The 72,089-nt window shown below is 44.8% G+C and overlaps 1 protein-coding gene across 1 annotated transcript; it reads right to left on the bottom strand.

The window, feature by feature from the left end:
• Positions 1–2,678: 2,678 nt before the first annotated feature.
• Positions 2,679–29,854, bottom strand: LOC147662669 (pepsin A-like). Its single transcript, XM_086950989.1, has 9 exons — positions 29,716–29,854; positions 22,097–22,250; positions 20,917–21,034; positions 17,108–17,226; positions 16,804–17,000; positions 15,662–15,778; positions 11,083–11,227; positions 6,995–7,093; positions 2,679–2,928 (listed from the first exon to the last, which is right to left on the bottom strand). The coding sequence occupies exons 1-9, from the start codon at positions 29,766–29,768 to the stop codon at positions 2,800–2,802; spliced, it is 1,131 nt and encodes a 376-aa protein (XP_086807115.1). The 5' UTR covers positions 29,769–29,854; the 3' UTR covers positions 2,679–2,799.
• Between the last annotated feature and the right edge of the window lie 42,235 nt (positions 29,855–72,089).

Raw genomic sequence — 72,089 nt, forward strand, 5'->3', positions numbered from 1 at the left:
GCCGCAAGGTGTTACTAGATGCAGATTCCAAGTTAGATGCATTTCTGCAAGTGTTCTTCTCAAGGCGGATGCAGCGTCGCTTCAGCATATACATCTGGGTGTATAGTTGTGCTACTCTACGGATCTGTGCTTTTATTGATATAAGCAAATATGTTAAAGCTGGTTCATGATGGGTCAGTATTCAGTAAGTGTCTTCTTTACTTTGCAGGATTGAGGGGGTGGGGGCACCCAGCTTTATGGAGACATTAGTAGTCACAGGTAAATTCAAGTATCTTCAAACCTTTTCTTAGAAAAATACTTCTCATTGCTAGTGGTACATGTGTGTGACTGTACATTTTACTTCCTAATAGTGAGGACAGTCTAGCAGAACTGAGCTGATCCTCTGCCCTAGGATATGTTCTGTAGTAAGAGGGAAGAACATGATAGGGCCAACTGAAAATAATAAACCTTCAATTGAAGACACAAATGACTGAAGTAATGTTACTAAGCATCCTACATAGTAAAACACATGTGTGTGCGTGCACACACAGACACACACTTCCAATCACCATAGTGAAAAAAACAAATATAATTATGTATAGATTTGTTTTCACAGTTTTTTCTTTGAAAAAGACTTGAGGCTGGCAAGGCATTCATGAACCTTCACACAAGTCGGATGCAGAAGCATGGAAAGTCTTTCACAAAGCTGCAGCACTGCAAGGGTCACGAAGAGTCCCCTTAAGTCCCATCCAACTGCCTAAAGTCTTCATAACCCTGCAGTACCTGCTCATCGTCTTTAATAAACGCCCCCCTGAGTCACCTGTGCAAGCCTGAAAGCCCTTCCACAAAGCTGCAGCACTTCCAGTGCTCACCAGGTGTCGCTCTCGAGTCGAACCCAGAAGCATCCCTCCCTGCAGTCATTGCTCGTGGTCCCTGTCCGTCAGATGCAGCATCTCTACACTGAGGAGGTGTGGAATCCATCCTGGAGACGCACGCATACCTTTCAGTACTCTAATGATTTGTATCTGTTTCCTCTAGGAAAAAGATATATGCCAATGTTTATGTATTTACTATAATAATATTACTAATGGGGTTTGTAAAGTGCATAGCCAATTCAAAATGAGGTGCCCCAGCGCAGAAGTTCCAAACCCCACAGGACGCACACGCGTGGGTTTCTGGGTTTCTGAGGAGTTAGGTCAAGTCAAGGGTGATGGGGGCTCAGATCAGGGCTGATCACTGCTGCAAGACTCGTCCTCAGCCTGCCAAGACACTGTCACATCTCCCAGCACCTGCGCACACTCCACTGGCTCACCATCGAAGCTAGAGTCACCTTCAAGATGCTAACCCACGCTCACAAGGCAGCCACGACACCGGACCAGCATACCTGAACAGTCAACTCAAATTCCACGCAGCCCAATGGACCCTACGATCAGCCCAGCTCTCCTAGGCTGTAGTTTCACGCACCAGAAAGACCAGATCAGGAGGCTGCTTCTTCTCCTTCCTCGTGACCAGTGCCTGGAATGCCCTCCCTCTCCACCTCAGACAGACAACATCGCTCCCCATCTTCGCAAGAAACCTCAAAACCTGGCTCTTCGACCGACCCCCTCCTTGATGGACTGGAACCTGCAAAACCCCCCTCCCCCAGTGTCTTGAGACCCTCACGGGTGAGTAGTAGCTCTTAACAAACACATGATTGATTGATGGTTTCACTTGGGGTTGAGGCCTAGGGTGATGGGGGTTCAGATCAGGTATTTATCTTGTCGTTAAGGCTTGGTTCGGGGGCGCAGTGGTGTCCCGGACTAGGTGTCTCGTCATACAAGGACCTCCGGATGAGCCAGAGAGTAGCAGAGATTGAGACAGGGTTATACATGGTTAGGGATGAAAGAAGAAAGCAAAGGGAAATGGAGGGAGGGAGAAAAATGAGAGAGAAATATAAAGGAATGAGGAAAAGGAACTGGATGAAGGGACAATTATGTGGTGAAAAGGCTTTTTAAACTGCACCATGCTTTTATACAATTTCTTGTGGGGGAAGGAGCTACCAATTCCTCCTTGCAGTGATGGTGGTTGCTTGCTCCTCCTGTGCTTCATTTGGGTGGTGCAGTGCTTAATTTGAACTGGTGGTTGCAAGCGAACTCCACCGGCACGCATTTTGGGGACCAGCATTTTTTTTTCTCTTCAGACTTTGATCCAGAGCAGGAGAGAGAAAAACACAATAGAGGAAAGGAGGAACAGAAAGGTGGGATTCAGGCAGAACACCAGGATGAAAACAAACCTGCAAGAGTGAGGTAAAGAGGCAGGGAGTGTCTGATGGTGAATTAAAAAGGAGTGAGCTAGAATCAAAACTATGGCTCCTTTGTATTCGGCAGCCGACCTTTGTGCAAACTGTAAGCCCCAGTGCCTACCCTTTCACAAGCTAAGCACTAGGCGGGTGTGGCAACCTCTGCCAGGGCTGCTTGTTGTTCTCTAGCTGGTCCTAAAGACAGCCCTCTTCAGGGTGTGCAATCTGAGAAACGTTTGTAGTGCTGGTCTTGCTTTCACATAATTACATGAAATTGAATAATTACCGCTCCCCTCACTGAATAATAATTCCATTCATTCTGATAATTAATTACTGCTCCAACTCCCTGCTTTTTTTACCCACTATACAAAATGGGATCCGCTTTGTGCTGTTTAACAACAGAAGAAATGTGTTTGTGTGCTTCATTGTGCAGTTTTATTGGTATCCGTTAATGTATGTAAACACTAATAGAACTGTAACAGTCGCGAGAATCATGGTCGACACGTGGCGATCTTTTTCTGAAGGCATCAAACGCTCCTTCTTCAGGCGACGCTGGCGAGGCCAACCTGGTTTCCGGATCTGTCAAAGACGACATAGTATTCCCTGATGAAGACGTCACCCAGGATCCAGAGATCAACAGGGGTTTGCTGGAGGTTGATGTTACAGTAGTTCTAAAAGAAGACAGGAAGAGGACATTAGGCCAATTCTTGTGGATTAACCTTGGACACACAATCTATTTGATGATGTACCACAGTGCTGATGTCTCCTAGCGCTCACTGAAAGTTCACTTAGTTCTTCCTGGCTCTCTGTCTGGGTGGCTGACCTAATCAAAGTCATTTCTAGGGGCAAATCACAGCTATGCTATTATTTTACTTCATAAAATATTGTGAGTTTCTCCCCTCCCTGGCATTGTGACCAGAGTGTGCTGTCCTTGGTTGTGCTCACTTTGCTTCTACAGAGGACCTCATGCTCAGCCGCCTCTTAGCATCTTCACACCTAGATAACTACAGTGTCTGTTGGCTTTACAATTCATGCAACATTTAAACTGCATAGCTAGGATCCCCCGGGCCTTAGTGTGAGCGAGGAAAATGGTCTCGTTGACTGCCGTTGAGGTAGCAAAACACCCCAATTCTCCGGGTTCAATGGGCCTCTCCATCTCTTTGCCACTGCACTTGCTGCACCAATGATAGCTATACCCCTGACTTCATACTTAGCATGCAGTTCAGACTCTGTGTGGGACGCAGGCACACATCATCATAATCATCATTCTGTACACGTGGTAACACAGAGAGGCGGAAGGCAACCACAAACTATCAATCAGGCGTTGCCCCTCAGTTCCCCCCTGGTGACGCGGCAACACGTTGTACACGTTTAATGCAGAGGGAATGTGGGTCCCGCGCCATCTCTGATGATAAACTTTGGGTGAGCTTTCTGAATGTGTTCTTGGGCTCACAGGGGCCATATCTATGGCCAAGGTTTGCAGTGCTGTGCAGCAAGTGACCTTCTGTGCTGTTGGACAAGGTTAAGGGCAGGAATGCATAATATTTAATTCAATATGGCACATTCCTGCCTTTTCCCATGAGCAGACACCCTTTTGGCTACCTCGGACAATGCAGGCACTCTTACACCATGGTGCACGGATACCTGCATCGTAAGGACTGTTTCTGTGCAGCAAATAGCATCCTCTTGCACACAACAATCCCCAGAGGCTTTTCCCTCGTTATGCAGACTACAGAATGAGGAAGAAATGAGGTCAAATAAAGATAGTTCTCCTCTTTACGCCTCACCTGGGGAGGCGTAGGTTTTTGGCGCATTTCCAGGTCAACCATTTCTGTTAAATGTGGGAATGCATCAAAACACCCATGGAAACGCCTCCCCTGGAGCAGGGATTTGCGAGTTGCAATACTCTAGATTTAACCATTCAGTAACCAATTACCAATTGCGTGGCTTCTTAAATCCCATTTTAAGTTGTACACGTTTTTGGTGGAAGAGCGACGCAATGGGGCCTATAAATAGCTCTTTCTGCCTGGCCTCAGATGTTTCCTACTCCTGGAACAGTATTGCAGTGCACAGTGTCTCGCCTTACACCACTTGCAACTTTCCAAAGGCCTACCTATACTCCATGGGTCCAGCTGGAACAGACAGGTTCGATGTCCTCTACTGGTCTACCTTGACCCACTCTCTCTCTCTCCACTGACGTTCATATTACCATTTAGGTGCACCGCCTTTGGACTTTGTACCCTGGATGTATGTAAATGACCAATCAATCTCCCGCAGGGGTGCTGCTATCATGATTGACTATATATAGGGGTCATCAGTACTCTGTAATTCTAATTGTGTAAGTGACCACAACCGTTAGCAGTAGAATTAAAGATAGGCGCCAACTTAGCCGATGAGGCAACCCAAAATAGGAACGTGGCAGCCGTTAGAGATATACAGGGTGAAATTAAATGGTCAGGAGTAGATCCCACTGAGTTTTTTACTGCACTAATCAGACAGGCTTTTAACTGACTTTCTGATATGCTTAGATGATGTATCTAGTACCCCAAATATCTGTTCGTCTTTTGATACGACTGGTGTCGCAACAAAAAATTAGTTGACCATAACAAAAAGGAGCAGTAAAAATATAGGATTGTGGGGGTGCCACCAATCATCTAAGCAAGCACATAATAAGTTAAAAGAAGGCCGTTATTTAGATGTGTGAGAGAGAAGCAATACAATATTGTAGATTGAGATATAAACAGCATCTAAAAGCAAGAAAACTTGAAGTTAAGAACAACACTTGAGAGAATTTAGTAAGAGCTAGTGAGGCCAATGAAAACATTCTTTGAAAAAAAATCATCAATTCTCCATTCTTTGGGGCAACTGCAGCACCTTATATTGCCTCTCTAGGGTGAAACATTATAACTCCATGTTGTGCCCACTCAAGGATAGAAGTGAGAGTTTAGTGAACCCTAATATAGACACAATAATGTGCACTGACCCAGATCCTCTTGAATTTGCACACATTGTTTTTGCCCTAAATAGTCGCTATTTGGTGAAGGTACCGGGCCCAGACGATGCACCAATGGATATGTAAAAGAACGACATTGAGTGCCAGTTTTAACCAATGATCGCAATTAGTAATTGTGATGGCTTTTAAAAAAGGTAGCAAAGCAGACCCAAGATGCTACAGACCAATGCCCCTGTTGGATTCCTCTGTGAAAATACTGGGGAGGATATTAAATGAGAAAATAGAGTTGTGGGCAGGATAAATTCTGATCCTTTGCCATACACAATTTAGATTTACAAAATGGCTGGGCACGGTGGAGCAGTGCCACAACCTAAATTTACGGATTGCCAAATATACTAGGGCTATGAAAGGTTGAATCGACCCGAGCAGTGCATTTGACTGTGTAAATTGCACAAAATTGTGGCAAATGATGACATCACTAGAAACCTCAGAATCAACTGCAATTCTCCTAAGTCAAATATATCATGAGTCAAGTGCTGTGGGGCTGATGGAGAGTACTGCTCTTTTCAGGGTCAGGAGAGGTGTTTTAAGGTCCAGGTCTTTTAAGGTCCAGCATTCAAGACCTCTTGTATATACTTTAGTATATACTTATTATATACTTATAGGTGTATGTACTTTGTGGTCTCTGAAGATCAGCCCTAGGACTTGTCTGCTTCCGCTTAGGGACTTTTTTTCTGTTCAACTGGTTCTATTTAACTGTCTTGATAGAAAACGGCCAGCAGATGTCAGTAAAATACCAGAATTGCTTTCTGCTCAGAGACTTTCTTTTTTTTCTTTTTCTGGCAACTGCCTCTATTTAACTTTCTTGATAGAAAACGACCAGCAGAGGTCAGTAAAATACCAGAATCACTTTAGCATTCTCTAGATTCCATTCCATAGAAATTGTCTCCCACGAGCACCAGTGGACAATATTTATTTCAAATCTTGTATTTTCAGTGATATGACCACCGAAGGCCCTGATTTTATATTAAAAACACAGCTTTACTCTTACCATTTCCCACAGAAAGGCAATATTCCTCTCCATGTGTTCCCATACCTGGCGTGTAACGCAGTTTGGTGCTCACTTTCTCTCTATGTTAAAGAACAGTAGATGTTTCGGCACCCAGGCTAATGTGCTGCATAGCTAAATAAATATAAGGTCCCAAAGGCGAGATCGATTGCATTGCAAATGCTTGTTTATTCATGGTATATATCAATGGACTTGAAACATTCTCAGTGGCTGCTTGCTTTGATACATCATGGATAGCTGTACGCTTCATTCCTGTCCTACTGTATACAGACGATGCAGTGCTAATGGCCAGAATGGCTAATGGCCGACAGGACTTGTTAGATTGATATATTCTTTTTATAGGTCACTAGATATGTAGGCTAATTTAAGTAAGTCTTATATAACAAGGAGAGATAACTTTATTTCTCCTTGTTTTTCCCTCTTTCCATGTGTCCTGCACATTCTGCAGCACACATCGAAAGAGGGAAAAGACTTTCAGGACTATTTTTCTGCAGGAAGGTGCCCCTTCATGAGCATAAACAACCCTGCATGCAACCCAGGCAGCCTTGCAGCATGGTGCAGGGTGACAGGCACAATCGCTTGAGGAACAGCAAGGTGACAGTCACTCTTGTTTCAGGAATAACAAAGTGGCAGCCACTCATTTTCGAGGACTAACAAGGTGACAGTCATTCAGGTCTGAGTATAGCAAGCTGTCATGCCTAGATACTTCTCTCACCTGGTTGATGTAGGCGCTGGCTGGCACTGGGTAACCAACCCCGTTGATATTGAAGACGATATCAGGCAGGGAGCTGATGGAGTTGCAGTTTACCACATACTAAGAAACAAAAGAAATGAGAAAGAAAGAGTTAGGATCATGAGGCAGGAAGGGGGGGCACTCCACAGTCACCCCAGGTGAAGAATAGGACTGGTGTACTGAAAACAGAAGGGAATGTAAGTATAGGTGAAAAAAGCTGTCTCCATCAGGATAGTCAATGATCCCTGGGACAGGGCAGGTGGATGTTCATCACTTCATACATTCAAAGGTAGACTTAGCATTGCTAAATTCAAATAGTAGTAGTAGAGTGTCACAGCAGGATCAAGGCAGGAGGAGAGGTGGACAATAAAAAATGTGAAATAACTGTAATCAGAGTGTGTTTTCAATTTGCTTCTGCAGAGAAACACTTTTTGCAGGTAACCCAGAGCACAGGTGGACGTCAAGCAGCTCTTTGGATCAGTGCTATGTGTGGTTCTCCTACATCAGCAGAAGTTGGACCAATGAGAACCACAAGACTAACAGGTGCACAGTAAAGAACATAAAATGCCCACAAACCTTGAAGTGATGGGCTGGGTTGTCCATTCACCTTCTTCCCCCCCTCGTTTTCTATCCATAGTAGGTGGAAGCAAATTAGCATACTTTTGCATATTTGTGCCACAATCTGCTTCCGCAAATCAAGTTGTAAAAGCAAATGAACAAATGTACTCAGCCCTAGTCATGACAATCCATATTCTCTTACTAAAGAACATTTTGCAAGTTTTGAAATGCTAGAACTCCGTAAGACTGTTGAGTGCCATACAATATCAGAACCCAAGAAAAATATTCATGCAACAAAATCAACACCACGCACCACTAGTGAGCTTACCATCACAGAACCAGAAAACATTGGGACATACATCCCACAGAAACCAAAAATCTACACACAATTGAACTCAGCGCTCTACTCAAGAAACCCACAGCGGACCCCACCGAACTCAAGAATTACCGCCCCATCTCGCTCCTCCTGTTTCTAGCCAAAGTCATTGAGAAGACCGTCAACAAGCAGATGGCCGCCTTCCTCGAGACGAATGGATCCCTCGACCCCTCACAGTCCGGCTTCCGAGCCAATCACAGCACCGAGACCGCCCTCATCGCCGCCACCGATGACATTCGAGCCCTGATGGACAACGGAGAAACAGCGGCCCTCATCCTCCTAGACCTCTCCGCGGCATTCAACACTGTCTGCCACCGCACCCTATAACAGCGCCTCAGCAACGTCGGAATCCAGGACAAGGCGCTGGAATGGATCATCTCCTTCCTCAACGGAAGAACACAGAGAGTCCGTCTACCACCGTACAAGTCAGAGGCCACCGAAGTCACTTGCGGCGTCCCTCAAGGATCCTCACTGAGCCCCACCCTCTTCAACATCTACATGAGCCCCCTCGCGGCCATCGCACGCCAACACAACCTCAACATAATCTCCTACGCCGACGACACCCAGCTGATCCTCTCCCTGACCAACGACCCCGCCGCCGCCAGAGCCAACCTGCACGAAGGGATGAAAGAGGTAGCCGAGTGGATGACGACCAGCCGCCTGAAACTGAACTCGGACAAGACGGAGGTCCTCATCCTGGGCTCCTCACCCTCCGCCTGGGACGACTCCTGGTGGCCTCCCGCCCTGGGCACCGCACCCAAACCGACAGACCATGCACGCAACCTGGGCTTCATCCTAGACTCCTCCCTCTCCATGACCAGGCAAGTCAACAACGTCTCCTCGGCGTGCTTCAACATCCTACGCATGCTACGGAAGATCTTCTGGTGGATCCCCACCGAGACCAGGAAGACCGTCACCCAGGCCCTCGTCACCAGCAGACTGGACTACGGCAACCCCCTCTACGCCGGTACCACCGCCAAGCTCCAGAAGAGACTCCAGCGGATCCAGAACGCCTCAGCCAGACCCATCCTCGACATCCCACGAACCAGCCACATCTCCGGACATCTGAGAGACCTGCACTGGCTCCCCGTCAACAAAAGAATCACCTTCCGCCTCCTCACCCACGCACACAAAGCCCTACACGACCAAGGCCCGAGCTACCTCAACAGCCGAATCAACTTCTACGCTCCCAAACGGCACCTCCGATCAGCCAACCACGCCCTCGCCGCCGTCCCCCGCATCCGAAGAGCGACTACAGGAGGAAGGTCCTTCTCCTACCTGGCCGCCAAGACCTGGAACTCCCTCCCGACCGACCTGCGCCTGACCCAAGACCACCTCTCCTTCAGGAAGAAGCTGAAGACCTGGCTGTTCGAGCAGTAGCGGCACCCCCCCACCCCCAGCGCCTTGAGACCCTACGGGTATGTAGTGCGCTCTATAAATGTCATTGATTGATTGATTGAATTGTGAAGGTTGGTGGTAGATCACTGGTTCATTCCACTCACTGGAATCTCTTGGATGAAATCCTATAAGTAGTATTGTGCTTTTATCTAGGAACCAGAATCAATATTACCATTTTATGCCCTTGTACGGCTATAATCAATAATATCCATATAATGGCATAAGAATCAGATCCATATTTCAGTAATTCGCCCTTGCAGTCCAAGGCAAGGCAAAAGCTACTTCCTTAGATTCCTAGAAAGCACAACGAGTTCTTTCAACACACCAAGCCTCCAGCAACCTGGGAAATCCCCATGTGCTTTGTTTTGATTTGTAATAGAACTCCTGCGAGCACTGTAAGAACGGCCAGTTCTTAGTGACATCTTTATTGACGTCTTATGTCCAAACCTTACGTCAAACTCTGCACCTTTCAGGTATAAATATACCAACGTTGCCTTAAGCAAACACACAGTGGTGGTTTTGGAGCAGAGCAGCTATCGACTTGCCGAGAGCCCAGCAGACGCGAAAAGCCCACGGACGCTGCCCCTGCTCTTTGATGCGCTGAGAAAATCCAGCTCCGGTGTTTCCAGCCTACCCTTGCGGGTGACTGGGATATCGAGTCCTGAGAGAGAGATACCAGACCTCCTACATTCTATTCCCAAGGTACGGTGCTGACTAAACCCTTAGAGAGAATTCTTGAGTCAGATTCTTGGCAAAACCAACTTAACTTTAACTGCTACTTACTTACTCCTTCCCACGTATTAGGCTTAGGTCAGGTACACCGGGGTAGGCGTATTTTAGAAGCACCAGATGAGCACGTTAGCCAATGTATAAATGTATGTATATATTTTATCCATTTTAAAGTGTCTTATGGCTAAGAAACCATATCAATGCTTTTACAGTATTATTTCATAATACTCCTTTTACTGTAGGTACTTTACTTTATATTAAGTATTGCAATTGTGGCAATTCATTTCTCTTGCATGAGAAAGAATACTGCTCAATAAATAATATCTTTTATTGAAAACGCCCGTCTCTCCATTCACTGCACTCTGGTGAAACTAAGAATGCACATCTGACTGAGTGAAATAGCTGTCTATTGTTTCACACGACTCTAGAGATTTACTCTTATTCTGAGGAAGCAAAGTTGTCATGTTATATGGTCGTCGAAACTGAATCCCTTCTTGTCTGAGCTAGGGAAGCTGATCACTTCCTATTCAGTCAAGAAAGTTTCCAGTGAGCTCTGAGCTAGCTGGCGCAAAGCTAAATAAAGTCCAACATAGTCAGTAGAGACCTAGATGACCTCAGTCCTACGTCTACACTGCTGTTTATGTTATTCCAATGCGCAGAGCCTATAGGGAAAATAGGAACTACACTACAGTAGAAGTAAGGCATCCAAGGAAAGAAGAGTGCTTGGAAGTCAAGAATTCTGGAGCACCTATAAAAACCTCGACAAGCGGTCAATCAATCCACAAAAAACTGTAGAGACATTACATGTTGAAGACAAGACTTCACAGTATAACTAGGGGTATAGACGGAGAGTCTTGTGATAAGGGCTGGCAGCCAAACAAACTAACCCCCATGGAGGCCCCATTTTCTTGGGCATCTCATAGGTAGGTTATCAACAGCAGCACAACAACAAGTTGCTATTGGAATCGGTGGATGTTGAGTCATATAATAACCTTTTAACAACACTTACCTCTCCATTAGAATCCTGGTAAGCTCCAATAGCGCCCTGGATGTTGGCAATACCAGTCGACGATCCAGCAATCAAAGACGTTCCAGTGTCGACGATGGCTTGGCAGCCTCCACTGCAGGCAATAACATTTCCATTGATGGTGACGCTGAAAGAGGAGGCAAAAGAGAAAATGTTAGCCCATACACATCATATCAGGTTATAACACAAATGTAAATGTGGTGGGTTCACTATTAATTTCCGAGTATCATCATGTGAGTTATATATGTGATTCTTGATGTTATTGGAAAGAGTTACCACTCGAAGGTACAGGTCCTTGGTCAATCATGAGATTAGGACGCCCCAGTCTTTGTCTAATGACAGTGGTGAGCGAACCGCCCGAACTACTTGGCGAGACTGAATTGTTACACTTCGCTGCAGTCCTCTCCCCCCATTTCACCCTGGGAGGTACTCTGCTTTACCGCCCCCCTAGCTATGCGGGTTGTTTTGCTGGTAATATTGAGGAGGTCATCGTCCCCCGCGCCCTTAAATTCTCTCGATATCTTCTTCTGGGGGACTTTAATATTCATATGGACGCGGTGGATTTACCGGAAACGATCGGCTTGGCAGAAGTCTTTTCGGTGGCGCATCTTACACAATGGGTGAACTTCCCCACCCATGCGGCTGGCCATTGGTTAGACCTGGTCTGTTCTAACTTTGAGATCACTATGTTACCCCCTAGGCGGGTTATTTGGTCGGACCATGCCTTAATTCTGTTCACCTGGCCCATAAATTCAAAAGGGCCGAAGGAATTTTCTGCCTCTCAAGCTCATGCCCAGCGAATACATTTGTCTACCTTTTCGGACTCTCTTATGTCTAATCGGCCGACCCTGCCATTAAATCTTGATTCTGCGGTGGAATCATTCAACACCTGGGTTGAACAAAGTGCCGTTCTACATACTAATAAGAGTGGTAGCAGGCGGACGAGGTCGTCTCCCTCCAAACCCTGGTTCACCCATGCTCTTAGAGAACTTAAATTAGGGTGCAAAAAAACTAGAGCGAGTCTGGCGCCTTGAGTTCTGCCCTGAACTTAAGAGCAAGCTGCGGAGGGCGCAGAAGGCATATTATGCTGAAATCAAGGCTGCTAAAAGTAGCTACTTTTCAGGAAGGATTGAGAAGGCAGATAACAATGGCAGAGAAGTCTTTGCCATTGTTCAGAGCTTCCTCTCTCCATGTGCTGCCTCCCCAGCTCTCCCGGCTTCCGACCTGTGGTGTGAGGAACTGTCATGTTTCTTTGATAATAAGATCAAAAAAATTCAAGAGGAGCTCTTAAACTCCGGTGGCCCCCTTCTGCTTTCACCACCTATCATTGATATGGATGTGAAGCAACATGTTAGCCAATTTTCCACCTTTGAACCAGCTCAGCAAGCTGATGTGCTGGCCATTTTGGAGTCGCTTAAATCTGGTTCACCCTCTGACCCGTGCCCTGCTAGGGTTTTGGGGGGAGCGGCTAGCGTGGTGTATCAGGAGGTTACCCAGGTTGTTAACATGTCTCTGGCTTCTGCCTCAGTTCCTCTCTGTTGGAAACAGGCGAAGCTTCTTCCTCTGTTGAAGAAGCCCGGCCTGGACCCCCTGGCTACCTCCAGCTATCGTCCGATATCATTGCTCCTGGCACTAGCGAAAGTGACTGAAAAAGTCGTTTTTAGGCAACTGAATAGTTTCATTGAGTCTTCTCAGGCCCTGCACCCGGCTCAATCGGGGTTCAGGGCTGCTTTTAGCATTGAAACGGCTCTGGTGGAAGTTTCAGAGGCCATTAGGGAGTGTCTCGACGGAGGCGGCAGAGCGGTCCTGGTTTTGCTGGACTTATCTGCCGCCTTCGACACGGTACCCCATGCCCAGTTGCTGACTAGGCTGGCGGAGGTGGGGTTGTCGGGTGCGGTTCTGGCCTGGCTGTCTTCGTTTCTGTCTGAGCGGTCGCAGCAAGTTTGGATGCCCCCATTTGCCTCATCACCCAAGAAGCTCACCACCGGGGTACCACAGGGCTCGACGCTAAGCCCACTGCTGTTCAACGTTTATATGACCCCGTTGATCTATCTGGCTGAGCAGTGGGGAGCCAAAATAATGTCATACGCTGATGACACACAGCTGTTGTTCACCTGGCCTAAGGACTGCTTAGACGCTCAGGCTGTCTGTTCTTGTTTGACCCATGTCTTTCGATGGCTTGTCTCAGCCCAGCTCAAATGCAACGAGGACAAGTCAGAGCTACTATTTTATGGCAATTTTCCGGCCAATTTTAGGGAGCTTATTTGGCCGACTGATTTTGCATGTCCTAGCTATCACGGAGGCCCGGCCAAAAACCTGGGGGTCTGGTTTGGACAGGATCTTAAGTTTGAAGCTCATCTAAAAAAACTTACTGCGACCTGTTTTGCGACCCTCAAGTCACTCAAGAGATTTCTTCCACTTCTTCACAGGGAGGCGAAGGAGACTGCTTTGCGTGCTTTGATCCTGTCAAGGCTCGATTATGCCAATGCTCTCTACAGTGGTCTCCCTAAATACCTCATTAAGCGATTGCAGATCATTCAGAACGCGGCCGTGCGACTTCTGTTCCTTCTTCCACGAAGAACTAGTGCACGTGCCCATCTTCGAGAGCCCCACTGGCTCCCAGTGGCACACCGCATTATGTTCAAATCACTGGTTCTGGCCTTTCGGGCCGTGCATCAGCAAGGCCCACAATACTTGCACAAAAGGTTTACCTTGTACACTCCTCATCGTGCTCTTCGATCGGCCAATCTCCGTCTGATGTCTATGCCTAAAGTCAGATATGCGAGATTGGGTGGTCAGTCAATTTCTGTCCAAACAGCACGGGCCTGGAATGCCTTGCCGCTTTTTTTGAGATCATCAACTACATTAGCAGGATTTAAGAAAGGGCTAAAAACCCATCTTTTTAACCTCAGTATTTAGTTTTTCTGTTTCTTTCTGTCTTTAGGATTGGGTCAGCTTAGTGCTTACATATCGCGCCAGGATACTTTGTAGTAGCAGAGCGCGTAATAAAATGTTTTATAACATAACATAACATAACATAATGCATTTTGTAGAACCTTCACCAGAGTCTAGATATTGGCAGCTGGAAGAACCAAAGTTTGTATCTTTAAAAATGTGTTCCTTGCTGAAGTCCTCATGCTGTTCAGTTTGCCACGGCAGCCTCACGTCATTGAAGCTACAGTTGCAGCCTCAGATGTCTAAACCCGCTCAGGTATTACACTTCTTACAAGTCTGAAGAGGCAGCCTCAGGTGTCGGCATCCACTGGTGTCTTCCTCTCCTCTTCAGCCTCCACTGGTAGCCTCATATCTCTGCTAGCCTCAGTTTCTTTATTTTATTTCTATGTCCTTCCTTTCACTCTTTTTTCCAGCCCTCCTTCTCTCTCTCTCTCTTTAATCATCATTTCTCCAACTGGACCGCCTTTACTATTGGTCGCTTCACACCCGTGACCTCTGTCATGGTTTTGTCTCACTCTCTTTTTTAGGACCCTTTGTCTGCAGAGCTGCAGACTGAACAGGATTATACATATTTACAAATGCCAAAACCACCCCTGCTTCAGCTGTGGCAGTGGGGGTTCACCATGCCTCATTGTGTTTTAAAAGCATCTTGTAGCAGAGCTGACTGGTCAGGAAAGATGAGCGTCTTCTAATGACCTGGTGAACAGATGTTTGATGTATGTTACTTTCTGAGACAGTGAATTGACCTGAAAAGATTTTTTGTAATGTTTGAATAACTTGATAGGTAAAAGGACAGAAATCAAATGCTGAATCAAATCTACACTGGAACCTACCCTGCAGACAGTTTTCTAAGTTAAAATATCCCCTCATTGGGGTACTTTTCAGAGGGTGGATTCACATATCAGAGGTGGAATCACACATCAAAGAATGGAATATCAGACATCAGAGGGTAGAAACACACATCACAGACTGGGGGGTGACATCACACATCAGAGAGTGGTGGATTCACACATCAGAGGGTAGATTCACACATCAGAGGGTGGTGAATTCACACATCAGAGAACATCAGATAAACACATAAAAGAATGGAATATCACACATCAGAGGTGGAATCACACATCAGAGGCTGAGAGTGGCATCACAAATCAGAGGGTGGTGGATTCACACATCAGAGGCTGGGGGTGACATCACACATCAGAGGGTGGTGGATTCACACATCAGAGGGTAGATTCACACATCAGAGGGTGGTGGATTCAAACATCAGAGGGAGGTGGATTCACACATCAGAGGGTGGAATCACACATAAAAGAATGGAATATCACACATCAGAGGTGGAATCACACATCAGAGGCTGAGAGTGACATCACAAATCAGAGGATGGTGGATTCACACAGCAGAGGGTGGTGGATTCACAAATCAGAGGGTGGTGGATTCACACATCAGAGGGTAGATTCACACATCAGAGTTTGGCATCACACATCAGTGCATCACTAGGAATATTGCAATTTGAGCATTGATAAAGTCACTGCATCTAGCAGTACAAGGGTCACACCTTTGCTGCTCTGACACATCTCTCTGTGAGTGACAGGTTCACAGTAACCTTTACCTGTCCACGGTGATCTGCCAGTATCCTTCAGAAGAAAGCGGGATCCAGTTCATGGCTCCAGAGTAGTACTGAGTCTCATATCCACCAAAAATCACCACACTCCCGCTGGCTCCGTTCCTGTGGAGACGAAAACAAAAGGGATCTCAGCCATTGGCTGCGGAGGGCGCTGATGAAAATGGCTGCTGTGGGACGGCGACTCAACCATGGAACCTTCCTAAGATATACAGGGCCACGTTTGTACAAATGTACTAAACACCTCTTTGTTTTATTTATTGGTTACTGAATCGCTAAATCGGTTTGGAATAGCACTACAAATTGCAATTTGAAAGGGGCATGTTTAGGGCGTCCCTTCTAAATTCAGATCCGCAGTGCTATGTATCAATAGTTTGTGACTGCGATTTCACTCACAAACAATTGCTAGGCTATCAACTCCTCGAAGGAGGTGGTAACCCATTTGCAAAGAGGAAGGGCAGATCCCTTCCCTTTTGTGAATGACAAAAAAAGTTTGTTCATGACTGGGCAATAGCCCAGACGACTACTTCCATCTCAAAAATAAACTTTTCAAAAAATTACTTTTTTCTAAATAAATACCCTCTGTCTTTAACGAAAATGAGCTGCATTAAAAAAGTACTTTAAATGCGATCACAGATATGATGGTTTGATGAACCCAGCAGGCCACCATCTAAGTAATGCGTTTATCCAATCAGACTGATTTGCAATGTGTGAGCTACCTCATGAATATTAATGAAACAGATAGATTTGCGACCTACTCTGAAGGGTTATTTTGCAAATCTATGTATTACAATATGGTGTTTTGATAAATCTGAGTTCATTCGCTAAAGTTCGTTGCGCAATTTGCGATTGCTTTTTTGCCAATTAAATACTAGTACATCTGGCTCATCATCTGTTAAGTATTTCTTTATTTTTTAACTTATTTGCTGATTCGAACATTCTGTGCCAGTGCAGAATGTTCTGATAAGCGGGCGGGGCCGCGTCGGCTGACGGTCGACCAAATCTCTACCGGGGTAGTGCTCGCGACGGCCGTTGGCCGACATCCGCAGCGAACGGGTTAATTAAGACTAGTTGATAGGTAATTCTATCTGACTTACTCCCCTAATCAGGCGCCATGATCTGTGACTTACGCGCTAAGGTAGACGGAAAAGAGGTCCTGTGCCAGCAGACCCTGGCTCCACATGTTGTCAAAGACGGGGGTGGCGGAATCAGATGCAATGCTTGGGTAGGCCACTCCCAGGATCCCATCGAACGGCATTGAGGAGAAGAAGTCGGCTTCAGTGTAGGCCAAACCAAAGACCTGGTTAGTGACCGTGAGGCCTCCAACCTAGGGGTACACAGAGGTCGGCATTTAGCACCGCTGATCAACAATACATGTGTGTTACATCAGAAGATGGCACCAGAAAGGACTCGTGGGACCTCAGATTCTCCTACCTGAACAGTGTCGTATCCAAGGACTCCCGTCATGCTTCCGGTGCCATATCCGATGGACAGGCTCGTGCTGGTAGACTGAAAGGTGGAGGAGCTGGAGGGGTTAAACTCGTTGTGATTGGCTGTGGACATAAAATATTACCATAAAATCCTCTGTAAGGTCAGGACTTTCTGGCTTCCTTGCTGTTTTAGTGCCAGCTCTGAGCCATGTAATGTCAGGAGATTCTGTTGTTCGGGAATTTTGTATGGTATCAACTTACACCATAGTATGTACAATGTGGAACAGGCTTTCAGTTTAGTGCTCAGTTGTGGCTTTTCAAGGAATCATTTGGCTGACTTTACTATATAATTCTGAAAGGGTCTTTATTTCTCCTCCAATCAAAACATTCCTTAAATGGAAGGGCTTAAACTGATGTCATGTTGATAGCAAGGCCGATCAATAGATGTCCATAATATAATATCACAATATTTACCCTGATGTTTACTTTAAAGTACACAATTAAAGCTGTCATCTAATAATCAGAGCCTTGAAGCAAAGGGAGGTCACAGCAATGAAAGAGCTACTGCTGATAGCTTCTGGTGAAAGATCAGATGCAGGAGAAGGCTGCCTTCTTATACATGGCGCAAGGATCGAGGAGAAAAGAAACGTCAACCTTGTCACCCAACCAGAGATGGCTCAACACACACACAGACCTAAGAACCAGGAAGGGGAAAAGCCCCAGCCTCCAAGAGGACCAATTCCAATTGTCATATTGTGATAATTCACATTTGCTTAATATTCAGCTATTTATGGTTTAATTTTGCCATATTGAAAAGACATGGTCTAGGGTAATGGACACTATTAGTAATTGTCTATAAATACCACAAAATACACATGTCTATTAGATGTACATGTGAGTGGCTGTAGGGTTGGTGCCAGGAATACCCATAAAGAAGTAGAAAGCTGTGATTCACGTGTGCTTCGCAAGAAAACACATTACAAGCCGCTGACGAGAGGTGGCCAACTTCTCTACACAACACATCTAGCTTGATTATGGTGGACCAGCACCAGGGTGGACCTAGGAGACACATCTAAGAGAAAGGCAAAGTATTGGTGAGGAAGGATGAAAGGCAGAAGCTTAAAACGGAGTCATCACAACTTTCAGCACTCGCAAAATGCTTCACAGAAAGGCCAACCACAACAAATAGTACTCAGGCATTTACCAAAGACTTTTCACTTCTTAGTCTCTTAAAGCACGAGTCTTGCAATACTTTGAGCAAACTTTTGTGACAATGGCATACATTTAAACTAAATTACACTCATTGAGACAATGTTCTCTCCAGGTGTCTCCCTCAATTAAAAATGATGCAAAGTTGTGTAGTGTTATATTTCAAGAATTGTTTGAAATTTGCGTTAATTGAAATTGACGAATTTTGCAAATTTGGCGTACATAATTAACATTTTACTCAGGTCACACTTTAGACTAGAAACTTCAATACATTTTTCCAACAATTTAAATATATATATATATGTAGAATTAAAAAAAACTAAAAAATAGCACTATTACATGTATCTAATGAAATAACATCTTACAAAGACAATACACAAAGAAAACACACGTCCTTGCTCCCCTGACTAAGAGCTTTCTTTCACAACCCACTAAGAAACTGCAGGATGAGAGAGGTCTGGAATATTATACAGAGGTCCCAAATAGTTATTATAATACATGATTTAACAACAATGCAATAATATCCCAATCTCAAATATACATTGTCAGGATGAGGAACTAGAGGAGCAGGAAATCCATTAGACTCCTCAACATCTGAAACAAGTTGCAGTTGCTGTGACTGTTATTAAATCAAGTTGTTCATATCAAACTGTTAATCTGCATACTTTGCTTCTAAGCCTCTCAAAGGTGTCAGTACTTTTGTTACAAGCTGTGCATGATTCACTTCACATTCTGCCATAAGAAACTGACCTCAGCAGGGTAGATTTATTTTAGTTTCTCATTTAGGTGTTGTACCGGAGATAAGACATTTAGGGCCTTTCATTTGATTTTTTCCCGATTATAATTACAACCGAGTTTCAATTTGGCACCTCGGTACATTTACTACTGTAAAATATTGTGTTTTCTTATGCAGTCAGTAGTGAATTTTCTCAATGAGGAAAAGTGTGGAAAATCTACACTTTGCAAATTCCGCAATACTTATGTGTGATTGACATGTCATGAATGAAAACAAGATAGTTGCTGGATGCAGAAATTATAAATTGTCTCTACATTTTTGATGATGCTATGAGCAGTAAATATGTAGTGAACAAGCTGCATCTCTGACATGACAGGTGATGGACATAATTTTCAGCAAGATTTCCCTTGAACAAATACTTTATGTAATAGTAGCTGTGGGTGGACCAGTGTGGGGCAATATTGTGCTTGAATGAGGGCAAAGCTTTACTGAGGCACCCTTATTCTTGGGCTTTTGGTGATGAGATTATGGGACGAATTTACAAATATTTGTCGCGGCTCTGTGTTACACCAAATTTGGCAATGCCGCGCCCTGACATTTTTACAACCCAGTGATGCGCTGTATTCACAAGAATACGATGCACCTCTGTGTTGCTTAAAAAGCTGCCCAGCGCCTGCGCACGCATCCTGCCGCCATGTTGCAAGTGTGCCTGTGCTGCAGGGGCGATTGTTATTGTGCAGGAAGGGACACCTTCCTGCACATAAACAATCAATAATTTCAATTTGCTCTTTCTATGCAGCATGCAACTCACAAAGAAAGAGTAGAAAATGAGGAGAAATTAATAATTTCTCCATGTATCAACATTCTAAGACCAGGTATTCCCCGGTATTAGTTTGTGGCCCTGCCTTGGCATTTTAAATCTGGGGCAACATCAAAAAGCAATGGGTGCTGAGGTGGAATGCCCACTGAAAAACCCAGTGCACGCCCCTTTGCCGCAGAGGACTGCGGCGGAAAGGGGCATTTTCACAAGGTGACGTTAAGCCATGCTACGTGGCTTAGCGCAACCTTGTAAACGTGGGGAATGCTGCGATGCCACCGGAGCATCATAAAAAGTGGCACTCTGGTGGCATTAAGGGCATGTAAATAATGCTCTATGTGTGGAAGAATGTAAACTGATAACTGTATTCAGTGGCACGGTCAAGACTGTCTATAGGTGGACACAGTTGAAGGGCAGATTGAAAACTCGACTGAGAAGGCAGATCTAAATACGACGGCAGATTGGTGATCTGGGGGTAGAATGCATTGGGCTTTCTTGAACCGAACTGTATTAGAACGGAGTGGATAACCCTGGAATGGATTGTGTATGTTCAGCATAGACTAGCATGTGAGCAATTGGAATAGATTGGATTGAATTGATCTGATTTGGACTGGTTTGAACTGGATTGGACCGGACTGCACTAGAGGGGATCGGATTGGATTGAATTGGAGTGGATTGGATTGGATTGGATTGGAGTGGTTTGGATATGATCAGATTGGTTTGGTTCAGTTTGGATTGGATTGGATAAGATTGGACTGAATTGGATAAGAATGCTTGGATTGGATCCGATTGGTTTGGACCAGAAGGATCAGATTGGACTCAATTTGGATACAGCGTTTTAACCCATTTAAGAATCCATTGAATCCAGAGGTAAATACCTGCTTAATGATGATGTATATTCTGAGGGTTATACAAACACTAATGGAGAGCATGAAAATATGAACAATGGTGAAGAGCTAAAAAAAGAGTGTTAGAGATCTTTGCATGATCTGCATGTCCTGGGTATCCATTCAGGTTTCTCCATATGTCTTATCCATTCACAGATACTTACAGCAGGCGGAGCTGGTGCAGGACGTAGACGGGACCCAGAGATTGGATGAACCACTGTCAAAGATCACGTTGAAGCTCTGAGGAGGCGTCCCAATGGAGATGGTTCCGTAATAGGTTGTCTGCCAGAAAACACAAAACACTTTTGAAATCCAGTTTCCAAGGATGTTAATTTAAACTATTCTGGGTAATCTTGTGATGTGTCTACAGGTCAACATTTCAATTACAGATAATTAACTCTGCAATATTTTAGTTGATAACTATTCCTGAAATTATATATATTAAATGTCTGCATACAAAGCACCAGCTGCTGCATGATGAGAATGCATGGAATGTAAACGTAAATTGAGATCTGTGATGGGGAAGTATGTGGGATAAAGATTGCACCAAAGCCGTGAGAGGTCTGAACACAGCGTTATTAGAGCCCAGGATGGTTCACGGTGCAGTGATGAAGCCACAGCAAGCGGAGAGAAGGCAGCATCTCCTTTGAGGTACAGGGTGTGCTTTGTGAACGAGGTGATGGAAACTAATTAGATGGGGCGGGTTTAGTAGAATCTGGGGCTCAGAGAGGGAACATAAGCAGAACTCAGAGCCTGCCAATGTTCATCGACAGAAGGTTACTGATGGGTCTGAGATCTAGAAGGAACTATGCGGTATAGGGAGATCTTCTTCAATATGCAGGAACCTTCAGCACAAAATGAGGACCAACAGAAAAAACCATGAGTGTCAAACTATGTCAATTTCAGCATGGAAGATCATTGCCGGCTCCCAGAATAGCCTGTGAATGCACGCCCCTCATTTTAAATGTTCTAAAAGCTACATGGTCAATGTATTCAATAGTTGGTCAAAAACTGAAAACAGAATTTAGAGTAGTTTCAGAATATATCTTTTTGTGGATACAAGCTAATCCTAAAATAGAGTTAACTGGTGGTATTTATTCACCATGCAGTAAGATGGCAGAGACAATATAACCACTGAATTCTCCTCTGGATCAGCATATCTTTTAGAAATTGAATGGTGTTCCTCTACCACCAAACTCTAATTGAGACCCTGAGTTTCCCTGAGAGAGGCTAAAGTTTACATACCACTGGCTTTAATCAATACCTGAGTTACCTACAGTTTCCTGCAACAACAGATTCTCTCAGCTGTGAGTGTGGTCCGCGTGTGCGACTATAGACACTTACGTCCATGTAGTTGGTCATTGGTTCTGTTGCAACTTCAGCAAAGATTGGCGCATACTTGCTGGCCAGGTTCAGCTTGTGAGTCTTCAGGAAGTCCTTGAGCCGGCCCTGCTCTCTCAGGTGATCCCTGAGGGTCTTCCCTTTCCACAGAGGTACCCTAGAGAGGAGGGGACAAGAGGAAGCGTGATGCACAGAGCAGCTCATTCTCTTGTATCGCAAGCAATGGTCATTATTGCTCTAAATGAAAGCACTCCAGGCAGATCACTCGCATCCAGTCCCTTCCTGCTAGTATTGCTCACGCGGATCACACCATCTAGAAGGTAGTGTTCGAGTTAGCCGTCTATGGCAAAAATAATAATAATAATTATTATTATTATAATAATCATAAGTATGATCACTATAATAATAATACAAATAATATTTATAATAATAATAATAATAATAATTATTATTATTATAATAATCATAAGAATTATCACTATAATAATAATACACCTCATAATAATAATATTTATGATAATAATATTAATACAACAATAATAATAGCAACAACAATGATAATAATAATAATATTAGTAATAATGATGTTAATAATAATGATGATAATAGTAATGATAATAATAATAATATAGCAAAGGCCTTATCTGCTCCCCCAGCGGATGCCCCGACCCAAGCAGAGCAAAAAGAATACCTACTAGGGTGACCAACTGTCATGGGTGCAAATTCAGGACAGTGAGTGTAAAAATTCAGGACAAAGGGTCAAAATTCAGGACAAAAATTCAGGACAGGGGGTTAAAATTGAGGACAAAAATTCAGGACAAAAGGTAGGTTTTACAGACACATCAAAGGAGGTCGCACATAGTATATAAGTAATCCCATTTATATCCTAACATATTCATACATTTGCAAACCTATCCATTGTGTATCCTTCCAGCCATCATTTCACTCATCCATCCCTCCATCCACACTTTCACTCATCCATTCACCCACCTTTTCACCCTATCCATCCGTACACTAATCCGTCCACTCTTCCATCCAGCCATTTATCCTTTCACCCATCCAGCTATCCTTTCATTTACTCACCCAGTCACTCATCCTTCCACCAATTCACCTTTTCAGCCATCCACCCATCCTCCCTTTCTCTCTCCATTGACCCTTTCACTTAGCCATCCTTCCTTCCATTCATCCACCCATCCTTCTACTCATCCACTCATGAATCCATCCATTGACCCTATCACTCATCCATCCTTTCACTCATCCATCCACCCATTCACTCACCGATCATCCACCCTTTCACTCATCTATCCATCCTTTCGCTAATTATCCATCGATTGACCATTTCAATCATCCATTCAGCAATCCATCCAGCCATCCTTTCACTTACTCACTCGCCCACGTGTTCATATTAATTATGAGCTGAGCCTTTGTCTGCAGAGTTCCAGACAGAAGAGGCCCATCAAGAATGTCACCCTCCCTGTAGTTCCAAAAGCAAGGGGTGGGGTGGGGAAGTGTTCACTATGCCCCTGCACATAGGCAATCTGAAAAAGTGAAAGTCATGAGTCATGCATGATGCACAGTGCCATGCATGCCATGAGGTGACTGTGACATGGTGTTGTTTCTAGGGCTTTAAGTGGTATGAAAAAAGGGAGAGGGTCGCTCAAAAGGGGGTGTTCGATGTAATTAAGAGCTTGGCTTAAAAAACCTAAGCTAAAAATCTGTGTTTAGCGTAGTGTGCCGCCAGACTGGTATTTTGCCTCTTCTGTCATTGTATCCAGATAAATAACAAGTATTGTTACACCTACAACAAGCCAGAACTATTGGCTTTGTCAATGGCTGTTAGATGCATAAAATAAAAATGCTGCTTTGTTAAAAATAATATTTAAACTGGACTTTTGTAAAATGATGAGACTGAAAGAAATCTAGCACGGGCCCCTTCTTTTCAACGTGTTTCACAGCTTCTTTGAATGAACTGGATTCTGGAGCTGCCTGTGCATGTTTGCAAATTCCTATCATCTAACAAAATGCGCTGCCCTGAACCGAGGCAGGAGGAGGCCCACCATGCAGTACACCTCAGACGGCCCATTGTCATTCTGTATGTGGCCATCATCAGCCCATACAGAATGACAATGGGGGGGGCCGCTCTTGTGCTCCGAGGTGGAGTGCAAGGCGCCCCATCAGGAGCTGAGGCCTCTCAAAGGGAATAGCTCTGTTCCCTGCAAGGCCAAAATTACGGACAAAAGGCGTCCGTAAAAAGGATCCTCAAGGACAACGGACGTGAGGTCCAATTTACGGACGGTCCGTGAAAATTACGGACGGTTGGTCACCCTAATACCTACCCTCCTATTCGCAGACGACACGCTTCTCGTCTCAAAGACCCCAAAGGGCTTGCAGAACCTATTAGGCCACTTCAAGCTCTTCTTTGATGGGTGGGGCTTGAAATGAATACAGCAAAAGCCAAGCTCATGCTCCTAAATCCTCCTAAATCTTTTAAGGGTGATCTGTTTCTAAATGACGTCCCACTGGAGAGAGCCAGCTCCTTCGGCTACCTGGGAGTAAAACTTTCTGAGGATATCTCCTGGAACCACAAATGTTCCCAGGTAACCGGGGTCCTGCGTAAAGAACGCCGCCTCTCCCACACTAAGTCGGTTGCTCCGGCATTAAAATTGTATAGTTGAAAGGCCGTGAGCAGTGCCTTTATGGTGCTGAGCTTTGGGGGATGGTAAAAGCCAACAATATGGTTTCCCTGGAGAATAGGGGGCATATCATCAAGGGGGTTTATCTCCGCTTTTTTGGCTTTAAAAGCCAAGAAAGCGGAGATAAAATGATCTCCCTATTACCAAGCTGTCGCTAACACCAGTTAGCGACAGCTAATAGGAGATAGCGACCATCTTGGGCCCCGCTTTGCATGTCAGTGATATTTATCACTAATGACATGCAAAGTGGGCGTGCCAAGATGTTAGCGACTGGAAACAGTCCCTAACATCGCTATCTCCTATTACCAACTTTTGGAGATATTCGCGCTAAGCGCGAATATCTCCAAAAGCTAACACCTGCCCTGAGCAGTTCTTTGCCATGTTATCCAATGGGAGGTGGATAACATGGCTAAGAGCATTAGCTCGGTAATGCATGAATATCGCTGACTTTTCAGCGATATTCATGCATTGCGGCCGTTTTTTATCGCATTTGCGATAAACCTTGCTAATAGCAAGGTTTATCTGCGATAAAAATCGCCGATGTGCGGCGATAATTTTTGTCTCTAAACAAGTTAGAGACAAAAATTATCGCTAGTTGTTGGTAATATGCCCCGAGGTTTCTCTCCCACAGAGCACTCCCACTCGCCCATTGTTTCTAGATGTGACCCAGTGAAGCTCCGCCCCTATTGTTCTGGTATCGGCTGGTATCCACCCCGGAACTATCTGTGTACGCTGCCGCTTTCCAAGAGATTTGTGCCCTGGATTCCATGCATAAAAGTGGTTGGACAAAACACGTCGAAAGCCTCCTGTCACACATAGGTCTAGTGGGACATGATATCGGTTCTCCACCACCCCTCACTAAAAGTCAGATTAAAATCCTCTATTGGGAAGGGGTTGAGCACTCTTCCGTATTAGCCGGCAATCGAGGGAGACTGACTGAGGAATTTAACTATATTAAGTGCAACTGCACCCTTGAAAGTTACCTCGATATTATTAAAGTGCCGGCGGATAGAAAATTATATATTCAGTTCAGATTTGGCAGCCTGCCTATTAATTCATTTACAAATTCATGGTTGTCTAACAAAGCATTACCAAAGGGCTGTCCCTGCTGTCCCTCTCCACAAGAATCTATTGCTCACTTCCTTTTTGCATGCGAAGCATACACTAAACCCAGGAGTAGATATCTCTCTCCTGTTTGTAGAGATCTGGGCACTCAAGAGCACAGAGGGGCTCTGCGTATACTAAAATATGACGCAAGAGCTCAATTTATGTGTGCTCTTGCAAAATACCTGGGAATTGCATGGGCAATCAGACGAAGGGCATTGAATCCATCCCGGCCTAACCCTATGATCAGCATTCGTGTTTAAATCCTTATTGAAGTATTGCTGCCATATTTGACAGTAAATCTGGAAGAGCAAGCAATATAATTGAGCATTCTTTCAAGTTTTTTTTGTAAAATTATTTTTACAATATTTTTTATGTTTTATTGTATAGACAAATGACTGATCCATCTCCTTGATATATCCATCATTGCCATGAATCCATGTTGGAAATGCTGACTTATTATAACAACTAATGTAACATAGAGCACTTAAAACATCTCCACCAGAACTTGGCTCATGTAGGAACTGTATCTGCCAGTTTGTCTATATTGTAGCATCGGGATGGTTTGTACCTATGAGGATAATGAGATCTATATCCCTCCCGTAGTTTAATTTCATCTCTATTTTTATCCTTGCAAGTTTTTACATTTAATGCCACTGTTTAAAATTGTACCACTTTTATTATTGAAGTGCATCTTTTGATGCATATTGACATATACGTAATTCATCCACTGAATCTGTGTCTTTTATGGTAATCTTTACCGAAATAAAGATTTTGATGATAATAATAATGATGATAATAATAATAATACTACTACTAATAGTAGAAGTAAAAATGATAATTAAGAACATGTTAGTAATAATAATATTAATAATGACAGCAACAATAATAACAATAATAATAATAAATATTATTATTATATTGATCATAGTAATAATATTAATACTAATAATACTGTTGATAATAATAATAATAATAATAATAATAATAATAATAATAATAATAATAATATAAATAATAATACTGATGATTGTAATAATTCTAATATTATTATTATTACTTATAATAATAATAATAATAATAATAATAATAAGACTGGTGATGATAATTATTCAGATTTCAATATTAATAATCCTGATGATGATAATAATTATAGTTATAATAATGGCGGTAAGGTGTCCCCGACATACATTTCTAGGACGTTGCAACCCACAAAGGAGTTCCCTCACCAGAGAGAGGAACAAGGCGTGAGGCCGGGTTCCATTAGAGGGTCATGGCGCTCTGAGGCGACTGCAGTATCCTCTTAACATACATGAGAGGGTGTGTCATACATGGACATGCATCCCCCTCCCACAGACGCCTTACGACCTTTTGATACACTCTTTCACATGAAAGATATTGTGGGCCTCATTTATGAGCCCTTGCGTCACTTTTACGCTGCCGGTGCGTCACTTTTTGTGACGCGCCAGTGGCCTAAAAAATGCTCCTTGTTGCGTCATATTTACAAAGTGACGCATCTCCCTCACAGCAGGCGTAAGACTGACACAGGCCCTTTCGCATGGGGCTTGCCTCATGTGGAAGGACGCATTGCTGGAGTTGCGTCACTTTTGTGACACACTCCAGCAATGCGTCACTTTTGCGTTTACAGATACGTCAGAAATACTGACGTATCTGTAACTCCTTGCGACATGATGCGCCATACATTAAATATGACGCATCAGGAATGTCGCAAGGAGTGCGCACTGAGAAGTGACGCATCGCTGCTTTCACGCAGCGATGCGTCACTTCTCATAAAGGAGGCCCTGCATGCTTCTGCACATGAAACAAAAAAGCAGAATCTATCTGGCAACAATAAACACACCAAAATGCAATGACTAGTTTGTTGAAAAAAATATTAGAATCAGCTGAATGTGAGTCAGATTAAAAGATGTTGTTTCTCAGAATGACTGGGAACATGTACAGAGAGTTTGGCTATTAATATATCGATTACTGTTCAGTCATGGACGTCATTTAAAGGTCATAGCTGAGACCCCTGGTTGGCCAATTAAATCCTCACACAGCCTATCCAGCCCGGGCTTTGGGAGGACACAAGCAGAGCCTGGTGCCCCAGTGAGCACTGGTAACGCCTGTGAGCTTCCCTTGGGATGTCCCACTTTCAACAGTGCACCACTCTGTAAAATGCACCCCAGAATGAAAGACAGGAAAAAATACACCTTTTTTAAACCTTTCTGCCTAGCGTCACTATTGTGAAGGAAAAACAAGCATTATTAACACCTTAAGTGCTGCGCCCGTCCAGTGGCCGACGGCACCACTACCTCGGGAGTGCTGCAGTCGGCCATTGGACGTTCCAACTGCACCTGCGCAATGGAACGTTCAGCGCTGGAGCTGGACGTTCCATAGCTGTTAAGGTGTTAAAGACAATAGGTCTGCACTTGGCAAGCAATATTACATTATAAAAACAAACCCATTGCTCCTTTCTAGTAAGCAAGTGCACTTAGAACTGGTATAGAACACTTGTTTTGTTTTTTTATACAAATCAAAGGAAAATATGGTTCCTTTTGGAACCAGGAAAGGGTACTACTGGCTCAGATTAATGGTAACCTCAAGCTATTGGGCCATATTAATCAACACTTTGCACCAGAGCAAAGTCACCCCAAGTAACACAAACCGTCACAAAGTGTCTATATGGGCTTTACTTGCCAGAAAGATGCCTAAAAGTATACACAATAGCACTTTGCACTTGGTATTACTTTGCGTCAAGGTGGCTCCCACCCATGGTTTTTCTCGCAAAGCCCTTTCTACTGCGATTTGCACCAAAAGCCTCCCCCCTGCAGAGTACATAGAGGGGCGCCCCACGCTCTGGACCCAGTCAGGAGCGCTCAGCTGTCGCCGTGTGCAACGCAGGAGGAGGCCCCCTGGACCTCCATGCCCACTGCCCTGAGGAGCTGCGGGGACTATTGTTAAACCACTGAAGAGGATGTTGTAATGTAGATCATCCAAGATGGAGGACAGATCCATCGGCATCTCCTATGGTGGCCACTCACATCCTGGTAGCGCTGTTTGCATTATTGCCACTTCTCAGCAGGGCATCTACACGGTTCATGGAGCCGTGTCCACACATTATAGCAGGACTTTTATATGTTTACTGAGACCATGTAAGCCATGGGTACTCACAAACATTTTCACAGGGGACAAAATGTTTGGTCTGTGATGTGACTGAGGGTCGTACTGGTGGGTGTAGGAGAAGCAAAGCATATACAGCCAGGGGCATCACCTCTTGGAGCACCAGTCTCATAAAGTGCAACCAGGGTCTGCACCTCTTGATGTACCTGCTGCACCTCTTGATGCACCAGTCTCATAAAGTGCAACAAGGGACTGCATCTCTTGATGCACCAGTCTCATAAAGTGCAGTGCGGGTCTGCATCTCTTGATGAACCAGTCTCATAAAGTGCAGCGTGGGTCTACACCTCTTGATGTACCAGCTGCACCTCTTGATGCACCAGTCTCATAAAGTGCAGTGCGGGTCTGCATCTCTTGATGAACCAGTCTCATAAAGTGCAGCGTGGGTCTACACCTCTTGATGTACCAGCTGCACCTCTTGATGCATCAGTCTCATAAAGTGCAACAAGGGTCTGCATCTCTTGATGCACCAGTCTCATAAAGTGCAGACCGGGTCCACATCTCTTGATGCACTAGTCTCATAAAGTGCAGCTAGGGTCTACATCTCTTGATGCACTAGTCTCATAAAGTGCAGCTAGGGTCTACATCTCTTGATGCACCAGGCTCATAAGAGCAGATACTGTAAGGGTTGTAATCTAGACTTACTTGACCAGGCACTCAGAGAGCACCACCAGACCCAGGAGCAGCAGCCACCTCATGGTTCTCGCTTCTGTCCAAAGTAGCAGGAATAATCTAAGACTGTGGACTCTTGCTCTGAAGAACCATTTCCACAGGGCCACTTATATACTGCACCGAGTGCCCCTCAGACAACCTTCGAGGTGTGCGTGTGAGCTTTCTCCTAATCACAGCACTTTCCACAACACATAATTTTGTAGGTTATCCAAGGTGAGCGCCAAAGATAAGATATAAATAATAAACAATATATGTTTCCAATCATGGCCACTTTTATCTTTCTCTGCATTCATTTAAATATCTACAGAATGATAGTGAGACAAATGATGGTTTGTGAATGGAAATACATTGTGTGCCAGTACAAAGACGCACACAGAGAGTCACCCTGTGCAAAGACTCTGATACACACAAACACTGGGCTTTCCAATCTCTCTCCTTTAATTAGGAACACATTGGGAGACTAGAAGAGCTGTGCTCAGGTAGATGTATTCAAAGTCCTCTCACAAATATCATTCTTAAGTCAAGGTTGGGGAATGTCTGCTCAGTAGATCTGGTGTGGTTGGTTTAGATGGTCCAAGTAAACATATCAGTTCTGCTATGAAGTGCGAAGACTGATACATTAAGTGCATAGAAGTTCTGTTGAGAAGTGACCACACTTTAAGTAAGAGCACAACCCTTTGAGGTTGTGCAGCTACTGTAATAGTAAGTGAATAACAGCCCTCCCGAGAAGTCCAAGGGGCATATTATCAAGGGGGTTTATCTCCGCTTTTTTGGCTTTAAAAGCCAAGAAAGCGGAGATAAAATTATCTCCCTATTACCAAGCTGTCGCTAACACCAGTTAGTGACAGCTAATAGGAGATAGCGACCATCTTGGGCCCTGCTTTGCATGTCAGTGATATTTATCACTAATGACATGCAAAGTGGGCATGCCAAGATGTTAGCAACTGGAAACAGTCCCTAACATCGCTATCTCCTATTACTAACTTTTGGAGATATTCGCGCTAAGCGCGAATATCTCCAAAAGCTAACACCTGCCCTGAGCAGTTCTTAGCCATGTTATCCAATGGGAGGTGGATAACATGGCTAAGAGCATTTGCTCGATAATGCATGAATATCGCTGACTTTTCAGCGATATTCATGCATTAGCGGCGATTTTTATCACTTTTGCGATAAACCTTGCTAATAGCAAGGTTTATCTGCGATAAAAATCGCCGATGTGCGGCGATAATTTTTGTCTCTAAACAAGTTAGAGACAAAAATTATCACTAGTTGTTGGTAATATGCCCCCTAGTTTTGTCTAGCTCAACGTATTGAAGCCCTGCGGAGATATTCCCAGATGTAAAGTGCATCAGTCCTGCTAGAAGAGTAACCAGTATCTAATTAAATATGTTATGGAAATGCTTAGAAAGTATGTTTTCTTCTCCTTGCAAACATTTTCTGCTACTCTCCCTAACTTAGGCTGTGATTTCTATCCAAGCACCTCCACGCTAACTTGGCCTACAGCATTTTCTAGGAAAGCTGAGTCTGTTATAGATGGGGCATCCTAGATTTTGTTTTCTGGAACCAGGATATCAATGTTTTAACATTCTGAAGCATGGGGTATTACAATCACCTCAAACTGATAGCCCCTGGAAGTCAAGGTGCATTAGCAATGTGTCATCCTCCTCCTCATTTCATCATTCTGATAAACCTGATATATTTTACTACCTAGGTGAATTATGCCTAGATTCCCCAGAACAGGGGATCAGTCTGATTATTGTGTTGTTTTCCACCTCAGAGCCAGACTCTGCTGGACAGGAAGGGTCCACCCAAAGTGGACCCCCTCTACCGCAGGTGACCACCAATCCTACGACCAAATGAAATCATGGCCAATGGTTGATAGCAGCTAGATCCCTGGGGCGGACCTCTTGGTAGGCAGACAAAATATCGAAATAAAAATATCGATATACAATAATATCGATGTTTTAATTTCGACAGTATAGAATATCGATGTCCAAAATATCGACAAACAGAATATCATTTTTTTAAGGTATGTATGTTACTAATATCGAATTTTACTAATATCGAAATTTTTTTTAGTGTTATGTATTTTATTATGTTGTTTACATGTTTGTTAAACATGTTTTGTAATGTATGTTTGAAAATTTGTAAATTTGTTTACATTTTGCGTTTTAGTATCAGAGCAGGTTGTGGGTTTATAGGGGAATAGGGTGGGAAGTAATTTAATAATAATTAATTAATTAATATATGTTTGTAAATATTTTTAATTAATAATTATTTGGTAAATAATTATTATTAATTAGTTAATTAATTAATATAATTTTGTACATATTTTTAATTAATAATTAATTGGTAATTAATTAATATTAATTAGTTAATTACATTAATTAGAGTAATTTTTTTATATATATAATTTTTTTATTGTTAATTAATTAATTGGGAAAAAATAATATTAATTATTAAATGTAATTAATTACAGCTAATGTGCTAATATATTTACTTTATTGTTATTGTTAATTAATAATTAATTGGTAATTAAATAATATTAATTAATTTTGGGTAAAGGAGTATTTTTAGGGTTCAGGGTCAGTTTTCAGTTTTTGGGTAAAGGGGTATTTTTAGGGTTCTGGGTCAGTTTTCAGTTTTTGGGTAAAGGGGTATTTTTAGGGTTCAGGGTCAGTTTTCAGTTCATGGGTAAAGGGGTATTTTTAGGGTTCAGGGTCAGTTTTCAGTTTTTGGGTAAAGGGGTATTTTTAGGGTTCAGGGTCAGTTTTCAGTTTTTGGGTAAAGGGGTATTTTTAGGGTTCTGGGTCAGTTTTCAGTTTTGGGGTAAAGGGTTTTTTTTTGGGTTCAGGGTCAGTTTTCAGTTTTTGGGTAAAGGGGTATTTTTAGGGTTCAGGGTCAGTTTACAGTTTTTGGGTAAAGGGGTATTTTTAGGGTTCAGGGTCAGTTTTGGGTTTTTGGGTAAAGGGGTATTTTTAGGGTTCAGGGTCAGTTTTGGGTTTTTGGGGTACAGTCGTACAGGGTAAAAATAAAATAAATTAAAATTAAATCAATTAAATGAAATTAAAAAAATAAAATTACATTAAATTATTAAGTTTTTAATTTATTTTAAATGTATATGTATTAGTTTTAATTTTTAATTATGTTTTAATATTTTTATTTATTATTTGTAAAATATGTATTTTAAAATTATTTTTACATTATTATTAATACATTTAAAAAAACGATATTTTTAATTTCGATATTTTTGTACTACGATATTAATTTTTCGATATTTTTGTACTTACCTTTATGAAGATATGACTCCGATATTTTTGATTTCGATATTTTTGTGTCGATATTTTTGTATGTAGATATTCTGTCTGTCGATATTATGTCAGACATTCGGACCTCTTTACTTACATTCCGAGTGGGGAGACTTCCTAATTGCCCTCCCTGATAAAACCTGTGCAGTCTCCCCAGGACCAATTAATGCCACTGAGTATGAGAAGTGTGTGTGACTAGTGTGAGTGGGTTAAAGCTCTCCTCATAGTAATTAGTCGCAGATCTGTAAGTTGCTGCATAAAGATAATGATAACCAGCGTCTCCCCTATTCCAAGTCACATTATGCTGTTGTCTCTTGAGTTCACATTTACCTGCCTCTGCCTCTGTAATCCAGAGGTTAAGGGTCTGGTTCTAGATTCACTCAGGTGTCGTTATGGCTGATGGTTTCCTTGTGTCCTCCCCAAGGATCAGTCTGGCTCCTGAAGGTCATCCTGGTGCCTGAAAGAGAGGACTGCGAGCAAGGTGAAGGCAACCTCTCAATGAACATTAGCTGCCTGTGCACCCCCTGCTCCTGTGTCCACCTCTGGCCAAGACTCCTGAACTTAACAACAGCGTGTGTATTCTCTTCCTCTCCTGTGTCCAGCTCTGACCAATAATGCGGAGAGCGGCAACAGCCTGACCACCCCCTGCTTCTGTGTCCAGAACTGACCAAGACTGGTGATCCCAGCGAATCACTGACAGAATATCGAGGAGCTAAATATCGACCTTCAAAAGTATCGGTGACACAAGATCATCTACCAGAATATCAAATTCCTATCTACAAACAGGTATGTACAAAAATATCGAATCCCACATACCGTTGTAAATAATAGAGGGGCATATTACCAACAAAGTGGCGAAGAGAGGCGTTAGCCATTTTGGCTTAACGCCGCTCTTTGCCACTTCGGAAACGCTAGGCTGCACCATATTACCAAGGATATGGTGCAGCCTAGCATTTCCCCCTGCGATGGCGGTAGTTTTTACAAATTATTGCCAGCGCAGTCACCTTTGCACCAGAGTGCAAAGATGTCTGCGAGCAGGGAGGTTTGTTTATATTCAGGAAGGAGTTCCTTCCTGCACATAAACAAACCTTAAATGCCATTTTGTAACTTACATGTGTGTTGCTTTATGCAGCACACATGTAAGTTACAAATTGGCATTTTTAAAAAGAGGTTTGTTTATGTACAGGAAGGGACACCTTCCTGTACATAAAGAAACCTTGGCATTTTGCTTTTTGCCTTATTCAGCACACATGGAAAACGCAAAAACAAGGAGAAATGAAGCATTTCTCCTCATTTCGCCACCTTAAGAACAGGTCTTTCCTGTTCTTAAAATCGGCGCTGCCACCTATTATCGCCAATCTTGATAATTGGTGGCAGCGTCAAAGTAAATGGGTGTTGCGGTGGAACCCCCACTGCAACACCCACTGCACGCCCCCTTTCACAATGAGTTTATCGTGAAAGGGGCCCTATTACCAAGGCAGCGTTAAGTCAATTAACGTGGCTTTAAGCCACGTTAATTTACTTAACGCTGCCTTGATAATGGGGCGATGCAAATATTGCTGCGATATCAGCAGAAAAGTGCTGATACCGCAGTGATAAGGGCCTTGATAATATGCCCCACAGTTTGCTAAATTATCGTTTTTTTTAAATGTCTTAAAAGTAATGTAAAATGAAATAAATAATAAATATAATTAAGAACAACATACTTAAAACACTTAAATAACGTTAAAATGTATAAATAATAAATGTAAGTAAAAAAATTAAATATACATGCATTTTTATTTTTTATTACATATATATATATTAACTTAATAATATTAAAAAACAATCAATATTTGTAATAATTAAATGTTAAATCAGAATTTTAAATATAATTACATATCTATATATGCATGTGTGTTTTGTATGGGCCGAATGGTCTTGTATATACATTCCAAGATGGCGCCCACTGTGACCCCAGGAGGGTTGAGTACTTTGTTGATAGCTATGATTCATGAAAAACTTTATTAACATGTTGATTGTTGTAGTGTTATACACACTGACGAAGGCAGCACGCCGAAATGCGTCTGTGCAAGTCCCCCACAAATAAATCGTTTGTGGTTCCCACAAACTCCTTGAGTGTTGTTTGTTTCTTTTGAACTGAAAGAAAAGACTGAGCGTCATATATATATATACTTTACATTTGCCGATTTTAATGATGGATTACAACAGGATGAGGCATAGTCCTGATGCGTTTAGTTCCCCATGGAACTTTTTGGAAGGTGAACCTTGCACCTAAACACGCCATTTGTTTCACAATCCGATGTTTTCAAATTGAATTAATTTCCTCTGATGGAGTTCTCCTTTTGAATTAATTTCCCTTTGTCATTGCATTATGGGGCCTGTGGTTCAGACGGCTGTTATCCCATTTACATCCCTCCAGTGGGCAGTGCATTTTACATACTGTTCAGATGAAGATCATTGATATTACAGTTTTCCAACATTCACCGGTAAAAGTTTCCCCATGTCAGCCCACTTTCAAAGCTGACTCGGGACCAATACCGAGGCCAGTCCTCGGCGGCAGCGCATTCTCCTTATATATATATAAGTAAACCTATATTATAAATATAAAAATAAATTGTATATAATAAGTTGTCATTCATTTTTTTAAAATAATATTTTGCACTACAATAAATATGAAAAGATTGCATAGCGTCAAAGATAAAATTACTATTTCCATTCCAACAATTGGAACAGTAGGGAACGTTTTGGATAGCGGGAGGGTAAAAATTTCTATTCTCACTCCAGTGGGTGTAACAGTAGGGAAAGCGTTGGATAGAGGGAGGGTAAAAATTACTATTACCACTCCAGTGAGTGTAACAGTAGGGAAAGCGTTTGATAGCGGGAGGGTAAAAATTTCTATTCCCACTCCAGTGGGTGCAACAGTAGGGAAAGCGTTGGATAGCGGGAGGGTAAAAATTACTATTACCACTCCAGTGAGTGTAACAGTAGGGAAAGCGTTTGATAGCGGGAGGATAAAAATTACTATTCCCACTCCAGTGACTGCAACAGTAGGGAAAGCGTTGGATTGCGGGAGGGTGAAAATTACTATTACCACTCCTGTAAGTGCAACAGTAGGGAAAGCGTTGGATAGCGGTACTGTAAAAATTACTATTCCCACTCCAGTGACTGCAACAGTAAAGAAAGCGGTGGATAGCGGAAGGGTAAACATTTCTATTCCCACTCCAGTGAGTGCAACAGTAGGGAAAGCGTTGGATAGCGGGAGGGTAAAAATTACTATTACCACTACAGTGAGTGTAACAGTAGGGAAAGCGTTGGATAGCGTAGGGGTAAAAATTACTATTCCCACTCCAGTGACTGCAACAGTAGGGAAAGCGTTGGATTGCGGGAGGGTAAATATTACTATTACCACTCCAGTAAGTGCAACAGTAGGGAAAGCGTTGGATAGTGGGAGGGTAAAAATTACTATTCCCACTCCAGAGAGTGCAACAGTAGAGAAAGCGTTGGATTGCGGGAGGGTAAAAATGACTATTCCCACTCCAGAGAGTGCAACAGTAGAGAAAGCGTTGGATTGCGGGAGGGTAAAAATTACTATTCCTACTCCAGGGAGTGCAACAGTAGAGAAAGCGTTGGATTGCGGGAGGGTAAAAATTACTATTCCCACTCCAGAGAGTGCAACAGTAGAGAAAGCGTTGGATTGCGGGAGGGTAAAAATTACTATTCCCACTCCAGAGAGTGTAACAGTAGGGAAAGCGTTGGATAGCGGGAGGGTAAAAATTACTATTCCCACTCCAGAGAGTGCAACAGTAGAGAAAGCGTTGGATTGCGGGAGGGTAAAAATTACTATTCCCACTCCAGTGAGTGTAACAGTAGGGAAAGCGTTGGATAGCGGGAGGGTAAAAATTACTATTCCCACTCCAGAGAGTGCAACAGTAGAGAAAGCGTTGGATTGCGGGAGGGTAAAAATGACTATTCCCACTCCAGTGAGTGCAACAGTAGGGAAAGCGTTGGATAGCGGGAGGGTAAAAATTACTATTCCCACTCGAGTGAGTGCAACAGTAGGGAAAGTGTTGGATAGCGGGAGGGTTAAAATTACTATTTCCACTCCAGTAAGTCCAACAGTAAGGAAAGTGTTGGATAGCGTAGGGGAATAATTTAATATACCCAGTCCTGCAATTTAATTAACATTAATAAACAAATTAATAATTAAAAAAAATAAATAAATAATTTCAGCTCCCACCATTTTACCCTATAAACATTACCTACAATATTGTAACACATTAATAAATTAACATAATTAATTAACAATTAATTAATTAACTAATTACAATTAACAATATAAATAATAACAATCAAATCTCAATTAATTCACACAATTAACACTATAAAATAACTTAAAAAAATGATAATATAACAAATAATATAAATTACATATAAATTACTTCCTATCCTACTCCCTTATCAACCCTGAACCCACTGATAAAAAAGTACACAATTAAGATATTTACAAATTAGTTGTTAATATTTATTATCTAATTAATTAATAAAAAATAAACAAGTAACATAATTACTAATTAATCATTAATTGGTATTAATCACTTTATAATTATTTAGTAAAACATTAATTAACTTATTTAACAATATACATATTACATATTAAAGGGGATCTTGATGCTGAATAACAGATGTTTATTGTTACCCAACTCAATGAAACTCATTTTCAAATCTCAGTATCATCCTGTGTGTGAAAGCGACCACTCCTCCGAATGACCAATGGCCAGGCAGTTTGGGACACAGGGTCAAGACTGATTTGCATATGGCTGGGCCTGAACTGCAATGGTATGGTGAGTTAAGACAACGATGGATTTAACCCAGATCTGTGACTCGGAGTAAATGTTGGATATGTTCAGCATTCCGTCCATCATCTTTTTGTGCTGCTAATGTCCTCCTCCAAGTGATGTTTGATGGTGATGGGGGAGAGGTCAGGCAGCCTTGTGTCTTGGAACTAGACTGACCGACTCTGTCATCTCCCCCCTCAGCCTTCAGCAGTCACTGACACTCATAGGTGGGTTTTTGAGTAATCAGTAGGTTTCTGGAGCTGGATTATTATATGAAGAGCAGCCTTACACTTGTGAAACATCAGGAAAGTGCAAATACTTGCAGTTTGAGAGGCTGCCACAGAGGTTAACCTTGGTAACTGAGTTGCCACAAATGTAATGGAGATTTAAATATAGAATAAAGTGCATTGCCACACTTCCATCTTTAAATGGAGCTGTAAGGGATACATTTACAAAGCCTTTGAACAAAATGCAGTTGTAACAACCAATAGTAAACATTTTTAGGCCTAGATAAAGACAGCTTAAGCAGTCGCCAAAACAATACAATTCACAATACACAGATGCCCTGATTACAAGTGGGCCTGAAGACTCCACCGCCACTGTAAACCCCAGTCTCAAAAGCGGTGCGGAGTTTATCACGCCCACTAATTACCGGAATTGGTACAGTCAGGCCAAGCTTAAAGTATGCCACATTCATTGCACCCTATCAACGCAGAACCACATAATCAAGGCACAGGGGGTAATGGGGTCCCTCTCTCAGCCTCTGTTTTGTGAATGTGCCATTCACGTTTTGGGGCAGGCAACAGGCTCCCCATTGGCAGGTTTATAGAGGGTCTGCCCTTCAAAGACATTGGACCATTTCATGAATGGATGAATGAATAAATAAATGAATGACTGAAGGGTTCTTCTATAGCGCATAGCTACTCAGAAAGAGTGTCTCAGTGCTCTTAGGCAATGAAGAGGGAGTAGAGCAGAGAATCGCCTAAATCCTGTCATCGCTGAAGATTGAATAAGAGTGCTTTAACCCCTTGCATGCTGATGACGGCCGGGAGCCGTCATGGCACACAGTGCTCATGTGCTGATGACGGCTAACGGACGTCATGACCGCACCCGCTATCGGAATGTGCCGCACAGGCGCAGAATTGCGGCAGCATGCAAGGGGTTAAGCTCATTTTTAAATTTATTTTCATCCGACATGGACCTCGGATGCTCAGGCATCAGATTCCACATACCTGCAGCTCTCACCTCCCCTCCGTTGTCTTTGAAACCATAATCCCAGCATTGCTAGAAGGCATTGGCCTCCCAGGGCTGTATTCCTTTATCCGATCATTAAGGTATACACAGGCCCCAGTTACAGAGTGCTTGATGCATTAGGCTCAGTGCCTAATACGTTGATGGCCAATAGTATCATTAGTGCACTAAGGGAGGCGTCAGGCTATTCATAAATATATGGAGAGCCAACAAGTGCAGTGAAGGAGAAGCGCATCTGATACCTGCTGATTGGATGGCGCTCTTTACCCAATAAAGGTAGCTTTAACACTAGGGGTTATGTATACAAGTACTGCCGCTAACTAGCGTACGATAGCAGCAGTTTTCTTAAGGCAGCCTAACACCAAAAACTATCACCCTGTTAGTGATGTATTTACAATGCGTTGCTGAATGGCAAAAGTAACAGATAGCTGTGGTGAAAACTGCTGCTAACACTAGCATCAAGGTGATAACAATTTCGACGTTTGCGAGCGAAAAGTGACAAAATGTCCGTTGCATAAAAAAACTCACGCTTGTCACCCCAGCGTGACTTTATTTGCATCTATTGGCAAAAATACCCTATAAGTACACCTCCAATGAAAAATAGGAAATAAAAGCAATGAAATGCAGAATGGAGCAGTGAGATGCAAGTGCAGCACAGATCAACAACCCCCCAAGCCCCCAACAGTCAGGGTCAACCAGCCAGAGTCCCAGGGGAAGAGGAAATGCAGATTTAGGACTACAGTTATGAAACGAGATGCATCACTGAGAATAACCACTAAAGCATCTCATTTCAAAGTGCCCTCCTTGCAACACCATGGCAGCCAAGCCTCGAAAACGGGGACAGTCCCCTGAGCCCGGAGGCCTTGCTTTGCCTGTGCCTGTTTACCAGAGCGGGAGGCAGAGGTGCTGTGGAGTTGGTGGGCCGGGTGGTAGACATTGAGGTGTTGGCGATCGCCATTACCAGGTGGTGAAGTCTGGCAGGACGCATGGATACACGTTGCTGACCTGTGTGAGAAGATTGCCTGGCGCACCTTGGAGCTATGAACAGTAGCGGCGCTCCTGCGCACCAATGTAGGGAAGTCTGCATCGCATACCAGGCGCCACCACGACACCGGGGTGCACGGAAGAGATTACCAATGGTGGCCTGCGCCTCTCTGCATTACAGGTCAGAGGATGTTGCGCTAGCCGGACACTGTGGAGGGTGAGGCCCCTGAGCTGCGCCAAACTGCATCAGGAGGTTCCTCTGTGGACTTGGTGGCGACTGCTGTACCCAGGCTTGTGAAATCCCACCTGGCTGAGACTCTTTCTGACTAAGTCACTGATTTGGAGAGAGTGCAGCGCATTAAGCCCCAGTGGCAATGTCCAGGTGAGGAGAAGGTTGGATGCGTAGCAGAGGCGGCTTGTGGGAGAGTCAGGCCCAGGCCTAGCACCTATGGGCAACGCACACTATGCCCTGAGCAATCCCTGCACTGCAGGTGACTTACATCACTGAGGGCACCGCACAAGATGGGTGGGAGACTCCACTAACTGGCTTAAGTCGCTGAGATAGGCCACTAATGGTATTTTCTTGGCGTACTTGCAGCGTGAATCTTGCACCATGTTGCACCCTATTTCCAAAGTGACGCATCTAGGCATATGCGTGACCTTGTGAAGCCATGTGCCACATTATACCTGCGTCCGGAATGATGTATGCAGGGTGAGCGTTCCCACACAACAAAGCCCTGAAGGATTGGCGCAGTGGTCTCTCAGATTTCACTGCGACAATTCTAGGACACCACAACCTCAAAACCTTACGCCTGCCTCAGGGCAAGCATGAGGGTGACGCAGTGCCACGGGGTTAGGCTGGCCTCATGCATTGCTAGAGTTGTGTCATGCTTGCAAAACAACTGTAGCAATGCTTTTGCACTGCCAGATGTGTCAGGATTCCAGACGTATCTGTCATTCATTGCAACATGGAGCGCCGTACATTGAATACGGCGCATTCATGGTGTCGCTAGGAGGGCGCAGTGAAAAGTGTTGCAACACTGTTTTGTCGCAGCGATGTAGCACTTTTCATGGATAAGGGCCGGTCATGCTCCCTATCCCGTTGATAGTGCGCATTCCTGCCTTTTGTTTTGTCGCAGCGATGTAACACTTTTCATGAATGAGGCCCAGTCATGCTCCCTATCCTGTTGATAGTGCCCATTCCTGCCTTTTGTTTTGTCGCAGCGATGTAACACTTTTTATGAATGAGGCCCAGTCATGCTCCTTATCCTGTTGATAGTGCACATTCCTGCCCTTTGTTTTGTCGCAGCGATGTAACACTTTTCATGAATGAGGCCCAGTCATGCTCCCGATCCCGTTGATAGTGCGCATTCCTGCCTTTTGTTTTGTCGCAGCGATGTAACACTTTTCATGAATGAGGCCCAGTCATGCTCCCTATCCCGTTGACAGTGCGCATTCCTGCCTTTTGTTTTGTCGCAGCGATGTAACACTTTTCATGAATGAGGCCCAGTCATGCTCCCTATCCCGTTGATAGTGCGCATTCCTGCCTTTTGTTTTGTCGCAGCGATGTAACACTTTTCATGAATGAGGCCCAGTCATGCTCCCTATCCTGTTGATAGTGCGCATTCCTGCCTTTTGTTTTGTCGCAGCGATGTAACACTTTCCATGAATGAGACCCAGTCATGCTCCCTATCCCGTTGATAGTGCGCATTCCTGCCTTTTGTTTTGTTGCAACAAGGGGTGGTGAGGGACAGAGTCTCTGAATTAAGCAGAAAGCTCTCACCCAGTCAAGAGATCAGGGCTAGATCCAACACCGTTTTTTAGCTCACTGCACCATCCCAGTTTCAGAACCTGGCTGTATGCAAATTAGTCTGCTCCTGTCCCAGTGCATGATGGGAACAGGGCAAACCAAACTACAAAAGCCAATTCTTACACTGGGAAGGAAACAAGCTCCCGGGGACCGGTTTCTGGCATTACAGCCGTCTTCGGCCCGGTTTGCTTGAATCCTGATGGTGCAATGAGCAAGGGTCTCACATCTGAGAATACCCTTCCACGCTTAGGGTGGACAAAAATATTTACAACAAGGGGTGGTGAGGGACAGAGTCTCTGAATTAAGCAGAAAGCTCTCACCCAGTCAAGAGATCAGGGCTAGATCCAACACCGTTTTTTAGCTCACTGCACCATCCCAGTTTCAGAACCTGGCTGTATGCAAATTAGTCTGTTCCTATCCCAGTGCATGATGGGAACAGGGCAAACCAAACTACAAAAGCCAATTCTTACACTGGGAAGGAAACAAGCTCCCGGGGACCGGTTTCTGGCATTACAGCCGTCTTCGGCCCGGTTTGCTTGAATCCTGATGGTGCAATGAGCAAGGGTCTCACATCTGAGAATACCCTTCCACGCTTAGGGTGGACAAAAATATTTACAACAAGGGGTGGTGAGGGACAGAGTCTCTGAATTAAGCAGAAAGCTCTCACCCAGTCAAGAGATCAGGGCTAGATCCAACACCGTTTTTTAGCTCACTGCACCATCCCAGTTTCAGAACCTGGCTGTATGCAAATTAGTCTGTTCCTGTCCCAGTGCATGATGGGAACAGGGCAAACCAAACTACAAAAGCCAATTCTTACACTGGGAAGGAAACAAGCTCCCGGGGACCGGTTTCTGGCATTACAGCCGTCTTCGGCCCGGTTTGCTTGAATCCTGATGGTGCAATGAGCAAGGGTCTCACATCTGAGAATTTATTTTATTTTATTTTATGTAGCTTATAAAGCGCACAGCTACCCCCGAAGGGGTGTCCCGGCGCTAGAACCTGAGTCTTTGAGGGGAGAGAAGGAACAGCAAGGGGAATAGATCAGAGTCTATAAAAGAGCCAGGTTTTGAGTCTGGCCCGGAAGATAGATTCGGAAGGGCAGAATCTGAGATCGACTGGCAACGAGTTCCATAGTTTTGCAGCAATGACACTGAATCCTCTGCCACCCATTCTAGATAATCTAAAGCGGGGAGAGATCAGAAGGCATAGGTCATTGGATCTCAGAGATCTGATGGAACAGGATATTGAAACTCGTTTTTTTAGATAGTTTGGTCCGCGATCATTAATGGCTCGGTGAGTCAGAGTGAGGATCTTAAACTGGATACGGCTAGCCACAGGCAGCCAGTGCAGTTCCCTACGATATGCGGCAACTGACTGACGGTAAGAAATATTACCAATCAGCCTCGCCGCCGCATTCTGGACTATCTGCAGCCGGTCAATCAGGTATTGGGGAGCTCCGGCATAGAGGCTATTAGCATAGTCCAGGTGGGAAGTGATGAGAGCGTGGGTAACTGTGCGGCGGGAATCCAGAGGGAGATAGGGGAGGATTTACCTGATCATGCGTAGCTTCAGGAAGCAGGCAGAGGTCACTTTTTGAATCTGAGTCTTGCATGATAGGGAGTCATTGAAATGGAAGCCCAGATTACGGGCCGAATGGACAGGAGAGGGAGCGGGATCGAGTGCCGTGGGCCACCACCAGGAGGAGGGGATGGAATTTTTCTGGTTAAAAAACAGCACCTCTGTTTTGTCTGCATTGAGTCTTAGATGGTTTTCAGACATCCAATCACTGATGTTGTTGAGGCACCGGCGGAAGTTGGAGAACGCGGAGTCAGAGTGGCCTCTAAAGGAGAACACTAGCTGAGTATCATCAGCATAAGAGACCACCCTGACTCCGTAGGACTCCACCACGCCGGCCAGTGGGGCAAGATATATGTTAAAAAACAGAGGGCTGAGGGCCGAGCCCTGTGGCACACCGCAGGATAAGGGTTTTTCCTCCGATCTGAAAGGCCGCAACAGCACCCTTTGACTTCTTCCGGAGAGGAAGGACTCGATCCAACTAATGGCAGTGCCGCCAATGCCCATGTGCCGTAGTCGGTCAAGGAGGATGGGATGGGATACAGTATCGAATGCCGCGGACAGGTCGAGGAGGACCAGCATGGCCTCCTCGCCTCTGTCCACGCACTCCCGGATGGTCTCCGAGACCTCCAGCAGAGCCGTCTCAGTACTGTATCCCGCCCAAAATCCAGATTGCGAGTCGTGCAGTAGTAAGTTGTTCTCCAAATACTCCGTGAGTTGCAACTGCACGGCTTTTTCCAAAACCTTTGCAGGTTTGGGAAGGAGGGAAATAGGGCGGTAGTTGGAAAAAACAGTGGGATCGGCATCTGCCTTTTTTAGAATAGGGATTACCAAGGCTTCCTTCCAGGTGGTAGGGAAAAAGCCATGGTGCAGAGAGGCATTCCAGATGGAGAGGAAAGAGTCGGCTAGCAAGGGGGCCAGTTCACCCATAATTTTGGCCGGAACGGGGTCAGAGGGTGCACCGGACTTGCAATGAATGAGTAGTCTGATAGCATCCTCCTGGGCAAGTTTATTGAAGGCAAGAAGGGACGGAGAGGTAGGGGGATCGGTGGACGGAGGCCGAGACATTGGCCCTTTAGGGAAGGAGACGCAGAGTCTATCGATCTTTTCGAGGAAAAAGTCCGAGAGTCCTTCACAAAGTTTCTGACTAGCTAAGACCTGAGTGGTCCTGGCCGGAGGGGAAATGAAATCTTTAACGATGGAAAAGAGGGTTTTTGAGGAGTTTTTGGCTTTGGAAATTTGGAACGAGAAGTGATCTTTCATGGCTGTTTTTTTATGTTTGAGAAATTTTTTCAAGGCCGCCTTATAGGCAAGCTTAGCTTCAAGATCGTAACTTAGTCTCCACTTCCGTTCGAGTGCTTTACAGCTACTTTTTTCCTCGCGGAGGGAGGTGGAGAACCAAGGAGCGGAAGGGCGGGATCTAGTGGAGGTGATAAGTTTCTGGGGGGCAATGTGGTCAATAGCGTAGATAAGGGCGGTGTTGAGCCTGGCGATATAAGAGTCGATATCCGGGGATAAATGATCAGTCTGGAAGTGGAATATCGGGTCCAGGGAAGCGCAAGTGACTTTGTGCCACTTCCTTCCCAGCTCTTTCCTGGGCACAGGAGGGGTAGATTTACAGTCTAAGGCCAAAGAAAAAGGAATGAGGTAGTGGTCGGACCAGGTGAGAGGAAGGGAGGGGGAGACAGTGATAGTGGGGAAATTAGCGAAAATAAGGTCCAGAGTGTGACCCGCCACACTCTGGACCTTATTTTCGCTAATTTCCCTTCCCTTCCACGCTTAGGGTGGACAAAAATATTTACAACAAGGGGTGGTGAGGGACAGAGTCTCTGAATTAAGCAGAAAGCTCTCACCCAGTCAAGAGATCAGGGCTAGATCCAACACCGTTTTTTAGCTCACTGCACCATCCCAGTTTCAGAACCTGGCTGTATGCAAATTAGTCTGTTCCTGTCCCAGTGCATGATGGGAACAGGGCAAACCAAACTACAAAAGCCAATTCTTACACTGGGAAGGAAACAAGCTCCCGGGGATCGGTTTCTGGCATTACAGCCGTCTTCGGCCCGGTTTGCTTGAATCCTGATGGTGCAATGAGCAAGGGTCTCACATCTGAGAATACCCTTCCACGCTTAGGGTGGACAAAAATATTTACAACAAGGGGTGGTGAGGGACAGAGTCTCTGAATTAAGCAGAAAGCTCTCACCCAGTCAAGAGATCAGGGCTAGATCCAACACCGTTTTTTAGCTCACTGCACCATCCCAGTTTCAGAACCTGGCTGTATGCAAATTAGTCTGTTCCTGTCCCAGTGCATGATGGGAACAGGGCAAACCAAACTACAAAAGCCAATTCTTACACTGGGAAGGAAACAAGCTCCCGGGGACCGGTTTCTGGCATTACAGCCGTCTTCGGCCCGGTTTGCTTGAATCCTGATGGTGCAATGAGCAAGGGTCTCACATCTGAGAATACCCTTCCACGCTTAGGGTGGACAAAAATATTTACAACAAGGGGTGGTGAGGGACAGAGTCTCTGAATTAAGCAGAAAGCTCTCACCCAGTCAAGAGATCAGGGCTAGATCCAACACCGTTTTTTAGCTCACTGCACCATCCCAGTTTCAGAACCTGGCTGTATGCAAATTAGTCTGTTCCTGTCCCAGTGCATGATGGGAACAGGGCAAACCAAACTGTTGCAGCGATGTAACACTTTTCATGAATGAGGCCCAGTCATGCTCCCTATCCTGTTGATAGTGCGCATTCCTGCCTTTTGTTTTGTCGCAGCGATGTAGCACTTTTCATGGATGAGGCCCAGTCATGCTCCCTATCCTGTTGATAGTGCGCATTCCTGCCCTTGTGTTTTGTCACAGCGATGTGACACTTTTCATGAATGAGGCCCAGTCATGCTCCCTATCCTGTTGATAGTGCGCATTCCTGCCCTTGTGTTTTGTAACAGGGCAGCGCGGCAGCATCCCTTGCAGCGCGGTCCAGCACCAAAACCTTTGAAATGAGGCCCCAAGTGTTTGCACCATTTTTAAGACCAGCTAATTTCTGGTCTTAAAAAACTACCTCTAACTGAACTTAGCTGCAGTTTTGGTGGGTTATCACAATATGTGAATTTCATTGTAAATATCGCAAAGTGGGGTTAGTGGCAGATTTTGCACGGAATGCCCACCTTGCATCTCATTTTCGTTAAGTCCCGTTAACAGAAGTGGCGGTCTTAAAAATTCACATTTACACTGGAAAGGTGCAGCTAACGGCATTCACAGAATTATAATCGACTCAATGAAAACATTCTTGAATACTTTTGTTGTCATATCATGGAGGCCAAGAAGAGTGCTGTTTGAAAGCAGCCAGCTTCCTACGGGAGTTAGTGCAGAGATAAGGCACATGATGCTCGGGTGTCCACTACCCATGCACCCCAGAGCGGGGGCAACCTTACTTAGGAGCCCCATCCTGCCACTTCTACAAGACAATAATCTCTACCATTATTTCACGAATAAAGGTTTGACACAAATCCTGTTTCTGTAGCTATTCCCAACTGGTTGGTGTTGCATGCGGTGCCGGCCTGGCGACTCTGCAAGGGTGCATCTGGAGGGTGCACACAGAGCATCTCTGGGCGCTGGTTGCCAGGCTGCCCGCCTAATGGCGGTGCTGAAACAGAGGGGACACTAAATGGCCCTCTGCTGCCCATGTGCAGTGGGATGCCCCCCGTGTGCATGCACTACAGTTCCTGCACTGTATGGACTTTTCAGAGGCACCACCAAAAACAGCCCGCTACACACGAGTAAACTAGTAATCTGGCGGGCGGTGCAACCACAGGTTTGGTGGTATCCTGCACCACTAAACTTGCAATCAGGGCCTACATTCCCAGCAGTAATTTATGTATGAGGTAATGTATTTATTTATTTACAAAATGGTTTAATCCTCTGTGGGAGAACAAAATAACATCAACAATAAAACAGATAATTTTAGCATACAGAACAAATACTAACACACACTAACTTACAGTACACAGATCTTCAAACATTCGTAGAAAGCTGCTAAAACATTTAAAAATACAAACACAGAATCAGATTGTGAATCTGTGGAGTTTTGGATACAGACAAAGGGGCAGCCGTTCAAAAATTTAGCAACTCCTAAATTGTTTGCAAAATATTTCGTTACTGCGAAAACGTAAGTATGAAACGTATCAAAGTTATTTTTGCCACTAAAAATTGCAATCACATATTTACCATTTTATTATAGGATTTTCTAAATAATGTTCATTAACCATTTGCAATTTGCGAATGCCCAAAAAACTGGGGCCTTATTTATGAAGGACTTGCGCCGCCGGTGCGTCACTTTTAACATGGGAAAAAGTGACGCACCGGCGGCGCAAGTCCTTCATAAATAAGGCCCCTGGAGTTTTGCATTTGCAAATTAGCATGAAGTTGGAGCAGGTGGTAATGAAGTGCAAACTATAACAGCAGAGGAAACACTTTACACCATGGTGGGTGTGCACACTGTTGTGAGGAAGACGATGGCTTTTGCTTCACACCAGCAGAGGAGGAAACAAAGACAGAAGCACACTTTTGGATCCTGCTGCCGGAGGCTCCAGTTATCTTTCGATTTATTCTTTATTCTGTGCTACAAATCTCACCACATTCTCAGTACATTTCACAGAAGATTTGATGTGTCATTGGATTTGCTGTTAATGAGATTCCTGTTCATGTTAAGAACATGTCACAAAAAGACGTTTCATAGGTGCCCCTCTGCACTTGACCCTATTGAGAGTTAAAAACTTACAACATTCGTGACAAGAATTTTCAATTTGATTAAGGACACGGAGGTGAGGAATATGCTTCCCTTTCCCTTCCTTTTACTCTTCAAAACAGCAGCCAATCAAAACAAAGTTTCAAAACATACTACATTTCCCATGACTCCATAACAGTCATATGATAACCATAGCGACCCAGCCCTATCTAACCCCTTTGTAACAGTCCATCTTCCACTTTCTTTGCTCCAGAGCAAGGAATAGGTGAGCAGTCTGACACTTGCCATGTCAGGATACAACCAAAAGTTCAAGACCCTGCAGCTACAGGTCATCTCTCAGCATCAACCTGCACCATCCGCCCCAACGGGGCGTGAACCGGACCACGGTCCAACCAGACCCGGCCATCCGACGATGAAACCTCAGGAGTGTCTCCTCCAGAAATGAGCTCTAGACCAATCAAGGAAGTATCACAGCTTCGGAACACCACTGACACTAGAGTCACTTATTTCCACTGCCAAGCAAGGAGAAAAACAGCAAGCGTAAATACTGGCCTTATTAAGGACATACTATAACTTAAAACAGTGTCATCTGTATGAAAACACTAGAAACATATAAGGCATTCAGCATAAAACGCAATGCAAACAGTTGATATAGATACATGCAATGCAATGGGTGGGATAATGCTCGCCTCCGTGTCCTCAATAGAATTGAAAATTCTTGTCACAAATGTTGGAAAATGTTGAATTCGATGTGAAGACCGCAGGCTCCGATTATGCTTTTTTAAAGCTGAGCCACCACCACAAAAGCAAAATCAATAATAGTTTTTCATTAAAAAGACTTGAAGGTAGATTCCAGTGACCAATCAGCCTCTTTAAGAATGTCAGTTAAACTAGAACCCAAAGCAAAGGACTTTAAAGCCATCTCTCCTTGAGCTGAATGAGCACCAAACACTGAGATATCACTCATAAGCCAATGCACCCACCGTGCAAACGTCGGTGAAAAGGCTTCTGCGAAGTAATCAACAATTGTCCCCTCATATCAATACGAAATTCAGCAATATTCACCTCATAAGCCTTTAAACATTGTACAACGCAAAGTTTAGGATTATTCAGAAACGCAGGACAGGAAACAGAAGAAGGATTGCACTTAGTGTGATAAGAAATTGCAAGTGTAACTACTTCAGGAGAAAAAAATCATCCCTGCAAGATCCAAAGCGTGGACGTCAGACTCCCTCCTATAAGAGATGAGACACAGGAGCATAGTCAATTTGGCCAACAGTTTCTTCCAGGACAGATATTAAGGGAAGATTTACTTTTGCGTCACTGTGGACGTGGGTAAAGGGACGACCGTGACACCAACTGTAGGGTTTAAGGAGGGTTTTATTTTGATAGCTCTTAAAGGTTTAGTGACCAACGTCTTTCGTGTCCTGAATGTTAGTCTTTCCCGGGCGAAGGCACTGGGGTCCGTGGCGCTGCTCGTCTAGAGGTGTTTTCCCAGGAAGTCGAGTCCTCACTTCGGGCGTCGGGAGTCTCTCCACATGAAAGAAAGAAGACCAACAAGGCGGAAAGCCGTTAGGACACAGTCCTCTAATGGGGTTGCACCAGGGGGACCCAGGGAGTGTTAGGTTTACACCCAGTGTATATAACTGTTAACTGCCGTGCTCAGTGCAGGAGGTGTTGGGACAAGCGGTAAAGGAGGGTAGGGTGAGGGAGAGGAGAGGTAGGTCTAAGAGACAATTGCAGCGGGAGAGGTACACACAGTTGCGCTCTAAGCACTAGCATTACGCTTGCCTATCCAAGCCGCCAAACGCCGCCGTACCTGTGTCAGCCACACTCCTCCCTCGGGAGTGTGGCACGGCGGTCCGCAGGGACGTTGGCCTCCTGGCTCGCCTCGTGGGTCAGCTTCTCCGTCGGTTCCACCGTAGACTCCCGCTTCGGTCCTTCGGGTCCCGTCTTCGGTTACACTCCGCTTCTCCGTCTCTTCGGGTTCCGCCTTCTTCCCCGCGGTGTTTCCACACCCGGTGTACAAGACTTCCCCTGTTTTAACCAATGTCGAGTCAGCAACGTCACGGAGGGTCGGGGCTTCCCCCTCGTATGTCGACGCCCACTTAAAGGGCCCGTTGTCCTCGAACTCGCTGGCAGTCTCGCTTCCGTGCTCCCACTCGGGATCATGTGGAGAAGCCGGAAACAACAGATCAGTAGAGGTCGGGCTCCACCATTCCCGACAGGTAAGGTCGCTGGCTTTACAGTCACTTTTAACATAGGAAAAGTGACGCAATAGTGGCGCAAGGGGCTTGTAAATCTGCCCCTAATTGTCCAGGCAAGACTCCAAAAATCTCAGGATTATGGAAACATCCCACAAATCAGAATACTTGGGAATAGGCTTTCTGACCAGATGGATACCCCTCAACAATTTACAGAATATGGGGTGTTGACCCACTGGCTTACCATCTACAGACAAATGGCATGCCGATATGGCGGACTGAAAATTGTTAACCAATCTATACGCCAGCCCAGCAGAAGCCGAGGAGGACAAGACATTTATGACTAAACTGCACTCTGCCCCAAGGGGAATTTAACCCCGGTCATTGCACCAGCTACTCCAACGCTTCCATGCTGATGTAGCTTTTGTCGGTGTGTGAGGACCAAGCCTGACTGATGAAGTCATTAGACTCTTGCAAAAGTCCCGGGATACTCCGTCTGTCCCTGAAACTCTCTAAGCTACTAGAAAGAGGTGTCACAACAAGGTAAATGGATGAAAGACATCCCCCAGGATGCAGAATGAGATTCCATCGGAACAGAGTCAGAATCGTACCGGCACAGGTTAGCTCCAGAAGCATGCTTTCACACCCCAAAAAGGAGTCACCAACACCAGTTCCGCTCATTGATGGTGCGACTGCGTCAACACTCTGGGGATCATCAAAAATGAAGGAAAGGCATTGCATAAATTGAGGGTCCAGTCTTGAAGAAAAGCATTTGTGGCTTGAGCTTTTGGATCAGGACGCCAGCTTAAAAAAAGTCAGAAGCTGGCTGTTGAGGCAAGACGCAAAAAGATCTACTGAGCAAGAACTCCATAGACAATTCACTGTATGAAAAACTTGCAGAGATAGTCTGCCACCACCAACATCCGATGATGGAGACAAAACTGCCCCAAATCCTTGCCAATTTTGCCAAAATACTGGATGTCAACCTGCCCAGGTTGTTCACTTAACGGACTGCTGTCTATCCAAAGCAGAATGCAACAGTTGGACTTCTCCGGTGACAGAGACTGAATTGCAAATGAACCCACACGGAATTCCAAGCAAATGATGTGGAGGGACAGCTCCTCCTGAGACCAACAACCTCGAGTCTAAATCGGGCCGCAATGGGCCCCCAATCCCAGCAGCTGGCATCCAACTCAATCACAATCGCCGGAGTTGAGCCAACTATCGCTCTATTATTCCAGGCCTCCATCTGATCCAACCACTACGACATCTCCCACCTCGCTTCCTCCGAGAGGATAATATGTTCTGCATAGCTGAGGCCTTTCTGAAGATTCTGAACCTTGAGTCTCTTAAGAACCCAATAATATGAAGGGCCGGGGAAAATACACTGAACCGATGAAGTCAACAGGCCAACGAAACAAGCTGTTGACCACAAAGATACCGTCCACTTGCTCAGAGTTCTCTCTTGATACTCCGGAGCTTCTGGGGAGGGAGAAACAGCTGGGAAATGAGACAGTCCACCGGAAATCCCAGAAACTCTATGTGCTGGGATTGTGTCAGAACCGATTTCTGAGCATTTATGATGAGACTGAGGTCCAAAAGAAGGGGGATCACCTACTCCAAGCGTGTAAGGGCCAACTGTGGACATTGGACCATGAGAATGATGTTGTTTAGATAGATAATCAGACCCACCCCTCGAGTCCTCAGGGATTCTACTACTTTCCTCAGAAGCTTCATAAAGCACCAAGGGGTGGAGTAAAGGTCAAAGTAAAGGACCTTGCACTCGTACAAATGACCGCACCAGAGGAACTGAAGAAAGCAACATCTGTGGGGTGGGAAAATGGGGACAGACAGGTGCATGTCTTTTAAATCTATCCAAACCAGCCAGTCCCCTTCCTGAAGATGACGGCCCTCCATCTTGAAATGGGATGTAAACAATCCAACCATTGAAATCCCAGAGATTTCAGACCAGACGTGAACCCCTCCATTTATTCTATACCAAGAAAACGCCACTGAGAAAACCGTTCAGGAGGGGAATTAATGCCTCTATGGCACCCTTATGCTGTACAGTTTGAATCTTGCAATAGATAAAATCTTGCTCTTTTGTGAAAAATACATCATGTGCACGGTACCTGCCTTGGGGGTGATGAAGAACTCCAGTTTGTAACCGTGAACAGTCTCCAGAACCCAGAGATCCTGCATACAATTCTAGCAATTGTGTAGAAATTACTGGCACATTGGAAAACAGAATCAGTCTCACCTGTAGCCCTAGACTCGTGGGAGGGGCCCTGCAATCCTCCATAGTGACCTCTCAGGTAGCAAATATTTTTACCTAGGAGACAAGAGGGAAAGAAGTTGGAATTTGCAGAGGCATCCTAGTAACCACCTCTGGTTTGGTAAAAACCTTTTGTGCAGGCCTTGGTTATAACCCCGGCCGAATCCTCGCCCACGGAAGCTCCTAGCCAAGCTGAAAAGTGGGCAGAAGACCTTGCGAAAGGATCCTTGTGCCTTTTCAAGGTTACTCAATGAAGCTCCACATTTAGATAATTATTTAAGAAAAGACTGACCAAACAGCAGGCCCTGTGCCACTGGACCAGATTCAGACGATGCTAGATTGGTGCGCTTCGGGTTTAGTTTAAGTAGAATGGACTGACGCAATTCGCTGGAAACATAACTCCAGAATCTTGGTGAGGGGTCCGGTCATGTTGACGAGCTAATCCTGAAGTGAACACAAAGCCCTATCCATACCCTTCTTCAGGTCGTTAGAATACTTTTTGAAATAGGTAACAAGGGTCTGACCCGCTTCCGGAGTGTCAGTGACTTTGCCGGGTAGATCAGGACGGAGACACTCAGAGCACAGGTGTGCTCCTAAATCTTTGTCAAATGCACGGCAGATATGTGGTTGGACACAGTCCGCCACTTCTTGTGGTGGAAGCCATACAGAGGACTTTCGCTTGAGGAACAGGATCAACATGACGTCTGCATTTACACTTGCAAAGAGCAGGGTTGGCTTCGTGATCTGAACTCTGGGAGGATGAAGCACTGGAATCATCACCTGTTGTCAGAATGGAGGCTCAGAGAGGGGGGAGTGCTGTAATCATGATCCATTGCCAAGGAGCTAGCCAATCTCTCGAAATCAGCAGTGTGAGCTCCCTTAGGGGTATTCCCGCTGGCCTTGACTTGAGTGAATGATTGACCACCCTTAACACGTGAAGGGGGGAAGGCCGTCAACCCTGTTCGGCGTCCCCACATAGGTGTCGCTTCAGGGGTCCAATGTCTCTGACCAGGGCCTTATTCAAGGAGTGCTGTACCCCAGCGCCAAGTGCGTCCAAAAGGCCTTGCTCCAAGCAGCAGGGTCATCAAAATAACAATCCTCCTCGTAGTATACAGCCATGTTCCAAAAGCGTGCACAGAGCAAACAATGTCTCAGGAGGGAAAAAAGATCAGATCAAAAGGCTAGAGGAAGAGATTCAAGCTTAAAAAAAGGAGCAATCAAGGGGAATACTGCAGATTGACCCTAATAGGCCAGCAAGCCACCAGGGCTAATGCTAAAGTTTTTTAGGACGTGGAGGGAGGGCCTGCACTCAATCTAGGCAAAGCCAATGCTAATTATTCCAACCCTCTGCCACACAGGGCATAGATGGGGAGAGCAAACAAAGAGAATACAGAGACTAGAGCCTTGCACGCATCTCCCTGCCTTCAATCAAAACTCCACACAATGAAGGCAGGAATTCTACCCATCGCTCATGCGTGCTGGCCTTTCTCTCACTGTCGCGCTGCCTTGCTCCCCTTTTCTCCTGCTCCACACAGGATTTTTCTCAGTGAAAAAATCCTAACTTTAAGACTTTCGGTATTCACAGAAGGCATTTAGGAGTCCTAAAGTTAGGATTCCTAACTTCAGTGAATACCAAAATGAGTAAGTGCCTTCTGTGAATACCTAAATGGTAGTAAGTTTAGGATTTTGTCTTAAGTTAGTTCTGTGAATCGGGCCCGTAGTATATAAAATGTTTTCAATGCATGCATCACTGAACCAAGCTGACAGTCTGACGTACAGAGCAGCTTGCTTTGAATTCACACATCCTTCACACTCTGAAGTGAATGAAGTCTGAAAGCCAAAAAGAAATAAGAGTCTACAAGTGACCAGATCTGTGGGCGTATGGATCTGTCACTCAGCACATCAGCATTTTTTTAAATGACCCACATAAACAATGTAGGGGCAGATTTACAATGTCTGGAGCATCTCTGCAAATCAGCAGGGATGTGTCAGAACATGTCTCCCCTTGCGCCACCACAGATGTGATGCATTTATAATGTGTCGCACCATGGCGCAAGGATAGGCAGATGCGTGTCGCAAGGGTGGCGCATTGCTGGAATCATGTCGCAAGCGCAACACAACTCCAGCAATGCACAGGGGCCACCCATACCTACCATGGTGTGCCACTCCTTAAGCCTTCTTCAAGCAGCCTTATGGTTTTGTCTCAGCGGCCTCGGAAAAGTGACTCAGTGAAATCCTGTAGATTTTACTGTGTCACTTTTTAGAGGCGTACCTGCTACGGAAAGCCAAACCCTGCGATGGTACGCCCACATGAAGCCTAATGCAGGTTTCATGTGGCGCAGGGCTTTACAACGTGGCAAATCTTCCCAGATGCATCACGTTGCAAATAAGGCACAATGTGGTGCATAGTTTACGCCGGCACTGCCTCACAGAAGTGATGCAACGGCGGTGTAAATGTGTAGCAAGGGTCTTGGAAATCTGCCCCGTAGGGTCCGTTGGTCAGCCCTGCCCAATGCCACTCATGGGCTGAGTCTGCCTCACACCACTGAAATGCATTAGTCATGCTAATTAACTGCCTCCTCTACCCTCTGTCTGGATCTTTACTCTCCACAAAGGAACCAGGCGTTCTAGCAGAAGCTCAGACCTGCTGCTGTCATCCAACTATGTAGTCCTGCTGTGTCGTCCTATTGCGTGGCTTTACAGAAGTGAGGCAGGTTGAAGCAGGCGATACTGACCCGGGGACAACACAACTTTTGTATCTTGTTGTTGCCTGGCCCCGGAAACTCCAGCTCCTCTCCTCTGGTATGATTGGACCTCACAGCATTTCTGACACTGGACCCTGGATGAAGTGTTGTGGACAGCGCTACAGACTTTAGAACTGGGGGAACATGTTCGCGTCTCGAAGTCGGCTCATCCTGTCCTAAAAAGTTAATTTGACCCTGTGCAATGTAAGTGGTGCTCATGTACGGTGCTCCAATGCCATGAGGGCAAGTTTGCTGTTTGTAAAACCTCAAAAAATGCACATGGAATGTAAGCGCAAACATCTCTGCTGGTCTCTGAAGTAAAGCCCCTGGATTATGTCAGAAAAGATGGTATAAAAGTACTGAGTTAGGCAGGCTTGCACAACAAGAGCCAGATGTAGTATCTACCGGTTATGTCTTCATGTTCCCTTTCACCAATTGTCCCTAGCTGCTCAGCCTGTGTGTGTTCCGTGTAGAATGTTAGTGTGAGTGGAATGCTCGGGTGCCTGGTGGGAGTGTTGTCCGGAGTGTTGTCCAGCTAGGAGGCTGCTCCTGGTGGGGCTTGATGTAACTTCTACTTGGGGGCTTAATAAAGTACATCAAACTCAGCTTGGCTACATCTACTATGGGGCCCGATTCACAGAATGAACTTAAGACTCAATCCTAAACTTACTACTTTTGGTATTCACAGAATGAAATTACTACTTTTGGCATTCACAGAATGCACTTACTACTTTTGGTATTCACAGAATGAACTTACTCATTTCGGTATTCACAGAAGTTAGGACTCCTAACTTTAGGACTCCTAAATGCCTTCTGTGAATACCGAAAGTCTTAAAATTAGGAGTCCTAACTTTACTACTACTAAACTGAGAAAAATCCTGACAGAGGCCGTGGGAGCTGGGACTCTGCTGCTGACCCAGATATCTTGAGTCCAAGCTGCAGCTGTTACAGCAGGAATTAGAGGTGAAGAAGTAGGAGGGTGGAAGGCATGTTGTAGCTGTGCTGTCACTGCCAAAATTCCTGAAGAGCAGACCAAACGAGAAGATTTATTTTCAACAAATCAACATTTTTAAATGTCCACACAAGTGTCCCTGATAATCATACAGAAACGATTTACACCGCGCCAAATACTTCATTGATTTTTTATAAGTTGCTGAATAAAGTTTATGTCTCAAAAAGGGGGTAGTAGTGGATTGTTACTGCTTTTGGCAATATATTTACTGGCCTGGACTTAAAAACTAAGGTAATAAACCAGCCATGTGCCAACCCTTCTTGCAGGAGGCAGACAGTGATGTGTGGCTGATGGCTGGTCTAGGTTTGTAGCAGCAGGGCACCATAGCAGCCGCTTCAAATGATTTTCTTTTCCATGAAATTCCACAGAAGGAATTAATTTGAGACATCTGTGACGCTACATGGACTCAACCGCTTTGTACTCATGGTAAAGAGTCACACGGAGTGTCACACCCATGGCATTAAATGTCACACATAAGTACACTTTGGGCCATATTTATGAAATATTGGTGCAGTGCAGCAAGTTACCCTGCTGTGCTGTGCTGTGCTGCGTCACTGGGAAAGTACCGGAATGTGCTGTATTTGATGCATATAGCACATTCCTGACTGTAACTCCTATGCGGGCGCACAAATGGCAGCCTTGCACCAATGCAGGTACCCGTGTGCCGTGCTGCCGGGGAGCCTGTGCTGTGTGCAGGATTGTTTCTGTGCCGAAAGTGACATCTTCCTGCATGAAACGAATCCTGAGAGGCATATTCAATCAATCAATCAATCAATCAATCAATCAGGGAATTGTAAGCACGCTACTCGCCCGTGAGGATCTCAAGGTGCCGAGGGGGTCGCAGATCTGTTTAGCCAAAGAGCCAGGTCGTCCTGAAGGTGTTCAGGGAGGGGGCGCGTCTGGCGTCTTCCGGTGGCTCGTTCCTGGTCTCGGCCGCAGATATTCTTCTATCTGTGTGAGCTGCAGAATGTAGTACACGTGGAAAGAGGACGTAACAAGGAGAAATACAGATATTTCTCCTTGTAACACCTTTTATGTGAAGGAGCATCTTTATAGCTCGTTCCCAAGATGACCACTTTTGGTGAGTATGGGATTGCGTCGAAATCCATGGGAGCTGCGTAGGAACACCCAAGCAACGCCCATGGAACGCCCATGGAACGCCCATAGAACACCCAAGCAACGCCCATGGAACGCCCATGGAACGCCCATGGAACGCCCATGGAACGCCCAAGCAACACCCATGGAACGCCCATAGAACACCCAAGCAACACCCATGGAATGCCTCCCCAGGGCAGAGTATTGCAACTCAGCAATGTGTGCTGCGCTGCTTTACTCCAGATATTTGGAGGAACTCAGAGCGACTCAAAGGGGCTTCACATGACTTTAGTGTGTGCCGCTCTTGCTGCAGGTTGCCTGGTGCAAGAGTAAATGTAAATTGATACTTGTAAAGCGCACAGCTGCCCCGGCAACGGGGCGTCCCGGCGCTGTATAACGCTGTGGAACCTTTCCTGGCTCTCCCTGTGAGATGCCCCTCCTGGGCACCCCCAGGTGAAGCCAGGCATCCCAGTGTTGTAGGGGCCGTTGTGGAGATTAAGCAAGCTATTGCCCAGAGTTGCAGCGTGGGACCCATGATTAGAGTAGGCGCCGAGGCGAGAATTATCGAGTACGCGGACATTGAGCCCAAGACCCTGCTGCAATGAGACTTGAACCCTGGTCCCAGGCCTGATCTCTGCTTCAGAGTCTGCCGCTCTAACCAGTGAGCCACACGTCTCCACAAGAGTGACTGAAATTAGATTATAAATTTGGCCCTAGATACATTGAAATGTCACACATGAGCAACCCAGAAACATGATGGCTATGATTGGTACAGGCTCCGCATTGAGGGACCGCACTTCAAAGTTAGTGCCAAAGTGAGACCAGACGTTAAAGGCCAGCAACAAATGAGTTAACCCTGGGGAGTGGACTGTAGTGTTGTTTAGTACCAAGTGGAAGGAGAGAAAATGCCAAATTAAATACTACTGAATATACAGCACAGCACAGAAAGGGTACAGGGCGTCTGACTGATGCATTTGTATTCTCTTTCACCTTGCCAGTGCTCTTATGCTTGATATGTAATGTGAGATAAAGAAGAACAAATAGTGGTTTAACAGTCGAAGTACAGCATGTTCTTCACTTATGAAACTCGCACAGATTAGAGCGACGCCGGTGTCCTGTTGCCAAGCGCCAACGCTAAGGCGAGTCAGAAAAAGATCTTTCGTCGCAGGTGAGAGCTGTGGTTAGTCACAAGAAGACCTCTCATGGGTCAGAACTGGCATTATTCAGGAGAAGACCTCTAACTACGGGTCAGTGTCTGTTTAGTCATGCAATGACCTCCCACCAAGGGTCAGCGCTGCAGTTACTGATGAGATGACCTCACACCAAAAGTCAGCAATGTAATGAATCACAAGATGACATCCTACCTGGGGTCATAGCTGTAGGTTGGCTCAAGAGGACCTCTCTTTACAGGCTGGTAGTGCAGTTATTTATTATCAACAACAAAACCTGGTCCTGATTGTCAGAGGAACTTATTTTTACCATCACCTGTCTATTTCTATGTGGCGATAAATTTTAATCTGCAACATAGATTTCATAAGTAAACAGAGTGTGCCTCACTAATTGCTTAAAAATCCGGTGTGCCTATGTCTGCGTATATAATTTCCTACCCAACATTCTGCTTGATGTTCTAGAAAAATGTGTGCAAGGAAGGAGGTACCTCACGGGAGCAACCACCGGGGAACTGTTGAATGGCACCCGTCAGTTTGTTCCACTTATCATCATTGGTTCCTTCCAACCAGTTAACTGAAAATGTTGTGAAAAAGTGTAGATGATTGAAAGAACTCAAATGTGATGCTAATTCCTTACAGCTGTGTTCACCCTCCCCCAGAGGTATGAAGAACCGCTATTCGATGCTCTAACCTTCTAAAAATGGGTTGGATACCACTAGCTAAATGTTATACTTTATTCTATGCTGGGTATCTACTCCAGTGAAAAACAACACACTCCTGTTGAGCTTTGTTTTAACTTATAAGAAGCCAACATGCTTCGTTGCCTATCTTACTTGTTCGGCAACTTCTTTAGGGCTGGGGTTTGTTTCACACACACTGCTGTAATTAACAGCAATCAAACCTATAGGTAGCCACTCTCTGGCATACCTGTGGCCACCAGTAAGCCGTATTTCAATGGTTGTCCATATCTATTGTTAGCGGTCGCTGTACATCGACCGGCACCTTGGATGGGCTCTTGCTCTATCGGCTTGTGAGTGGAGGGTAACCTGGGTCCTTTGGTTTTCCCTCTTTGCTCCCTATTGAGAGGAGTGTATTTATTTATGACAAGTCTTCTTACCAAAAGTCAGTCCTGTGGTTTGCCACAAGAGGGCGTCTCTGCACAGGCCAGTGGTGTGGTTATACATGACAAGTCTCCTCACCAACAATCATAGCTGTAGGTTGGCTCAAGAGAACCTCTCTCCACAGGCCGGCCGTGTGGTTCTTCATGAGGTTTTGTTACCAAGCTTCAAAGATGTTGGTTGTCACAAGAGGACCTCTCCCCACAGGCCAGTGGTGTGGTTATTAGCATTTATTTTGCTGGCCCTGGGTATATGACATACCACTTTACAAGGGACTGATGGGTAAATTAAATATGTCAAACAGGTGTAGACCAATCTTATCATGTTTACCATAGAGAGCACATGCACTTTACACCGGACAGCAGGGATAGAGTGCCCAGAGTCCAAAAACGACCAGCACCAGGTCAGATAAAATGCCAGGAAGAAGGCAAAAAAGTTCAGGGATGACCCGGCAAAAAGGGCCAAGTCTAAAATTAGTCATGACACGTATTCTTGCCAAGGGTCAGAGGTGTGGTTCACCACAAGAGGACCTCTCCCCACAGGTTCGCAGTGGGTGGTTATTCATGACGTCTTCTTACCGAAGGTCAGTGCTGTCTTTAGCCATAAGAGGGTGTCTGCACAGGTCATCAGTGTAGTTAGTCATGATAACACTTACAACCAAGGTTCAGCGCTGTGATCAGTCACAAGATAATCTATCATTAGGGGTCATCACTGGAGTTAATGATGAAATGACCTCACACCGAAAGTCAGTTCTGCGATCAGTCACAAGAAAACCTCTCAGCAAGGGTCATCATTGTAGTTAGTGGAGGCACAGGGAGTGTTTGACAGCCCCCCCCCCCCAGCATAGGGATTGAAGAACTACACCAGTGACAGTGAAATATCCAATATATTGCAGGTGAAATACTTTAAAATTAAGTAACCAAAGATTGTTCTATGTGAAGAAGTGAAGAAAGTGTCGAAGATAATGACTCAATGACGATTTCAGGAATTGTTAATTTGTGTATCGAATACACATGGGATGAGGGTGAGTGGGATTGTCAGGAAATGGGAACCATACATCACACATTGCCATCTGTCAATGGTTGTTCAGCTTTGACCTCTCTGTCAGAAAGAACAACGGTTTAGGATTGGGGGCGTGGAACGAGAAGTAGAAGAGAAATATATACAGTAAATGGCCTTTTATTGAAAACTAGAGAATCATATTTTTCAATGAGATAAGATGAGATATGATCAGATCAAATGCAATCACATTAGATATTATCAGATGAGATTTATTCATTTGTAAGTTTTAAATAGAGCTATTTGTCAACTTATGGCGACTTTGGACCATTGTCCACATCAAAATAAAGCATAGCTTCCTGGAGTATCTGGATTCTAACCATCCAGAGGGCAAAGGTGTTCATTGATAGTCCTCCCTCACTATCCTAAAACCGTGAACCTGTCAAAGCCTATCTTGAATATTTCTGTTCTCATGAGTTTTGTAATTTGTTGGTAGGTGGATTTTCCAGTTCCCCTTGGCTACAGAGTGTTCCACAGGATGGGCCTGGAACTCTTCTGCATTTACCCCTTTTTTCACCTTGCAGGTTTGCTAGGTTAACCAGTGGTTGGGAATCAGTGAGTGGCCAGATATTTCATGGTACACCCTGGGCCCTTCTCCTCATCTGCTCTATGAATCATACTGTGAACCTTGGACCTGCTTCTCTCATCCATCAGTAGCCAGAGATGGGTTGTCGATGCTGCCTTTATGCGCTCACCCTTTTGAGGTTCAGTCACAAAAAACTTTATTGAAAGTTTAAAATCTCACCTAGTGAGCATAGCCCATTTACCTCAGTGTTAATAGCCCTGTATCTCTGCCACTTTCAATAAAAAACATTGTTTTAATTTTTCATCTTTTAATCTTTTACAGAATTACATATATGGAATGCCCTGAGCTGAACACTGGAGGAATTAACTACATGTGCCATTCAGTATTCCCAAACATCAGTCTGCCAGAGAGGGGTCTTTACCTTACACTGGATCCCTATCAGGGAGGGTATTTTCTTCAAGCTCCTGCGTAGTAAAGGCTCGCCCCAGCTCAAATCCTTGTTTCGATGGTACACTCCAGGCAGGACCCTGAGTTCATCCACAAAGAAAAAACTAGTCTTGTCCAGATTTCGCAGGTCCAGATGGGGCGGCGGCTCCTTTTCGGTTCCCGCAGCCAGACTCTGGAACTCACCCCCCCTTCCATTGCCAGCACAAGCTCTTTTTCGGTTTTCAGGAAACTTCTGGAAACATGGCACTTCCCCTCTTAATCAGCTGTTTGCGCTTCTCCCTATGCTCTTGTCTACCCTGTGCCTTGACACCTTCGGGTATAGTGCGCTTTACAAATACTATCCTATCCTAACCTATTATTTACTTAAAATGTAAGAGATGTGAAATGTATAAGAGCAACAGTAGGAGACATGGTATTTCTGATTTCCCTTCAAGTCTAGCCTCTCCAAATATGTTAGTACTCTCATGTACTTATACAATGGCACTCTTCCCACAAGTGTTTTTCTTTTAACAATATATGTTGTTGTGTCTCTGTTTATTTAAGGACTGTGTTTAAATGTATTTGTTTGCTACACTTGTTTTGTTCGGTCTTTGTTTTGTTAGTATTTATGTATTTGTATATATTATTCACAATACAGTCCTGAAGAAGTCCATATGTATATGGACGAAACAGTTTGGCTGTTTTCTTATACATATTGATGATGCAACAATAAAGAGAAGATTTCCAACTACATAAGGAAATTTGTGGACATATTTGGAATCAGAATTAACTTTGTAAAAGGGGTGCACCTCTGTTTTTTTTGTTTACCTCTTTTACCTAACTCAGGCTTGGCACTCTTTGGGCAGAGGGTGTCCACAGGGAGTGCACACATTGTCAAATCGAATTTGTTTTACCTAACTCTTTTGGGAGATAACAGTTGTGAGTGTGGCATCTTTTTGGTCTACTGCCTGTTGCTCTTTTGCCTTACAGTAGCTATATAGCAGATGTGGGGGTAAAAAAACAGGGGAAGGCTTGCTCCAAATATGCTGTTGAGAGCTGGAAAAGTTGCTGGTTTTCAGCTAGGATTTTCATATCATCATTCACTGTTAATTTCTTTCACATTGAAAATAAAAGTTACTCTGTTGCTCTCCTGCGCTTCTCTGTTTGGTGTAGAGAGTAAAGTGGCTCAGCGCCTTGAGACCCATTCCGGGTGAGTAGGTTGCACTTTACTGAGAGGGAGGGAGGGAACCAGGACTGTGTCAGGGGCATGCAGCAAGAGAAGGCCCTTGGGGTCCTTTCCCTTATCTCAGGAGGCCTGGAGTGCTCATGTCCCGGAAACCACAGACTGGCTTAGTGCCCTCCCTTCTCCAGGGCCCAGAGCCCTGATTCCTGGTGAGGTGCAGGCTTCTCCTGTAGCAAAGGTTCTGGGAGAGCTCAGGCCAAAGGAGGTGGAACAGAAGGCTCATGTGTTGCGGAGTGGCATTCGCTTTGGCGATTGGGTTCCAGAGGAAGACTCTAGGTGCAGTTTGAGTCATTCGGTGAAGTCAAGCTAGGTTTTTCTTAAATTGAAGGACAACTCCGGATGCATTTTCCTAATCCCACAATGAGTTTGCGAAAACTCAGTTCCAGTAGAATAGCTTCATCCAGATCATGTAGGAAGACAAAGTTTAATCCACTTCCAAACAAATCACTCCAATAAATGCTTTAACAGGAATTGAACCTATTCCAGATAATTTCTCAAAAGTGGAGGAAGACTCACAAAAAGAAAGTCACACAAACTCCAAATTGTAAAACTCTAAATGAGATGCCATCAAACAAGGAGACTCAAATCACTGAAACCGCTCCGCCCGATAGTAGAGACGTGGATCCCGCTATTGGAGATTTTACACTTCTAGATATTGACATTGATTTCAATGTTGAAGCCGACCGGGCTCAAAATCAGGATCAGCCACTTCAGGCATTCATCAAAACCCTCAAGGACATTGTTCAGCTGTAGCCCTGGCTTCAAGTCACCTATGGTTTCTGAGTTATCTGGTACTTCTGACTGATGCACATGTTTCCAGCAATCCTCCTATGTGCAATATTCAGAATCACTGCAAGGTCTGGAGAGACTTCTAGTGCCTGTGTTCACTTTTCTTGAAACATCAGCAAGCGCTGCAGATCATATTTTAGATGCCCTCCCGGCCATCCTTTATAAAGTCACTGGAAAAGAAGAGGGTTTTGATAAAGGGCCCTCAGAGCCTGATGGTAGGTGGAGCTGTAAAGGTCTTGTCAGCGAGGGTTTCTAAGAACAATTACATATACTTTGGTAAAAGTGTAGAGATATTGTGACACAAGTTGGCAAGCTCTGTGGTGTAAACAGTAAACAAAAGTGCTCAAGTGACAAGAGAGAGGACTTCAGGATTAAAGCACATATGTCCGAAACATACATTTTGCATTTCCTAAAAAGCGAATCCTAAGAAATCGCTTTTTAGGAAATACAAATTGGAATGTACGAAAATTGTGATTTAATAAAGGCGATTCCAATGCAGTTTGTATTGCTATTAGGAAAACACAATTTTCGGATCTGCAAAGCCATTTGTCCCTATGGGCCTAAGTCCCCTCCCCCGACCCTTAAATCTAAATAAAAAGAAAGTGGTAAGTGTGTAATGCGCTTCAATGACTTTGGGGCAAGTACACACTCAATGACACTGCAAAAACTGCATTTTGGGTGCCTTTTTTTAAAATTTGCACCTTGGATTGGATTCGATAGTAATAGAATTTCCTAAATGCCCATTTCGCATTTCGGAAATGCTTTGTACATGCGGTTAGGAAATCTGTATTGAGAATTTCCTATTTTGTAATCACAAACAATTAAATTTCTATAAGGTAGAAATCGTAATTAGCGACCCAATTCCTACCTTTTGCACATAAGGAAAGACTATGTAGCGCTTCTTAACTGCCCGAAATAGCAATTGGGTCCGTTAAGAAATGCTAAATATCTTTAGACATAAGGGCCATGGGGCCACATGTATCAAAGTTTCATTTTGCAGTCCCTAAATAGTGAATTTAAGGTAATCGCCATTTAGGGAATGCAAAATGATATGTAAGAAAATAGCGATTCCCTAGTCGCGATTACTAGAGAGTCACAATTGCAATTAGGAAATCGCTATTAGGAAATGCTACTCCATTTATTCCTATGTGCCTAGCCCATCAGTGTGAATGGTTTTGCATTACCTAATTTGAGATTACCTAATTGGTATTCACAAATTAGGAAATTCAAAACTAAGGCACCCCAAAATGAAATGTGCACATCTAGGGCCATGTGTGCGCTACATGGCACTTTGAGAAATGCCTTTTTTTTGCATTTTCAAAAATTGCACATTGGTACCATCAACTTTCAGTGGATGGTAGAAGCATTTCCCAAATGGCCAGTTTGCATTTAGGAAATGCTTGGTACATGTGCTTAGGGATTTGCAAATTGCAATTCCCTATTTTAGTAGCAATTTTAGTTATCACAAACAATTACGATTACCTAAAATGCACTGCCAAAGCCATTTAGAACTCTTAAAAGGCTATTTTATATGCACCAAGGATCAAATTCAGCTGCCATAAGCCATCGACCTGGATCCCAGATGATTCAGATGGCGTGGCAACAGCTTTTTCACAAATCCTCCTGAGACACTTCTCCGGTGGCAAATCCCAGGGGGCAGGGGGCTCAGATGGAGAGAGCATGTAGAGTCAAAGATGCTGTGGCTCTTCTACTCAACAGCAACACTTCAGAAGGCATTCACACCAGTCTGAGGAATGGTACCGGCAGAAATGGTACCTATAAACAAACAATAAGGCTTTATTCTGGTATTAACTCTATCTCTTAAGGTATCACCTCACAAAAGCTTTTCAAATCTTAACCAATCTTTAGTTTTGTTGCTGTTTTGTTTTCTTTCAGATGGTCTGCAGAGGCTCCTTTATCAAAATGTTCAATACTGTACTGAATATGATTTCAGCATCAAACCCACAAGCAAATTTGGACGGGGTTAGCTTCGTCCAAGTCCTCTCTGGCAAAGCCCTGCCAACAGTATGTACCAGTTGAACAAAAACACGTATTACCTTTGTTCGCAGCACAATGTTGTGACTGAGCTAAGCGCATTTTAAAATCATGTCTGATAATGCATCACAGAGGCTCAGGGGCGCTGGCAAGACAGAGTCCTGGGACACAGGAAAGAGGTAAGTGGCAGGCAAAGAGGTTAAGCAAAGGAGAGGAGTATGGACTTCCCTTTAAATAAGACTGCTTTAGAACGTTCAGAAAGATGACATTATAGTTAATTTTAACAAGGAACAGGTGTAGATAATTAACTTGACGAGACTGCCTTCTAGAAGGTGCTTTAGAATGTTCACAAAGGTCGCATTCTAATAGCATATAGCAAGGAACAGGTGCAGAGTATTGATTTGATGAGGGTTGTTTTCCGAAAGGTTCACGTTGAGATCATCCATGCCGTTTGCTTGACTCTTATTCTGCTGGATTTTCTGGATGTTTCTGTGGCACCAACACCTGACCTCGCATATAGCTGCAGCTAGTTATTACCGACAGCATGTAATGTGGTCAAAAGTCAGGGTACAAGACGTTGGTTTATTTATAAGTGTTGGGAGGAATTATATGAGTCATGCTGGTATATTGTGATAGTCAAGAGAAGTGAGCTGTGCCATGAATCCTGACAGTTGCCCCTCCCAAAAGCAGTCTTACAGGTTGTTGTGTGGTGGGGTGGAGGGCATGAAATCGCCTCACCAGACGGGGGGCATGAACCTTGGATGCCAGTTCCCAGGAACGCTATGAAGAGTCATAACCCTTCCAATTTATAAGGTATGATACTTTTCCCTGAGATCATTTAGAGTCCAGGATACGATGAACTGCATACTTTTGTTGGCCATTAATCAGAACAGGTGGGAGTGAGGCATCTTTTCGTGTGGAGGGATCAGTAAAACGTGAAAACACTGGGTGGATAGTGTATTCGAGGGGAAGCTGTAGCTTGACAGTGACTGGATTAATTATCTTGATAATGGCATAAGGACCTATAAATTGTGGTCGTACTTTCCTTGGGCCTTCTAGTTGTAGGTGTCGTTTTGATAACCATACCTTGTCTCCTTCCCTGTATATAGGTGCTGGGGTTTTATGCTTGTCAGCTGGTGCCTTCATGGCCAATTTGGCTTTTGCTAAACTTGTCCTGGTGTGGATTTGAATCTCATGCAGTTGGTGTAATTTTTCTGTGACCGAAGGTAGGGTATACAAACTCCTGATATATCAAAGGGAAGGGCCTGAGGATGTCAATCAATCAATCAGGGTTGGTAAAGCACACCTACTCACCTGCGAGGGTCTCAAGGTGCTAGGAGGGAAGGGAGGTGCGGCTCTGTTGAGTGCTGGGGTCATCTAAAGAGACAGAAACCGAGGTCCTTCCTGAACTGGAGCGGTGGAGGGAGGTTGAGAGAGAGGTCGTTGCTGGCCTTGTCCACGAGGTATGAGAAGGACTTTCCTCCCATTCTGGTCTTGTAGATGTGTGGGATGGTGGCTAGAGAGAGGTCAGATGATCGGAGGTGTCTACTGGGTGCGTGGAAGGAGAGGTGGTTGTTTAGGTGTGCAGGGCCGATGTTGTGAAGGGCTTTGTATGTGTGAGTGAGGAGCTTTAAGGCTATTCTTTTTTCAATGGGGAGCCAGTGGAGATTGTGGAAGTGTTGGGTGATGTGGTTGTGACAAGGGACGTCAAGGATCAGTCTGACTGTTGCATTATGGACGGTCGGGAGTTTGCGAAGTAGTTTCTTGTTGATTCTGGAGTAGGGGGCGCTGCTTTAGTCCACTCTGCTACTGATGAGGGCGTGCGTGACTGTTTCTCTGAATCCAAATGGATCCATCTGAACATTTTTCGTAGTATGGCTGAGGATACGGCATTGATCTAGAGGTTCATCGTGAGTGATGAGTCAAGTATGATGCCGAGGTTTCAAATCGTGGTCAGTAGGGGTGGGGGGGGTTTCCAAGGGTGGGGGCCACCAGGTGTCATCCAAAGCGAAGAGGGTGGGACAAGGATGAGGACTTCTGTTTTATCAGAGTTGAGTTTCAGGCGGCTCTTCTTCATCCAGGTGGCGACAGCTTTCATCCCTCCTTGGAAGTGGTGCCTGGTGATTGGTTCTCGGTGAGGGAGAGGATGAGCTGGGTGTCATCAGCATAGGAGACAATGCTGAGCCTGTGGTTTCTGATGATTGTTGCGAGGGGGCCATGTAGATATTGAAAAGGGTGGGGCTGAGGGAGGATCCCTGGGGCACTCCACATCTGGTCTCTGTTGGTTCCAAGAGGTAGGGCAGGAGTCTGACTCGCTGGGGTTTGCCTGTGAGAAATGAGCATACCCAGTTCAGGGCCTTTCCACGGATACTGGCATCATGGAGTCTGGTAGCTAGTATGTGGTGGGAGATGATGTGGAAGGCAGTTGAGAGGTCTAAGAGGATGAGGGTTGCCGTTTGGCGCTGGTCAAGGAGAGAGCGGATGTTGTCAGTGGCAGCAAGTAGGGCGGTTTCAGTGCTGTGGTAGCTACGGAATCCAGATTCGTGGATGTCCAAGATGTTGTTGGCTTCAGTGAAGCTTCCTACCTAGGTGTTGATGGCCTTTTCAATGACCTTGGCTGCCAATGGAAGCTGGGAGATGTGCCTAAAATTCCTGGGGTTCGTCGGGTCTGCAAAGAGTTTCTTCAGGAGGATATTGACTTTGGAGTGGTTCCAGTCATCAGGGAATGTGGCGGTTTCGAGGGAGCAGTTGATCTTCCGGCGTAGTTCAGATGCGATGACCTTGGTGGCTCTGTAGAAGATTTGGGGTGGGCAGGGGATTGAGGTTGCTCCGGAATGAATGCTCATCATGGTCTTTGGGGTGTCTTCCGCCATGAGCAGTTTGTTGCAGGTGTCTTGGGAGGTAGGGGCATCTGGGTTATTTTTGTTTGGTTTAGCAAATTCCTGGATGATGGAGAAAAGTTCTTTGGTGTTGTGGGCGTTGGTGAAGATTCTTTCTTGGAGTAATTTCTTATTTGTGGATGTGATGAATTAGTGGTATGCTTTGGTGGCTGCTCTGTAGGCGGAGCGCATTTCGGCAGTTCTGTTGTTCTTCCACATCTTTTTGAGTTCTCGGTAGGAGAGCTTGGATTCTTGGAGTACAGGGGTGAACCAGCTTGCTTTTTTGATGTGTTGTCTTGTGGCCTTTTTGAGGGGGCAGTTCATGATCCAGCTGTGGAGTTTGCATGCCGAGGTTCTAGTATCATTAGTGGTGGAGTGCTGATAAGGGCAGAGGTGAGTTGGTCTTTGGTGAATTTGTTCCAGGTTCTAAGGGAAGGCAGTGGGCATGCTTGGGTGCTGTGTGTTTTTTGAAGGAGAAGTAGATGCAGTTTCCTCCTGCGAAGGCGGAGTCGAGGGTGTGTCCCGCTTTGTGCGTGGGGACAGTGACCGGTTGCGTCAGTCCTATGTTGGCAAGGTTCTCTAGGAGGGTGGTGGTGTTGGGGTCATCGTGGATGTCAAAGTAGAAGTTTAGGTCTCTGAGTGGGATGTAGTCAGTGGAGGTGAGAGCATGGGGTGCAATCAAGTCGGTGAAAAGAGCATGGGGGCCAGGCGGCCTGTAGATGAGGGTTCTGTGGAAAGTCGTTTTAGGGTTGGTTTGAATATGAAAGTGGGGATGTTCCATGAGGGTTGTAGAGTTGTCCAGGCAAGTGGTTGTCATGCGGAAGGTGATTTTGTGATGTCACCTGGACGGGTGTAGCGGTCCTTCTGCCAGATCTTGTATCCGGCGGTAATGGCGGTGGCGATGTTGGGCTCGGAGTGGGCATTGTTTAAGGTTTCTGTGAGGAAGGAGACAACGGGCACATGGGTGTTGAGGAGGCCCCAGATATCTATGGCATGCTTGTGTAGGGAGCGCACGTTGAGGAGGAGGCAGTTGAATGGTTTGTGAATGCTGATGTTCGGTAGGCTGGTGGCTGCTGCTGGGGTCCGGAGGTTGGTGAAGGTGTCATCAGCAGGAGATCAGGCCTTAGGTGTTGCTTGATGTCAAAAGCTCGCAGTTGTTGCTGCGTCCATGATTGAGAGCGTGAAGGGTGCTGGAGTCATAGCGAAGGCGAGCCGGAGGACCAGGGTCCCTGGTGCTGGTCGCGGACGGGCACAGATGTGCTTGCCTTTGGCATGTCAAAGGTACAGCTGCCATTAAGTAGGGGTCGGGGGATGGCAGTCAATTGGGGGACGGGAAGGACACACTGGAGGGGGAGAGGCTGAGGGGGCAGCAGCGGAGGGGAGAAAGCGTAAGATAGAAATGAGAGTGGCGAGAAAAGAGAGGAGAGAGAGCAAAGAGACAAAAGAGAAAATAGGGTACAGAGAAAAAAGCCAAGAGAGGTGGAACAGCAGAAGAGCAGAGTGCTCTCCCACTGGAACACCAGGGATGAGGCACAGGCAGGAGCCTGCAGGTGGAGGAAGGCCTCAAACACCCAGCAAACAGAGAGCTCAGAGGGCAGCACTTAGTGGTGGAGCTGCGCAGGGGAAGAGCAGTCACACTGACCAGGTCAGTGGTCTATTTCTTCTTGCAGTGCAGCGTGCACCATTAAGTAGGGGTTAGGGGAAGGGGAGTTGTTGTCCTGACATGAAGAAGAAGGGTGTGTAGTTTGTGGCTGAGTGGATGCTGTTATTATAAGTGAATTAAGCTAAGGGTAAAGCCTGATCCCATTGTCTTGTGTACGTGGACAGTAAGAATCTTAGTGTAGTTTTGAGGGATTGGTTGACCAGTTCAGTTTTCCCGTTAGAGTGTGGGTGGAAGGCAGATGGCAAGGCTACCTCTATTCCTAAATTATCACAGAGTGTTCTCCACAATTTTAACGTAAACTGAACTCTGCGATCTGAGAAGAATTTAATTGGTGGATCATGCAGTCTTACGAGATGCTCAATGAATATTTGACTGAATTCTGTGGCAGTGGGTATCATTTTGAGGGTTTCGGAATGTGCCATTTTTGGTAACATGTCAACATTTACTAAAATAGTAGTGAAGGTGTCGCTTGCTGGAAGGTTAGTAATTACATTCAGACCAATGATGTACCATGGAACTGCGGGTACAGGCAGAAGCTGTAATAAGTCTGCAGGGGCAGTGTGAGTATTGTTGTTTCATGCACAAGTTGGGCAACCAAATAAGTATTCTTGTATTTCCTTCCCCATGTTGTTCCACCAGAAGGTTTTTTGATAATTTCTTAAAGTTTTCATTTTACCTGGGTGCCCTGCTAATGCTGTGTCATGATGCCATTGAATTGTCTGACACCTTAATTCTATAGTAGCGATGTACAGTTCCTGAGCCTTAAGGAACAGCTTGTCAGTGATAGTATGGTTAGGTGTTTCAATCCATTCTACGGCCTTAAGTTTTAAAACATTTTTTATGTAAGGCCATAAGAAAGGTGTCACCCTTGCTGACTGCGACTATTTTTTCCGGTAGACTGATAGCAGGGTAGTCTGTTGTGGAATGGGGAGAGTGAGCATACCCCAGTCTAGGAAGAACATCAGACTGTAACTACTTGGTCCCTGTGCGATAGGTGATGATGAAATCAAAACCACTAAAGAAATGCAGCCATTGCATTTGACGGGGCGAGAGCTGTAACAGAGCGAAAGAATTGTTAATTTTTATGATCAGAGAATATTGTGATTGTATGTTTAGCCCCCTGTAGGTAATTGCTCCATTCAGTGAACACCAGTTTGATGGCCAGAAGTTCTCTTTGTTAAAAGGTTTTTGGAATAAATGGCTATGGGATGCATGTGGCCAGTTTTAGGGTTCTATTGAGATAGAATTCCTCCTATGGCTACCTCAAATCAAACTGCTCTGTGTGGGGGCAGTTGGGTGGTTTTCACAGGGCCAATAACTACTTGAAAGTCCTGGTATTCTATGGGTACTTTCATGTTTTCTGCTCCCACCTCTGGAGCCTCTTGGTAGAAGGTAGGAGTGCAGAATGGTGAGTCCAAGGTTACATTGTGGTGTAACCGATTGATTTTTGGAATATGGTGTTCTAGCCAAGGTACTCTCAAAATTGCCCAACATTTGGGAGTGTCTATTAGATCAAAGACGAATCATTCAGTATGTGCAATATTGGACACTAAGGTTAGAGCCTATGTCTGAAAACAAATGATTCCAGAAGACAACTCTGAAACCTCTACTGCTCACACAGGCTCTGGTTTTAGCAGTAGTT

The sequence above is a fragment of the Lissotriton vulgaris genome, unplaced genomic scaffold (assembly GCF_964263255.1).
Source record: "Lissotriton vulgaris unplaced genomic scaffold, aLisVul1.2 SCAFFOLD_275, whole genome shotgun sequence".
In the NCBI taxonomy this organism is placed as follows: domain Eukaryota; kingdom Metazoa; phylum Chordata; class Amphibia; order Caudata; family Salamandridae; genus Lissotriton; species Lissotriton vulgaris.

Excerpts from the sequence above, each read along its gene's own strand:
- LOC147662669 (XM_086950989.1), bottom strand. The coding sequence starts at position 29,768 with ATGAGGTGGCTGCTGCTCCTGGGTCTGGTGGTGCTCTCTGAGTGCCTG. Across the intron at positions 22,251-29,715 it reads CTCTCTGAGTGCCTGGTCAA|GGTACCTCTGTGGAAAGGGA; the intron begins GTAAGTCTAGAT and ends CCTCCTCTCTAG. Across the intron at positions 2,929-6,994 it reads CCAGCGCCTACATCAACCAG|AACTACTGTAACATCAACCT; the intron begins GTGAGAGAAGTA and ends GTCTTCTTTTAG.